The sequence below is a fragment of the Talpa occidentalis genome, unplaced genomic scaffold, assembly GCF_014898055.3.
Source record: "Talpa occidentalis isolate TD23 unplaced genomic scaffold, MPIMG_talOcc4v2.1 talOcc4.18, whole genome shotgun sequence".
NCBI lineage: Eukaryota > Metazoa > Chordata > Mammalia > Eulipotyphla > Talpidae > Talpa > Talpa occidentalis.
Genome location: NW_023601851.1, coordinates 8,386,574 through 8,444,154, shown reverse-complemented (window position 1 = coordinate 8,444,154; position 57,581 = coordinate 8,386,574). Strand labels below are relative to the sequence as shown.

The following is a 57,581-nucleotide window of genomic DNA, read 5'->3' as shown; positions in this document are numbered from 1 at the left end:
AAATACAAATGGCCATGCAAGTCTTCAGGGGAAAATGGCACCACAGAAAGAAAACTAATATCCAGAGCCAAGACACAGGAGATGGAAGAGTTTTTCTTCCTATCAGACACAGAATTTAAAAGTACATAAGAAAACTAAATAATTGGAACAATAAAATGGAAACTCAGAAAAACAGTTTAGAAATTTAAGATAATCTAGAAATGCAAATTAATGTCATGAGAAACACAATGAACAGAAGATCAAAATTAAAACTCTAAAAAGAAAATACAGAAATGCAAAAAGTAAAGAGAGCAATGGGGGAGATAAAAAATTCTGGAGAAACCAAGGAAAAATGACAAACCTAATGGAAGAATGAATCAGTGAGTTCAAAGACGCAAATGAGGAAAGAACAAAATAGATAAAGTGAACTAAAAGAGAAAAATGAGAATTCAAAGAATATAAACATCAAAATGATAGGCATAACAGGAGAGAGAGAACCGAAAATGAAAAACTATTTAAAGAAATAATATAACACTTCCACAACTTGAAGAGTGAATTGAACATGCAAATACAGGAATATGAAGAAAATCAAGCTACTAGAGGAAAGGAAACCTATAGTCAGACAGAGTAGTATAAACTTACCAGAGTTCAAGATAAAGAAAAAATAGTTAAGCTGACAAGGGAAAAGAAACAGATATAAAGGAACCCTGAGTAGGCTAACACCAGACTCTCCAAAAAACACTGTAGGCAACAAGAGAATGGAGTGACATATTCAAACACACCCAGATAAAATTTGCCGAAAGAAAACTCCTTCCTGCAAAGATAGAGAGAGAAATAAAGACCTTCTCAGACAAACACAATCTCAAGGAGTTTGCAGTCTTTACCTCCCCTTCTCCAAGAAGTATTAAAAGGAATTTTTGTATTTAAATGAAAGAGATGGGGCCTCCCCTGTGGCACAGATTGTTGAGTACAGTGCTGTGAAGAAGTCCACAGCCTCTGCAGTGTGGCTTCAATCCCGTCCAGCCAGGGAGACCCACATGGTGCGGCAGACCTCTCCTGTCTTGCCTGTTCTCCCCTCAGCAGTGTATTTCAGTAGATCTGCCTGTTCTGTTCCCCACTCTGTCTCTGGTGAATCCTCTCACCCTCCCGCACATCTGGCCTGTACACCAGTTCTTGTATGCATGAATAAATAAATCTTAAAAAATAAAAATAAATAAATGAAAGAGAGGAACAAAAACTGAAACAGCAATTAAATAGAATTAAAACAAAACAAACAAAAAAATAAGTATGACGGCTATATCAAATATCAATGTGCTGAACTGGCAAAATAAAAGCTATACAGTATGAAGTTGGAACTGGAAACAGAATCCAACCTTCTGCTGCTAACACACCCAAATCCCAATGATAAACATAGACTGAAAGACAAGGAAAGTAAAATATTCTACAAGCAAATGACACCCTAAGTAAAGCTAGGACAGAGATATGAAATCAAATAGGCTTCCAACTTTAAAAGGTATCAAGAGGCAGAAATGGACAATAATGACTAAAGAAACAATACAACAGGAAGATATAACATTCATCAATATATACTCAACAGAAGAGCACCAAAATACATTAGACAACTAATTTCTAATCAGAAAACAGACACTGGAGAAAATACATATGACCTTGCAGACTCTAATATCCCACACTCACCAATGGACAAAACAATCAGACACAAAATATATAAGGACACAATTATCCTAAACAAAGGAATAGACCACATGGGATTAATAGACATACATAGGGTACTGCACCCCCCAAACACACATAGACAAAAGCCAAATACACATTTGTCTCAAGTGTACGAGGATCATTCTTTTTATTTATTTTTTTTATACAAGCACTGGGTACAGTCAGAATTACCGGAGGGTGAGAGAATTCACCAGAGCAAAAGCGGGGAACAGAACAGGCGGACTGACGAAATGCACTACTGAGGGGAGCAGCAGGCATGACAGTAGAGTTCTGCTGCACCATGTGGGATTCTCACTGGCCATGCTGCAGAGTCTGCAGGCAGCTTCACCATGTGGCACTCAACCACCTGTGCCCCCAGGGAGGTCCTGTATAAGGATCATTGTTCATGATTGACCACATACTGAGTGACACAACAAATGTCAATGAATTTTGGGAGATTCAATCATACCAAGTATCTTCTCTGACCATAAAGATATTGAATTAGAAATCAACTACAAAAAGAAAACAAAGTCTCTAATACAAGGAGCTGAAAATGCACTACTGAGAAGTCACTGGATTAATAAGAAAATCAAGAAAGAAAACAAAACTTAATTTAAGATAAATAATAGTGGGGACACAACCTTCCAGAATACGTGGGACACCTCAAAAGCAGTACCAAGAGGGAATTTTATAGCAATACAGGCCCACATCAAGAAACAAGAAAGAGGCCAAACTAAAGAACTTGTGCCTAATCTCAAGGAACTTGAAAAAGAAGAGCAACAAATTTTAAAAGTCAGTAGAAGGAAAGTAATAATAAAATTCAGAGCAGAAATAAATGAAATAGAAAGGAAAAAGACAGTTTAAAAGACCAATATGAACATTAACTCGTTCTTTGAAAAAAAATGTATAAATTCAACAATCTAAATGAGATGGATAGAATTTTAGATATTAGAGAATTATCCATGACTATATAGGGAAGAAATAGAAAAACCCAAACTAATCAATCACAAGCAAGGAAATTGAAAAAGTCACCAAATTGTCCCAGAAAACAAAAGTCCAGGACCAAATGACTTCTCCGGTGAGTTCTACAAAATGTTCAAAGATGAATTCCTGTACTGCTAAAATTCTTCCAAAAATTGAGAAAGAAGGCATATGTCCAGATAGATTTTATGAGGTCCACATGACACTAATACCAAAAGCAAACATGAACACAAAGAAAGAAGAGACAGTGCACCTAATAAACACAGATGCAGAAATCCTCAATAAAAGCTTAATGAACCAAATCCAACAATGCAATGAAAAGCTGACACAACATGACCAAGTGGGATTTAAACCAGTACCTGAGAATGGCTCAGGATCTGGAAATCCATCAATGAAACTCACCCAATTGATAAAAAGGAAAGTGAAAGCCATGCCGTCCTATCAACTGAGGCTGAGTAAACATCTGACACATTCAGCATCCATGTATGATGAAACCCTTGGCAAACTGAGTGTACATGGCACACACCTCACTATCATAAGAGCCGCAGAGGACAAGTCCACAAGGAGGGTTGCACTGGCAGCCTGGGGTTCAGGGACCTGTCACCAGCGAATGCTAGTAAAGCAGAGCCGGGAGCGGAGTCTTTAAACTGTGCTTCAATGAGGCAGCTGCAACCTGGAACTTGGGGAATGAACACCCTGAAGAAACCGCCTTAACATTCCATTTCCAGCTGCCTTTTTATAGCGGTGGTCCGGGGGCGCAGCGGGGGTTGGGGTTGTGTGTGCGTGGCAGCCTCCACGTGACCCCTCCCGTGGTCCTAATCCGTGGTTCCACTTCTGTTTCTCAGCACAGTCCACCCCCGAATCGTGTATCAAGGGTCCAGCTGCTGAGGGCACCAAAACACCGCATTCTGCTGAGCAGGCGTGTTGCTGCTGCTGTGGCCCCACGCCCAGCGCCCCGCGCGGTCCCAGCAGCTCCAGTGCGGTTCCCCTAAACCAGGCCCCAGAGGCGCCCCGCCCCCCACCGGCCATCACCCAGGCGCCGACGCCTCCCCGACAGGGAGACCCGCCCTGTCCTCTGCACCGCGGGACTGTGGGCTGCGGGGCGCACTGGGCCGCCCGACCGCGCGTGACACCGGAGGCCTGCGGGACACCATGGCGTCGCCCGGGGCACATGCCCAGCTGTGGGTTCCGCCCGCGCTGCTAACACCCTAGGTCACCGGGGAGGACCGGCCAGGCCGCCAGGAGGGAGGGGCGAGGACGGGGAGTCCCTGCTGTTCGCCCCCAGAATCCAAGGGCTTCCAGGTGTCTGGCTGAACAAAGCAGGGATCCCCAGCTCGGCCCCCAGGTGGGGCCTCATCGGTGCACCCCAGCTCAGACTGAGGGGGCCAGAGAGCGAACCTGAAGGTGACACATCGGGAAATTATGGCCCGGAGGAGGAGGCAGGCCCTTGCAGCCCGCGCCCTGCCAGCCCCGGCCGCACCCCATACCCCGCATGCACCCCCACGTCCAGCCTGCCCTGGCCGTGCCCCACGCCCCTCCTGCACCCCCAGGCCCCACAAGCCCCAGCTGCGCCCACAGGCCCCGCCTGCCCTATCCACACTCTTCCAAAATGCCCAGCGAAAAGCCATGGCTCTTCCCAGCCCCCCGCGGGCCGCCGTGGCTCCTCCCAGCCCCCCCCCTGCGGGCCGCCGTGGCTCCTCCCAGCCCCCCCACGGGCCGCCGTGGATGAAGTGGCCGCCGTGGGGGGGCCGTGAGAGGGTCGCGTGTCACGCGCTGGGGACAGGACGGCGCCCACTCACCCCGGGGTGGGTCTGCTCGTCTCTCCAGCGCCGGCGCCGCCTGAGCGGCTGGAGGCCAGGGCTCCGCGGGGCCGAGGCTCCTGCCCAGGGCGCGGGGACTGTCTGCTCGGCCCGGGCCAGCGCGAGCCGCGGGCCGGTCGGCTCCTGCCGCTCCCCGAGGCGCGCCGACTCCGCGGGTGCGCGTCTCCCTCCGCCGAGCCGGTCCGAGACCCAGGACGCCTTCCTCGGGCGCCGCCGAGCCTGAGCCGCCCCGTCCAGCTGCCAGGTGGCCTCGGCTTGCGGCCGGAGCCAGACAGGACTGGCCCCCGCCGCCTGGGGGGCCGGAGGGCTCTGTTCAGGCGGGGCCTCCGAGTGCGCGGGGGCTCCATGGGGCGGAGCTGTCCGGTCCACCCCGTGTCCCCGCGTCCTTCCCCGTGTCCGCCCGTGTCCTGCCCGGCTCCCCGCTGCTGGGGTCTTCGCCCCCCCATCCCCACGGGCCTCGGGAAGACCCAAAGCACAGAAGCCTCAGGCCTTGCTGCTTGGTGACCCCGAATGCAGGACGGGGAGGCTGCTGAGGCGCGAGGCCTGGCCCTTCGCGGGCAGGACAGTCCCCGCCATGGTGCGAGGGAGGAGGCAGGGAAGAGGGCGGGAGACCGGGTGCTCGTCCGCAGGTCGGGTCAGCACCGGCCCCAGCCCCGTCGGCTCCACTTGAGGCCTCGCTGCTGTGACCCCCGAGGCCGCACCCGGAGTGCCTGGCTCCCATCTTATCCCAGGCGTCCACTGTGCATCTCCAGGCCCTGCCTCGCCCCTGATGTCTGCCCTGTCCGGCCACCCAGCCAGGGTTCCCAGCTGACTTGTAAGGCCCCTCGGTGTTGGCGCAATAGATTGACCGGCAGCCTGACCTCGTGGACTCAGATGGGTCAGCAGACGCACGGTGCATCGCCTGCCTGGAGGGGAGGGACCGTCACCGCTGCCCACGGGCAGCAAGCTGGAGAGGTGCCCATTACATGGTGCTGGGGACGCAGGCCCCAGAGAGGGAGCCCGACCCCAGCTGCACCCGAGCTCTGGGCCAGAGTAAGATGGCATGGCCTGGCAGCACAGGGGGCCTGCTGGCAGGAGCCTGGGCAGAGAGACGCACTGGGGAGGCGCCCAGACCTGCCAATAGCATGGCCTAAGGACCCCGTCTGGAAAGGGGACGACAGGGGGGCGGTGAACACGGGGGACCACGGGCAGGGAGGGGGGACTGCCTTCAGAGTGATGAAGGAGTTGAAGGCCAGAGGCCCCCGAAGACAACAAGAGAAAACAGGTGCCTGCCGCTCAGGAGTTTGTAGCAGGACCCACATGCCAGAACCCAGTGGCAGAAAATAGGTCCGCAGGCCCCAAGGCCTAGGTCACAGGCTGGGGGGGGTGAGGGGGGGTGAGGGGTCAGCTGCTGTGGGGTTTCCAGGCGCAGACCTGATGGGGAGGAAGGGGATTAAACATACCACTTGTGCTAGTTTTATCACATTTCTCCATTCAGAATGTCGACAGCCTTTTAGAGGCCAAGACAGGCACGAGTAAAGGCCCTACAAACACAACATGCATACACAGGCCGTTTTCTTAGTTATGCCAGGAGGAATAATTTGCACAACTGCAATTTTTTCTCCATAGGCTTAGGGAAAAAAAATTCAAACTCCACAAATGTGGAGTGTTGTTGGCAGAAATAACAGGTTCCAGTCGTCACCCTACAATCCTGAGACTTTGAAAACAGGGTAAGTTTAGTGAGAACAATTACAAAGGAGTCACATGGCCTCGTGTATCACTTTAGGGTTGATCGTGGTCAAGCCTTCATGTTAGAAGTCAGTCCTGGGGTGCCCTGGACATCAGCTCAAAGAGCAAATTCTACATCAAAGTACAGATGACCCCTCCCCACACTCAGGAGAAATGGCAACCACACAGGGGAGAAAAACCCAGTAGAGTTACGTGATGCACGGAACCGGTGCTCTGACCACAGCCGCCCCTGAATGCTGATGTCTTTTGGCAGCTATGCGGTCAGCATCAGTCCGTCAATGCATGAAATTCAGAGTGATTTAAGAATAGGTCTCTTCCTCTGACAAGGCTCAGCAAAGTACACTGAGGGTAAAAGAGCATCACGATTTTTAGATTACCTGAACAGAAGCCAGAGAGAATTCACCAGAGCCAGAGCAGAGAGCAGAACAGGCAGACCAACAAAGTACACTGCTGAGGGGAGCAGTGGGCATAGCAAGAGATGTCTGTGCAACATGTGAGACCCTCCCTTGTGGCCGGGGATTGAACCGGCGCTGCAGAGGCTGTGGGCAGCTTTGCAGCCCAGTGCTCAAGTGCCGCACCACCAGGGGAGGTCCTCAGCAAACTTCCAAGAAGCTTCACAGACTCAGGCTTCTCACTACCAGTTTGTCCCATCTGCTCCTCAGGAGCCCCCAGTCCTCCCAACACAGCCGGGCCTCAGGCCTGTGCCTATCAACATTTGAGGCTTTTTTGCCCTTGTATCCCCCACTGTGGGGGCAGGAGCCTGTCCTCCCCTCAGGCCCCTGTTTGTGCGCCATTGCCCAAGACTTGCTTGGGGAGCAGGGATAGGGAGAGGACTCTGAGAGAACCGAGAAATAAAGAAATGACAGAATAGGGTGGAAGAGCAGCAGGACTCAGGGTACACCAGCCTTGGGATCTGGCTCAATTGTCCTGCGTGCCCAGGGCCACTTGTGTTGATTGGGCCTCCATTCCTGTGGGGGGGGCTAAAGCTGCAGGGGGGACACCTTCACTGGCTCCTGGGCAGCCACCCCAGCAGGCTGAGGTCACCATCCTCGAACCGTGCAGAAGAGGGAAGCAGTGTCGGGCTCAGGTCCTCGCTTGGCTCCCCCCTCCCCTTATTGGGGGGTGTAGGGTAAATGGTTTTCAGGCTTTTCTGCCATCCCAGCATTAGGATTGCCCAGCCTAAAGGGTGCCTGCAGTTGTTACATTGTTGTGTTGTTTACTTCTGTGGGCCAAGGGAGGAGTAAAGAGATAGTCACCAAGGAAAGCAGAGGCAGGAGGAAGAAGCAGGAGAGAGGCAGGAGAGAAAAAGGGGAGAAAGAACACCAGAGAACCCAGCCAGAGTGAAGACTTGCCGGGGGCTTGGAGGCCTTGGCCTCCTGGCCCCTCAGCACCCCTGCCTGTCGTGTATCTGGTAGATGCACTACATGTAAATGCTCAATAAAAGCCTGAGAAACCCACCGAGGGCTCCAGGGCTCCCCTTTACCTGGTCTGCTCAGATCATAGAAAACCTGTTCTGTGCCCTTCCTGCCCCTACAGGGGGAAAGGATGTCCTGAGCAAACTCCATATGGGCTTTGTGGATGCCAACCCCACTCCATCAAGTCACTGGGAACTACAAGTCCCATTATCCCCAAAGGGTGGTGTTAAGCGGCCATCTTCTCTGTTTGTAAATAAATCCAGCCCTGTTAGGGGGTCTCGGGGACTTGGCTCGTGCTCTCGTCCAGGCAGGTTTGGTCTCAGAGGGTCATTGGGATTCCAGGTCGGAGGAACGGGTAGAAAAAATTTAAGACTTTTATCTCCCTTTTCTCCCTGAGTCATTCATTTCCTCATTCCCCTTCCCTTGTAAATAAATGTTTGTTAACCTTCTGTGGGTGACTGCAGTGTGAGTCCCCTTGAAGCGGTTGGGTGAGGACCACAGTCCAGCTACCCGCTTTAGAGCAGGGCTGCCCTGAGACCCTCAGCCTTCCCCTTCGACCCCTTGTCTCCTACCAGAGCACTGCCCGCAGCAACCAGGGGGCAGTGCTGCCCGCCCAACCCTTTCCTGGCCCAGACATTCCCACCAGGCCCACCAGGCCCTGAGCGGTGATGGGGGTGCAGGGAAGACACCCCCCACATCTTCAGGGAACTTCCTGTGGCCCGACAGGCCAAGGAACATGGGGAACAGTGTGGATGGAGCCGACAGGGTGGGGGTGCACTGAGCTGCCCCTGCCCAAGGGCTCAGGGCCACAGTGGACAAAAACAGGGCTCCAGGGAGCTGAAATCCACCCTCACCACCCACCAGGACCCAGCCCCCCACAGCTGTCGGAGAAGGAGAGGACCTGGACCCAAAACGCACAGTGCCCAAGGCCTACCATGAGCAGGGAGCGCCCAGAGGCACAGCAGGGAGAGGTGGGAACGAGGGTGAAGGGCGAGACTGGTGGTGGGGGACAGATGGGGGACAGATGGCGCCAAAGCCTTAAGGGTGAGGATGAAGCGGTGCTGGGAAGCACGGATGCAGGGCTCCCCTCACTCCTGAGAGCAGTCCCTGCCATCTTCCCTTGGCACTGGGGCCTGAGAATCAGCCATTGAGAAAGAGCTGTTCAGTGTTTGGGAAAGGACTTTGGAAAATGAAAAAATCTGTACTTGTGGAGATGTCCCTGGCACTTCATTTATCTACAGGAACAAATGCTGGGAAATAACCTCAGTGAAAACCCCAGGAGCAGTCCAAGAGTTCCATATACATAAACTGCCACCGTGATCCCTGAAGAAATGGGCGTGCATGGTTCATGAGTTGGTGCTATACCAGCTTGGATAGAAAATATAAATGGAATGATCCAGCGTGCCTGTGCCATAGAAAGGGACATGTACTTGACATTGAGTGGAATACTCTACGCAGTGAAAACACCAGCCTCTGGCCACAGCCAAGCCTGTGGATCGCCTCGCCCACGTAGTTGAGTGAAAGAGCCTAGAGAGGAAAATGAACATAATATGATTTATTTATATTTTAAACACCAGGCAAAATAAAAAGCTTGCTTTTATTATACATTTAATACTACATGATTGTGTAGGAACGTGTCATGATGAGCAAAGGAAACAGTGATTGACGGGAAGATCCTAGCTGTGACTAGTTCATTGCCTTTACCAAAACACAAACCAGAAAAATAGGACAGAATAGAATGAAATTCCTTGTGTTTCCAATGAACTCGCCCCACGTTGAAAGCCATCCCGGTGTCCTGCCAGACGGCACCCTGTCATTTTCTGTCTCCCCCTAGAGCTCAGATCCTGAGGGCAGAAGAGGGTCCACAGTCAACAACAAAGATGGTGGCAGCAGAACAGAGAGCTCCACTTTGCTGAATTGCAGCCATGGGCTGACTTCCGAGAAGGCTTGCCACCCTACAAGGTCAGAAGTACCATCAGTTATTTGGGTGCTAAGATGCCAGCGAGGAACTGAGGAAGGAAAAAAAAATACTGTGCAAATGAGCAGATCCATGTCAAAGGACCATAAGCACACCAACATCTAAAGTCCTTAAATGGTGCTGGGGAAACTGGATTGCAACATCAAAAAGAATGGAACTAGACCACTACCTCACACTATACACAAACCAACACAAGTGGATGAAAGACTTGCATGTGGAACCTGGAACCATAGAATACACAGAAGGGAACATAGTAAAACACTCCATGACACAAACCTCAGTAAAGTCTTTGAGGATTCTTCTCCAGAAGCAAAGAAAACAAAGGAAATTGTAAACAGCTGGGGCTCCATAAACATAAACATCTTCAGAACAGCAAGAGACAATGATCAAAACAAAGAGACACCTTGCTGAATGAGAGAAAAAAATTGCAAGCCATATAACAGATGAGGGACTTGATATCAAAGATCTACAAAGAGCTTACGCAACTCAAAAAAAACTAATAATTCAGTCCAAAAAATGGGCAGAAATTAAAGGACTCTTCTCCAAAGAAGAAATGCAAATGGCCAACAGGCACAGATAAAAGGTTCAGCATCACTCGTATCAAGGAAATGCAAATCAAAACCGCAGAGATGACACCTCACTCCAGTAAGAATGCTCCACATTAAAAAAAACGGAAACAACAAATGCTGGAGGAGCAGCGGAGAAAAGGGAGCATCCTACTCTTCTGGTGGAAAGGTAAACTGGTCCAGCCACTATGGACATCTGCGTGGAGTTTCCTCAGAACACTGAAAATGGTTCTACACATGATCCAGTGAGTCCACACCTAGGAATCTACCCAAGGGACAATAACATCCCAGGAAAACCGAACTCCTTTGTTTACTGCAAAATTATTTTCAATAACCATGGCATGGAAACAACTCAAAAATCACAAAACAGATGAATGGATCAAAATGGTGTGGTGTAGATACACAAGGCAGTATTACTCAGCCATGAAAACAGACAAATTCATGCCACTGTTGGTGATATGGATGGAGCTGGAAGGGATTATGCTGACCACAATACATCAGGAGAAGAAATATCAGATGTGAAATACAGAGAAACTGAACAAAATGTAAAGAAAAAGACAACCGTAGCAGGCTGACCAAGAGCTAAGGCATCCAGCAGGGAGAGGGAGGGAGGGGGGTAAACAGAGGGGAGGGAAGAGCACAAGGGATTGTGGTGATGAGTCACAGCTGCTGTGGTGGTGAGACCATTATGGGTACCACCCCTGGGAGAAGAAACCAGTAACTAGACAAAAATGAACAAGGATGTAAGAAAAGAAGAAAAAAAAGAGATGGTCTTTAAGGACAGGGAAGACCCTAAAACAACATAAATAAATGCTCTTAAAGGGGAGTCTCATCCTGAAAAAATACTGCTGGCACTGCAGATGCATCCACTCCTCAACAGATCTAGAATAGATCTCCAGGAACTTTCTCCGGTAGGTGCAGCAATTAAGCCTGCTGTGTTAGAGAAACAGTTGGCGAAAATGCATTTTTTAAAGATTGATTTATTTTTATATAAGAGCCCGGGGTGCAGGTCAGAGGTGCTGCAGGGTGAGAAGATTCACCAGAGACAGAGTGGGGAGCAGAACAGGCAGATGGACCGAAATACACTGCTGGGGGGAGCAGCAGGGAGATAGGAGAGGTCTGCCGTGCCATGTGGGTATCACCCAGGTCGGCTGGGAATTTAACCCACACTTCAGAGCCTGTGGACATCTTCACAGCATTGTCAACCCACTGTGCCACCGGGGAGGCATGAAGGGAGTGGTCTGCACACCCTGTGGGACCCTTGCAAGTGGCCGGGGATGGAACCAGCGCTGCAAAGGCTGCGGACAGCTTTGCAGCCCAGCACTCAACCGCTGCACCACCGGAGGCCCACCAAAAGAGCTGTTTTTAACTGAAGTCTCTTATGACTAGCAATCATGTTTGGGATGAGGGGCGTTCTAAAACTATTAAGTAATTCATGTTCAATATTAATGACAGCATTCTCACATGCTACAATGATACCTGAAAGCTTTCTTATGTCTCGTTTTAGCCCAAGCTCCTTCCTTATGGAGGAGGACGCCCAACACCCACAGACCTGTTCTGAGGATGGACAGAAACTCCTTCCCTCCCCCAGCCTCCAAGAGGCTTATAATTTAGCATCATTATAAATCCTCTGGTTCAGTACAAAATACAAATATTTGGGAGTCCAAAACTATCTGGCCCTTGTCCTTATTTTTTGATCTCAGAGACATTACTGATCCCTTTTTGACCACAGGGTCCACAACTACAGTGTAGGAATAGTATCTCTATAGCGTCATTAATGGAGATCACTGAACTAAAGCAATAAACTTGTTGCACAGAGTAAGGTAATCTCCATCAGATGCTCAATAAAGGCCAATTCCTTTCTTCTTTTTAGAGAAATTCAACTTATCTCCAAAGCAAACATAACAGAGGAAGTGGCAACACGTTTAATAGTAAAGTGCAGCTTTCTCCCCCACCCCCCACCTATGGGCTAGGGGTTAAATCCAGTGTTGTCACCATGACAGCCCGAGTTCAATCCTCAGCCAGGAGTTGACCCACTAGGTGCAGCAGACCTCTCCTGTCTCACCCGCTGCTCCCCTCAGCAGTGTATCTCAGAAGATCCTCCTGTTTTGCTCCCTACTCTGTCTCTGGTGAATCCTCTCACCCTCCCACACATCTGGCCTGCACTCCAGTTTTTGTATGCAAATTTTTTTTTTTTAAAAAAAGGGCCTCCCCTAGTGGGACAGCAGTTGAGCGCTGGGCCGCGATACTGCCCGCAGCCTCTGCAGCGCCAGTTTGATCCCTGGCCACCAGCGAGGGTCGCACATGGTGCAACAGACCTCTCCTGCCATGCCCTCTGCTCCCCTCAGCAGTGTATTTTGTCAGTCTGCATGTTCTGTTTCCGGCTCTGGCTCTGGTGAATTCTCTCACCCTCCCACGCTTCTGACTGTAACCCAGTGATTGAATAAATATCTTTAAAAAAATCTTTAAAAAAAGACACATAAAGGGGGTTTTCTCCAAAATATCCAGTTCCCATGAGTCTTTGTGGTTTACTCAATCCCTGAAATATGAGGGATCCTTTTAGCACCATCTATAGAGAAAAGATCTCAAGAGCTTAGGAAAGCACCCTTCAGTGTAAAAGATGCTCCACATTTAGAAAGTTTCCTTCCCTGTTAGTGACAGCGCCCAGCTGACCCTGCTGAAAGGTTTGTTGGCAGTGTCCTTTAGTGATGCAGAGAGGACCACTGCTTTCACTGCAAGGAGTCGGTTAATAATAATCCATTTTAGAAAATCAAACACTTGTAGCCAGCGTGTAGCAGGCTGTGTGGCTCCTGGTCACTCAAGTCTCTGGGAAGCCTGGATTCTCTTCAAGGGAGAGTGTAAAGTTGCCTCCTGAGGCAGTGTCCAGGGGTCCAAGGTCCCTCTTCCAGGCTCTGAAGTACCACGTCAGCTGCACAAAAGGGAAGCAGCTCTGCAGCCCTCACATGTGGGCGCAAAACCAGCAGGGGCAGCATATCAGACCCTTTGTGAGAAATGCAGAGCCCCAGGCACCAGCAATCCTCTGGGTCAGAACATGTGCCCCCAGGAGACTGGGACACGACTCTGCCCTCCTGCCTGCTGGACCTGGGGTGGGGAGGGGGTGTCAGCCCCAGAGAAGATTACAACATGTAAACTTATAATTCCCCAAATTATATTCTAAGTTCACAGAAATTAAACACACAAATCAGTGGAACACAGAGGGGAGCCTGGCAAACCCACCCCAGGGGTGATCAGTGCAGCAGGGAGGCGCTGGGAGCAAACACGGGGGACGCGCTTTCGGTCAGGGGCGCTGCCACCACGGGGTCACACTCAGGAACAACCTGACGCCCACGTTCCTCCAGGACCCAAAATGACCCGAGCAGAGCTCTGCACCCCCAGTCCGCCCCACCCCGGGTCCCGTGACTGGCCCGCTCTGCACCAGCCACCGGCAGCGACTTGTCCTCACCTCCCTCTTGCTCCGGGTGGCTCCTGAAGAAACGGGGCTCCCGCAGGCAAGAGCTTCACCCGAGTCTGGAGCAGCGAGTGCCAAGGAGACCCCAGCAGCGGGGGAGGCGGGAGCGGGCGCAGGGCCAGGGGTGCAGGGGCGGGTGTCGGGGCGGGCCCAGGGCCGGGCCAGCGGGAGAACCCGGGGGCTCACGGGGCGCCCCGCCCGTCCTGCTGCGCCGAAGCTCAGAAAACCCAACTACACGGAGGCGAACACCCCGCGTCTCCACGACGCCGTTAACGTAGAATTTCCACGCGACTCCACAGCAAGTCGCGCCCCGTGACTGAAAACACGCGAGGATCGTTCACCCGCGACCCCACAGGCCCGAACCCGCTGCCGCCACCGGGAGAGACGGGGCGTCCCGCCCCCCATTATTCCCTGCCTCGCCCCGCCCCGCCCCCAGCCCGCGCGCTCCCCGCCTGCGCGCTGCCCCGGGCTGCTCCCTCCTGGGCCCGCGGGCGGCTCCACCAGGCCCCGCGTCTCCGCCACTTCCGCTCCCGCGTAGGCGCTCAGGGTCGTGACGTCAACACGCAGGGGGCCGGGGGAGGCCCTCGGGGAACCAGGCACGGAGACTTGGCGCGCGCCACCTGGTCGCAGGGGTTGGGGCTGGTGCTGCCCTTGCAGGATAATGGAGGGTGGAGGCCCCAGGCCCTGCCAGGGGCGCAGGGGTTATGGAGCCAGGGCTGAGGGGCGGGTGAACCCCGCCAAGGGGAGACGCGGCCGCTGAGATCGTGGAGGGGGGAGGCCCACGGAGGGGGGGCAGGAAGCGGGAGTGTGTGACATCATAGCCTTCAAGATGGGGAGACAGAATGACGTGGAGGCAAGAACCCGCTGAAATAGGGGTCCTCGCTCATTCAGGAAAATTTTGCATCGCCCTTTTTTGGGGAACTTTGACTTCAGCTATTAGAATTTGGAATATTATATATATATGCATGTGCATTAAAAGAAATAGTAATGCAGTTTTTGAGACATGACCTAAGGAAATGCTGTGGACACAAATAAAATTGTATATCTGTAAAGATGCTAACCATAACTTTCTTGTACTAACAAATAAAGTAAACTATCTCCATCAGAACTCAAGGAAAGAGTCAAATACGTGACAATAAATGTAGCGATTATGTACCATCATTCTGAATATTTATCGATGACTTGCAGAACACTTATGTTATTTTTTTAATATTTATTTATTTATTTATACAAGCACTGGGTACAGTCAGAAGCGCGGGAGGGTGAGAGAATTCACCAGAGCCAGAGCGGGGAGCAGAGCAGGCAGAAGGACCGAAGTACACTGCTGAGGGGAGCAGCGGGCAGCAGGAGACGTCTGTGCGCCATGTGGGACCCTCCTCCGGTGTCCGGGGAGCAGCCGGGGATCGAAACGGCACTGCAGAGGCTACGGGCAGCTTTGCAACCCAGCGCTCAACCACTACGCCACCGGGGAGGCCCAAAACACTTATGTTATAACATTTAATGAAAAAATAATAGAAAATTGCAAATATAGTTTTATTCCAGCATGGATATAAATTTTTTATGAAAAAATATACTGTGCATGTAGAACAGAAGGGAGAAGTTACTTTGCATTTGGTGGAATACTGTACAACAGCGAAAATACAGAGACTCTAGCTAAATCCAATATGTGGGTCACCTTGCCTACATGTTGTTGAGTGAAAGAGTCAAGATATAAAATGAACATAGCATGACTGATTTAAATTGTAGATACCAGACAAAATTGAAATCGTGTGTGTCACTTAGTGACACACTTAGGTGAAGAACTGTCATGAAAGGCAGGGGGAATACTTGTAATGACAGCCACATGTTTGTGCTTACTCGGAGAAGAAGTTTATGATGGTGTGGCCTTGTGTTTCTTCACCCAGTTAATGGAGTTTATTTAGTCACTCAGAAATTTCACGTTTATACTATCCAGGACCCTTGCACACAGGTGTTAGAATGGTGAGTCTTCGTTAACCCTGGAAGGGCAGCTCATCTCTTCTAATTACTGTCATTATCTCAACTATCCGAGTGACTCTCAGCCATCAGTTACATCCTGTTTAATGTGCTATTTACCCAGATGCACGCAACAGATACAGCACCCAGAGCAAACCTAGAATATGTGTCCCCTTCTTCACTGACATCAACCACCTGCCCCTGTTCCATGGAAATCTTGTGATCACCCCATAGGAATAGAGGATATTACCACATGTGACACAGACACCCACAAATAGGGATGCCACAGAAACACTGAAAGTGACGGATGGCCTGTTACTATCTTACTGGAATCAGGTTATGTTCAAGTGTGTGATGATTATAGATCCTTTCTGGCGATTTATTTTTCCCAAAACACACTCTAAAATATGATTTAACAAAAGAGAGAGCTAGCAGGATTTTGTAGTTTATTTTGTTATAAAATTTTATTTTATTTATCCTTTGTGCTAAGCTATAATTTATAATCTTTTTAAAAGATTTATTTTCTTTATTTATGCTACAAGAACTGGGATGTAGGCCAGCATTACAGGGAGTGAGAAAAATTCACCAGAGTCAGAGTGGGGAGCAGAACAGGCAGATCCACTGAAATGCACTGCTGAGGGCAGATGACCCACCCCCATGAGCCATGTGGTTCAGCTCCCTGGACAGGGTCGAACTTGTCCTTCAGTGGCCGTGGATAGCTTTATAGTACTGAGACTTAACCCCTGCATCACCAGGAGGGACCCTATAGTTTGAAATCTTCAGAAATTTGAAGATACATTAATGACTCTCTTTTTATTTTCTGAAATTACAGAAAGGAATAAGCAAGGATATATGTGGGGGAATAATTGTATATACACACAGGGTTGATTGATTCCAATATCCACTTGCAGAGCCACTGTCTCCTGTCAAAAGGCAAAGAGCTTACTTTTTTATTTTTTTTAATTCTTATTTATTTGTGCATGCAAGAACTGGGGTACAGGCCAGAGGTGTTGGGCTGAGAGGACTCAGCAGAGAGAGCAGGGAGCAGAATAGGCAACTGACAGAAATACACTGCTTAGGGGAGCTTTGGGGGAGAGGAGAGGTCTGCTTTGCCATGTGGGTCACCTCCTTTCCCAGAGATCAAATTCCTGATGCAGTAGCTACGGATTACATCATAGTGCTGATGCTTAACCCCTTGCACCACCAGGCAGGCCAGAGCCTACATTTTTTAAATTGAATGGGAAACCAAAATATATATTTTTTTCCCAGATCTAGCCTGATGGTTTTGTCACACCTCCCAGGGTGTCAGTCCTCAGCCCTGATCAGTGGTAAGTGGGGAATTCCTGATGTTGCTGGGAGCCTCCACTTGTGCACAGGAACTAGGGATGAGGATCACTTGGGCCGCATTGGGGCAAAGGGACAGCAGGGCCTGATCCAAACAGAGGACATGCACCCGAGCTGGGGTGTCTGCCAGTTGATGGTACTTTAAGGTGTAAATCTATTCTGGAGAAAACATAGTTTATTCGCATTGAAGGCACCTGTCTTCCCAAGTTCTGTGATTGAATCTCTGATTCTTCAGTTAGTGGTTAGTGAGCAGTGTTCCAGCTGCTCTTCCTCTTAGTTTTCACAATCCTGGGTCTCCAGGCGCTCCTGCTTGCTGTTCAGTGTGTACCCCCTCCCTGCTGCACAGAGCAGAGACTCCCCCACAGGAAATCTAAAGCTACTCTCACCTGAGAGCCGCCCCTCCCAACCCAAATCCAGTCCGATACCCCGAGGGGTGTCCCAGGGAGTGCTCCACAGTGAGGTCATTCACTCTGACCTTCTCAGGCCATGGCCTCTCTGGAATGGGGGGAGGGGCTGTATTTCATGAAGAGCAGATAGAGTTTACACACAGACGTGTATCTGCTACTTTTAAAAAGGTCAGTGAAAACACGGACGAGAATAAAAGGCCACACGTGACATTGTGGATGGACCCTGGAGACGCGGACACTGTCCACGCACAGGGCAGCCGCCCGCAGAGAGGTGGACAGGGGCAGGGACTGGTCTCTCCTGGTGCCCCCCAGAGGAGCACCCCGATCTCTTGCCTCTGACAAGTCTGCCTCCTGAAACCTAGGCGGAGAGAGAGTATTCCTGGGACTACACAGGCGTCCCCAGGGTGTCAGGACAGGGTCGCACCCGTGCCCGCTGCTCGTGGACTCTCAGCCCCACCACAGTGGCCCCCGGGGGACAGGCCAGAGACCCCCGCGCAGACCTGGCCTCGGGGTCAGGCCCGCCGTGTTCACGAGGGTCCGAGGCGTCCAGGGGCCCAGGGCGGCTGATGTGGGGTCCCCGGGGTCTCTGAGCAGCGACCTCAGTGGCTGAGGCACCTGCCCGCGCTCCCCCAGCCCGGCCCCGCCCCCCTCCCGTCACCCCCTCCGTCGTCGCCAGGGGGCGCTGCCCTGCCACATGTCAGGCGCCTGGCCAGAGAAACTCCATCAGTCACTCCCCAAACTTTTTGTCTACACCCAGGCCTTGTCCAGCATAACTTTGGCTAATGAACAACTCAGGCTCACATTTTTCACCTCAGGACAGTGTAAGAGCTGTTAGGCTCTTATTCCTTTCCACTGGGTAACTCATACATAAACATGTCTTTTTTTTTTTTTTTTTAGGTGAAATGATAAACAAAGTTTAGATTTCCTACAATAAGAAGCAAAATATAAACCAAAACCTCATTAAGTAGTCACGTTTTCATTTTATTGAACTTAGGAGATCCTTAGTTTTATAGGAGAAATATTCCTATAAAATATTTAATATTGATAGAACAGATTTAAGATAGAGAAAACAGAAGTAGCTTTAGTTTTTGTTAGGATACAAAGTTCAAAATGCAGCATTACAAATGAAACAAATTCATGTACCAGAGGTTTTTTTTTGTTGTTGTTGTTGTTCTTGTTAATTATATATATTTTTTTTTATTTTTGCTAGGGCAAGGGGAGGAATAATCAATGAAGGTGCTCACCAGTGCTTTAATTAAACCATTGCATTTTGAAATCATTTTTGTGGTGGACTCCCCGGTGGTACAAGGGGTTAAGCATCACACTGTGAAGCAATCTACAGCCTCTGCAGCATGAGTTCGATCCCCAGCTGGCCAGGGTGAAACCCACATGGCGAGGCAGACCTCTCCTGTCTCACCTACTGCTCCCTCAGCAGTGTATTTCAGTCAATCGAACTTTCTGCTCCCTGCTCTATCTCTGGTGAATCCTCTCACTCCCTGCATCTCTGGCCTGTATGCCAGCTCTTGTATGCATACATAAATCAATCTTAGAATATATAATGGCACCATTTTAAACTGGCAACCCTCTCAAGACAAAAGACACAAAGGTAAAAACAGACACAGAGATCTCTCATTTAGAATTTGGGCCATTTGCCCTAATTTTTAGAGAAAGATATTTTACCAGTATTTGTGACAACACTGACAACAATTATTAATTTACTTTTTATTTTTTTTTTGGTGGGACCCTCGCTGTTGGCTGGGAACGAACTGGAGCTGCAGTGGCTGTAGGCAGCCTCACAGCCCAGCGCTCAACTGCTGTACCACCAGGGGAGACACTTAAATAATCTTTTTTAACTAATTCTTTCAGATAAGAAAACATTCCTCAAGTTTTATTTGTAATAATGTCCTTAGGTTCTAAATAAAATGTGGCACAATATTCCCTATGAGTTTTTTTTTAAGGCCACTTTTTCCTTAAATTCCTAGAAGACATTTTGGATGGGTGGTCAGTTTCACCAGAAGGATATACTTTTTAAAGAGAAAGCTGGACTAATTCCTAAAACAACTTAAGTTTTTCAGGTTAAGTCGATATAGCCATTTAAGTTTCTTTTATTTTTCCTTTGGTAATCAAGGAGGTTTCTAATTTGAGATGGAAACTGAAGTTCTTACATGTTCTAATAAGTGTCCCATTTTAATCATTTTAAAACCTCTAGAGCCCACAATTGGAACCATTTTAAAGACAAGCAGTGAAAATTCAAATTGTTTTATAAAGTCCTGGTTTATATTTGACCTCACAGATGAGGCCTGCTCCTAAGAAAGATTAAAGACACCTTCTACCTGGGCCATGCAAAGGGAAGGAATAGAAATAGATTGGGCCTCCCTGATGGCGCAAGGAGTGAAGCACAGCACTGTGAAGCGCTCCGCTGCCTCCACAGCATAGGTTCGCTCCTCAGCCACCCAAGGTGTTACCCACACGGTGCAGTAGACTGCTCCTGACTTACCTGCTGCTCCCCTCAGCAGTGTATTTCAGTAGATCTGTCTCTTCTGTTCCCTCTCTGTCTCTGGTGAATCCTCTCACTGCCCCGCACCTCTGGTGTATACCCCAGTTCTTGTATGCATAAATAAATAAACCTTTTAAGAAAAATATTTGACAAGGTATATCATTTACAGAAACCTATTATGTAGCTTTTGATGAATAAATTGATTATTTTAAGTAAAACTTGGATATTTAAAGAAACCTGTGATTTTTTTTTTTAACAGAGGCATGTTTTATTTATTTATTTGTTTGTTTGTTTGTTTTTTGTTTATACACGCACTGGGTACAGTCAGAAGCGCGGGAGGGTGAGAGAATTCACCAGAGCCAGAGCAGGGAGCAGAGCAGGCAGAAGGACCGAAGTACACTGCTGAGGGGAGCAGCGGGCGGCAGGAGAGGTCTGCGCGCCATGTGGGACCCTCCTCTGGTGGCGGGGGAGCAGCCGGGGATCGAACCGGCGCCGCAGAGGCCGAGGGCAGCTTCGCAACCCAGCGCTCAACCGCTGCGCCACCAGGGAGGCCCCAAGAAACCTGTGATTTTTAATGGACAATAAGAAGTTTAGAAATTTTCAAACCAACTGTCAAGCTTCATTTATAGCTGACTAGAAATTCCAAAGTAATTTGGACAAAACCAACTGTGATCCCGAGTGTGATCCCAGAAGTGTGATCCCAGAAGTGTGATCCCGAGTGTGATCAGAAGAGGCCAGCCAACTCAGAGGAAGAAAAGGCCTCCTTACAGTGGAGAACACTCTCTTCAGCCTACTTTCCATCCCATTTTCACAGTGACAGGTGGATACTGAATTGGCTGTCTGACTAAACACATAAAAATAAGAAAAATGCCAAATTTCTATATAACCAAGATCTGCTTCCGCATGCTTGCTTGAATTCCTTACACAGACACAATGTTCAGATTCACAAAACTATTTGCACAAAGTGAGGACCAAGTAAGGTAAGTAGAAGCCCCAGTCCAGGCCCACTGCACTCACTGGGATATTCCAGCCCTCCCAGCCACCTGCCAGTGTTCAGAGAGTCCGGGTTGTCCAAGGTTACCCACGGCCAAAGTGCCTGAGCTTACCTTGGATGTCAGGGTGAGACTGCAAGAGAGGAGAGTCACAAGGAACTCACGCCTGAGCCAGCCCGTGTGGACAAAGAGCGCACACTGCCTGGACTTTGTGTTAGGAAAGCATCAGTCTGTCCCCAACTGTCAGCTGCTCCTGGGCTTCTGCAGGGAAACAGTGACAAGAGCTGCTTCTTAGACATGGGTTGGCAGCTACAGGTCCCTAACTCAGTTAACACTGTCCCCAAGGGGCTTTCAGATGAAACAAATATGGCACCTCTCACCATTTTAACCACATCCCTGGCTTCCAGAAAAAAAAAAAAGGAAACTCCAAATACCAGACACCAAATAAAAATACCGCATGTTTCCCAGTTCCCACTCAATAGGGCTTGACACAGGAAAGGTGCCCCAACTGGGGGAGACTCATAGACTCCCTCCCAAACTGAGGGGAACTGGACTCCCTCTCAGAGTGGGACTCTGATTCCTCCCAACTGTGTGCAGGGCAGGGGATTGTTGTGCACCCCTGGGGACCACCATCTTCCACCAGGTTCCATCTCCTCCATGGTGAATCCAGGGGGCAGAGAATGATGTGCCTCTCCTGGGGAGACTTTGGGAGGTTCCATGGAGGAAAACACCCACAACTGCTAGGACTCTCCCTCCCCCTGGAGAGAGGGCATTCCCTCTGAACACAGGGGTCAGGATGCCAACCGGGATGTCCAGGCCCCCACTCTGATGCAGATGGGGAAGCCTGGCACGCTGCCTTGGGCTACTGCTCCCTCCCTGGGAGTCAGAGGCGGGGCTGGCAAAGCCCAAGTAGCATCCAGCTCCCGGCTCTGGCCTGCCCAATTGTGAGTGAACGCCGGCCTCAAACACAAGGAAAGTGGTTGAATTTGTTGGGAAAGGAGGAGGGCAGCAGGCTCATGACTGAAAGACACGGTCCTGCTCTTGGGCAGAGGGCAGGGGTGTGTCTACCAGGGGACAGAGGGGAAGACGGCGAGGGGCTGCAAAGGGGAGGAGGAAGGGCCACTCCGAGTCAGGTGGGCACCAGCTTGCTTTTCTCAGCTGCTTGGAACGCAAGAAGCGAACCTGTCAAGCAAGGGCGGAATGGGAAGAAATATGGGAGAGGCCACCTTGTTATCGCTTATGGGAGAGACCCGCCATCCGCGACCGCCTCGTCGTTTCTCTGACCCGGGAAAGACGTTCTTGATCTGCGCAGGGGCTGGTTTTCTGACCCGTCCCGTCTCCAGCCACCGCCCGGGTGTGTCCTTGTCTCGGCACTTCATGCCTCAGGGGTGGCCAACATGTGCTGACCTCGTGTTTCAACTACATCACACACCTTGCGCGCGCGCACACACACGCACACAGGACGCAGGAGGCGCGCAGAGGCGGCCGCGGCCCACACACACTCCCCGTCCTCCTGAACGCGGTCCCGGGGTGTGTCTCTGAGGGGGGCGTTCCTGGCTGGTTGCTGAGGCGGTTCCCACCGCTGGTGACTGAATAACGCGCCGGGGACGGCCTCGCCCATCGAGGGGTTGGAGCATCTTCCACGCGCCCCCAAACCCCGCCGACGCCGGCCCCGAGGCCGGACTCCCCGCCCCGCCCGGCGGGAGGGCGCTCGCGACGCCCTGGGGATGGGGGCGCCGGGTCAGCGCCTCCTCGCGGCACGTCCCATCCAGCCGCGTCTCGGGGTTCCACATGACCTGTCCCCCTGCCCCCCGCTGGGCCTCCCGGGCCTCCTGCCCGAGCCCTCACCCCCATCCCCACGCACCTGCACCCCCGGATCCATCCCACAGGCCCGTCAGCTCCTGGGGCGGGCGGGGTGTCCAGGGGGCACGTCCGGCGCCCCCAGGCCTCAGACTCCGTGTTGGCCCCGTTGCGCGTCCGAGCCCCCTCCCTTCCCCTCCCCCCGCACCTCCCCCCTCGCCGCTCCCCCCGCGTCTTCTCTCCTGGGCCCGTGGATCCCCGCCCTGCCCGCCCCGACACTGACTTGGATCCCCCCACGGCCGCCCCATCTCCACGCCAGGCCCCGGGCACGGAGGGTGGGTATGCCAGTGCGGGCAAAGCCCGAGCGGGAGCAGCGGCCGAGAGCGGGGCAGCGCCCCCTGGCGGCGACGAAGTGGGCGGCGGGGGGGCGGGGCCGGGCAGGGGGAGGGGCAGCACCCCCTGGCGGCCACGGAGGGGGCGGCTGGAGTGGGGAGGGGAGGTTCTGAGGGGGGAGACCGAGACCCCAGGGACCCCACATCGGCCGCCCTGGGCCCCCTGGACCCTTCGGACCGTCGCGGACACGGCGGGCCAGACCCCGAGGCCGGGTCGCGCAGGGGTCTATGGCCCGTCCCCTGGGGGGTCGCTGCGGCGGCAGGGCCGAGAATCCGCGAGCAGCGGGCACGGGCACGACCCTGTCCTAACGCCCTGGGGATGCCCATGTCGTCCCAGGAATATTCTCTCTCCGCCTAGAGTGCAGGAGGCAGACTTGTCAGAGGCAAGAGATCGGGGTGCTCCTCTGGGGGGCACCAGGAGAGACCTGTCCCTGCCCCTGTCCGCCTCTCTGCAGGCGGCTGCCCTGTGCATGGACAGTGTCTGCGTCTCCAGGGTCCATCCACAATGTCACGTGTGGTCTTTTATTCCCGTCTGCGTTTTCACTGAGCGAAAGTGTAAATGAAGGTATAAGAATGGCCACGGAGGCTTGTGTTCTTGATTAGTAGCATAGACTAGATCAGTATTTTCCCCTAAGACTGGCAGCACTGCCCTGTCTTGCGTGTTGTGTTGCAGGTGATTGACGTCAAGCGGAGTTACGTGACGATGACCGCAACAAAGATTGAGATTACAATGAGAAAAGCTGAGCCTATGCAGTGGGCAGGACTTGAGCTTCCTGCAGCCAGAAAGCAGAAGCAGCACAAAGATGACAAAACAGAATGAGCTGACAGGACGATGTTCCTGCCTGTTTCAGAACCCTTAGTGTGTGGTGACGTGGTGGCTTCTGCTGTACGTTTTTTTGTTCTTGATGATGTTGAATCTGGCATTTCAGGGTCAATAATTGGTTCTTAAAAACCAAAGTCAGTTTCTCTTTTGTGTCTACCATCTTCATTTTGAGTTGCTGCCTTGCTTGTTCATTTCTTCCCATCAATAGAACTATATGATTCCTGTACTTGAAGCTGGGTAAGAGCCATCAACAGTTACAGTATTTCTTAGTGTAATATGATGTTAAGCAGAGAAATGTAAAGCAACATTTGTTGCACTTACATATTTTTCAATTAGCCTGTAATTAATAAAACAGGTGAACTGTCAAATTTTAATTAATGTTTCCATGAGTCTGCATTCCTGTTGACACATGAACCTCTAGGCCTGACTCACAGGGCTGTGCCCATGCACCAGGCAGGTCTCTGCAGTGACCCTCTGGAGCTCCTCTGCTGAAGAGTTACCCTGTGCTGCCTGTTGACAGGATGAGTTCAGGGCATAGGAAACACAGGTGAGAGCTTTGAGGTATCAGCTTGGCAACATTCAGCACTCCACAGACAGAGCAATAACTTCAACCCTCTTTGGCCTGCCTGCAGTGTCTGAATGGTGTCATGTCTAAATTGTACCTGATTTATAGCCCGTGGCCTCCTCAAACCTGTAGTTATATAAAGAGAAATTGTGTACATTTGTGTATAAACCTGGCCTGCCTCCTGGTGGATAACTATATCTGTAAACTTGAAGACTTAACAAAAATAAATTAGGGCATCAGAACTAAAAATTCAAACTTTGTGACAATTGTCACACATTAAATAAAATAGCTTATTTCTTTTGTAGTGTTTTTTTTTTTTTGAGATTTTCATGAAACAGCTTGGCAATCCTAGGTGACACTGTGTTGATTATTGCACTTTATCAAGTAGCCATTACACAGAATTAGTATTCATGCTGATTGAGCCGCCCACTGAATGATAGGTTCATTTTGAGGCACTGCAGAGTTAATGAAGAAAATTAAAATTAATTTTATGAATCCAAAACTGTGGCAGAGCATAATAATTATTATTCTAGAGAGTTAAATTCTTAGTTCTGAAGCCCTTTGTGTATTTTTCTTTTCTTGGAATATTTACAAAGAAAAATTTGTGCAAATACAGTGTCTGAGTGCAGTGTCAGCCCACCGCCTGTGACAGCGGCCACTGCTAGATGCAGTGATGTGAGGCTTTAATGGCCTGGCCTGCAAAGAAGTAAACATGTGGCAATTTGATTTTCATCACCTTCAAAGCTGTGACGGGAAATTTTTGGCAGTAAAGGTTGGACCCGAGGAGACGGTGTCAGTTTGCAACATGCCACCTTTTGCGGTTCTTTTGTTATTTGGGCACCTTGGTTCATTTGAAAACATGAAATCTTGCTGTTTGGGGGATGGATGGTACTTTATTTGATTTGAAGTAATTGTTAAACCTTTGTTTAATGTTTTCTTCTTGAGGCTTTTTTCCCCAGTCATATGAACATATGAACATTTGTGATTTTTAATATTTAAAGCTAGTGCGTTAGTTAAATAGCACTTTTCAGTACTCTCCGTATTTGGTTTGGCTTCATTAGTAGTACTTTCCTTTTTTACTCCAAAATACCTCTGGATTTGTTGGCCAGATACAAATCTAGGTGGCACTGACCTTAGATTAACCTATAATTGAGTAGAATGTTTCATCAGTGTGCCAAAATTTTTTAAATGGTAAACTTTCATTGTTTCTCTAGAAATAAGCACTGTCTCAGCACTCAAGGTAATGACTATTAGCAATGCAACCAGCCGGTTTATCACATTCTTGGTAGCTAATGTGAGCGCCAAACTCAACGTGGGAAATCTCATGTAACATAGAACCTTCACAGAACTAAGCAGTTAGCAACTTGGACAAGACTGTTAACTACAGTGTTCATTTTGATCACCTATTTCTAGGTGCAGCTGTATTTAAGGACAGTTCTTAAGGCCTAGCTTTATTTTTTTTGTAACAAGGAAGTAGTTTATAAACAATTTATAAGTTGAAACCAACTTCCATCGACAGATGTTCATAGGTCAATGATATAACATCTTGATGAACCATATACTGGCAAAGAAATGTAATGATCTTAAATATTTGAAAATTTTTTTAAGATGACTTTGGATTATTGTTCTGCCACCCCTTGCTTAAAAAAAAAATGTCATTCCCCAATCTGAAAATGCATGTCATGCAAACACCCACAATAAATAAAATTTTAAAAGCTTTTTTGAGGTCTGGCATCAGTTTTAGGACATTTGGATATGCATGTTGTTGCCTTTTGTTTTTTTTTTTTTTTTTTTTTTTTTGAAATTGGTACTTGTGATTTCCCTGTTGGAACATGAACATGTGTGTGTTTGTTTCATTGCAAATTATTTTGATCTGGTTTTCACAGTGGGTATTTGATTCTTGTGCCTATGTCGTTATTCCATGGCCTAGGGTCTGAAAAGCAAGCTAAGTTCAGCTTGTTTTAGGTTTTCTGATAGGTTTTACCTTCCTTTCTTTTCGTTATTGGCTACCCGGGGTTGGGTGGGTGTTTTGTTTTTTTTTTTTTTTTCACCTGCCTGCTTTTAAACACTAGCATTACTGAAGTCCTGAACTTGCAAAGATTTTCTTCTGCGTAGTAGTGATTTTAAATTTGTATGTAGTTCTGAGTTATGAAGCATTCCTCAGGAATGACTTCTAAAGAGCATGTTCTTATTACATGGTATCAGTCTTTATTAATTTTGGAATTTAGTAGGCCGTATTTAATTTCCATTGAAGTGAAACAAGATTCTTAGTGGCCTAGGGGTGGAGTCTCAGATGTCACTGCCAAGGCCTGAATTTGATCCCCAGCCAGGGAGCTCCCCACAGGGTGCAGCAAATGTCTCCTGTTTCCCTGCAGCTCCCCTCTGCAGTGAATTTCAGTGGATCCACCTGTTCTGCTCCCCACTCTGGCTGTGGGGGGTCCTCTCACCATCCCGCCACCTCTGGCCACACCCCAGTTCTACGCAAATAGAATCTTAAAAGAAAAAGTGAAATAAAACCTTCACGCATCATCATACTACTTTCAGATTATGTCAAAATAGCTTAATTTTCACTCTTTTTGACTGGGTAGCTCATACTGTCAGAATGCTTAAATAAAGTGTCACTGATTTACTAGGACGAGGGAAAACCTGGAACCTGCTGTTCTTTCCCGCTTCTGACAAGGAGACTGGGTCGGGGGGCGGAAGGCTGTGTTCTGTTGGGGTCCCCCGCCGTCGGGGCGCAGCGGCTTCAGGAGGCAGACTCGGGCCTGGGGCCATGTCGCGTCTCAGGTTGGCGCTCTTGCTGGAGAGGGTGTTTGTGGAGGAACGTGTGGCTCCTGCCCAGAAAGGTCAGCCTGACCCGATGTCTCCGGATTGGAGCCGTGTCTCATCGCAGGGTGGGGCTTAGGCTTTGCCCTGGAGAGCCTCGGTTTCCGCAGCCTCAGGGTGCAGTGTTCGGCACGTGCGGTTGCAGTTGGTGGTGGTCCCCAGGGGTCTCCCGCTGGAGTCTTGTCCCCATCGCCTCACTCATCAGAAATGGTGAGTGGGCCCCGAACGCGCCACTTCGTCCCACTGTTGTTTTGAAAGCAACAGCGGCAGGGACTTCAGATGCAACTCACGTTTTTCTCCCATTGGCCAAATCATTTCGATGCATTTTAGAACAACCAGGGACTTGCAGAGAAGTGGCAAGGCCGCTGCGCCGCCCCTCCTGCCGCCGGGGAGCTGGCCTGCCCCACGTCCTCACACCCGCTCCCCTGTCTGGAGGGCAGGTGGCCGCAAGCCCCGCGGCAAAGTGGAGACGCTTTCCCCCTGCCCTGGCAGCCACCGATGTTTCATCTAACGGCACAGAAAACACCCTCTTCTTCACGGAGCTGCTGTGTGTGCTCTCGGCGCATGGCAGTTATCCATAAGAGCTATGCAACATTCTACCATGGCCGACCCATCACTCGCCCGTGGCACACACCTGGGCTGTTTCCACGAGGCTGTTGCCATCAGGCAGGTGTCATACTTATTGCGCTTGTGTTTCGGTTAGTGCTAGAAGTAGAACCTGGGGGCTAGTAAGTATGTTTTGTTTTATAAGAAACTGCCTGTTTTCCAAAGTGGTCCCCAAGGCTCCAGTCTTATTAACGAGGCATCCACTGACCAGTCCCTGGGGCGCAACAGTCAGCTGGGTGTCCCGGTCATACCTCTGGATGTGCAACTGCTGCCCCAGTGCCGTCAAGTGTCCTGCTCTTGTCTAACTTGAAAGGAGCCTCTAAGCTACACCCACATTCATCACCAAAGCCTCTTTTGAGATGAACAAGATAAGAAGTCTAAAATCAAAATACAGTCTGAAAAGCAAGAATTTAGGATACTTTGAGTAAAGCCAGGACCCTCACCATGCAGACTTCTGGAGCTACATCTCTTTCTTGGGATGAATTTTTTATGTGAATCCAAACCACCGTGTGTGTGAGTGCAAACTTCTAATGAATAGCTCCCGGATGTGGTCCCATACTTTGCTTCTCTAACCAGTTCCCAGGTGCTGCTGCTGGTCTGCAGGGTCACACTTGAATGCTCCCAGGAGTGTACATGGGTCCTTCCTATCAAGACAGCGAACCTGCTTTCAAAAGTCACATTTCACATCAACGTGTGAAAGACTTCTGTGAAAGTATGAAGCAGCCTGTAAGTTTTTCACAGCAGAAAGTAAGGAAGATTTTACAAGTAAGAGAGAATCCAAGCACTCTGCTTTCTAGAGTCTGGCCTGCCTGCCCTCCCCACTCAAGGCAGGAAAGACTGAACCAATAATGAAACCGCTTTTTTGTGGAGCCTTATTACAGACACATGGCCATTATTAGAAAATATTATACAAAATAGAAAATGGTTAAATTGGTTCTGAACTGAAGAATCTAGGACAGACTATTCAAATCCATCAATTACCAGACAGTATTGCTTTGTCAGTATATAGCATTGGGACTATTAAGTCACACACTGGATACACCTGGAAATAAGCTGTGTTCCTGTAATTACTAAGCTGCTTAAATTAGTCATGTAAAATCCCATTTAAAGACAAAAACTGGTGGTGCAAAGTGTTGAGTCTCAGAACTGTGAAGCTGTAAGCAGCTGCAGCACGAGTTCCATCCCCGGCCAGGGTGGGTCCCACATGGCGGGCAGACCTCTCCTGTGTCCCCGCTGCTCCCCTCGGCAGTGTGTTTCAGTCAGTTTGCCTGTTCTGCTCCCCACTCTGGGGAGTCCACTCACCCCACCCCACCCCCACCTCTGGCCTGCACCCCAGCTCTTGTATGCATAAAGAAATAAATCTTAAAAAAAAAAGACAAACCATGACAAACTGATAAATCTAGACAAAGAAATAGGATCAGGCCTGCTGTGGCCAGACTATGTTGACAGCGTTTCCCAGGACAGGGTCGGTGCCCGGCGTGTTCTCCAGGCCACATCACTGTGGGCTTCCCGCGGGAGCCCCACAACGCGTGGGCGCCCGTCGCCGCAAGGCCCGCGCCGCTGCGGACTTGGCCTCGGCACCCGCAGCGCCCCGCGTCGTGAAGGACACGCGCGCCCCGTCCAGGGAAAGCGGCCCGCGGGGCCGGGTCATCGCTAAGGACGCGATCCCAAGCGCCCAGTCCCCCCAAGCCCGCAGGACTCGCGGGAGGGGCTCCCCAGGCCCCCCTCCGGGAGAGGAGGCGGCAGACCAGGGGGTGGCGACCGGGCCTCGGGCCGCAAACACGTGCGCTGCGGGAGGGGGCAGCGCGCGGGCCTCCCTTGCCGCGCCGCCCCGGCACCATGCCCGGTCCCTCCCGGGCGCCCTGTCGGCCCCTGGACCACCTCATCACCCCAGAGCTGACGCGCGTCCCGAGGGCCTTGATGGCCCTGACTGGCGCACGGGCTTCAGGGTAATGTAGTTCCCCTCTGGCCGGGGCTGCCTCGTCCTTCTGCGCAGATGCGGCCCCGCCCACGCCCAGTCTGTACCGGAAATCCGGGCTGCAGTTACCTCAGCAGCCGGGGCCTCCACTGGGCGGGCTCGTCTGGGAGGTGTGTGCTGGTGGGCGGCGGGGGCTGAGCTGCGCGGGCCGGGCCTTGCAGGTCGGAGGCGTCTCCTCAGCGTCTCCTCAGGCCGCGGTCCGGGGCGCGCGGGACTGTCCGCGGTCAGGACTAGGCCCGGCGGGAGGAGGCGCCGTCGGGAGCCGGAGGGCAGCGCTGCCGCGGGGGCCGCCGACCGACGTGGGTGCCCGTCGAGGCGGGGGGCGGGGGCGCCTGTCACCGCGGAGAGGCCTGTGCAGCCTCGTGGTGCTGGTCCTGGGGCGGCCTGTTCCCGCCGCGGGGACGCCTGGAGGGCGCCCGGCCCCCCGCACCCAATCTCCCCCCGCCCCCGCTGGGCCGCGCCGCGCCCCCTCAGCCCTCGCCAGGCCCCGCCGCGGCCCCACCGCCCCCCTCAGCCACTTCCGGACAACGCCGCGCCCCCTCAGCCCGCCCCCTAAGGCCCCTCAGGGCCCCGCCGCCACCCTCAGTCGCTGCCCCCTCAGCCCTCGCCAGGCCCCGCGGCGCCCCCTCAACCCCCCACCGGCGCCGCCGCCTGGCGGGGCTTGAGGCCCGTGGCGCCGCGTGTCCGCCGGGTCCGCCATGGCGTCCCAGAGCCGCCTGCTCGAGCCCCGCATGGCCTCGGGAGGCACCTGCTCAGAGTCTGGAGCGCGCCTTTCCCGCGCCGTGCGGCCGGGTCGGTGGAGGGGGGGGCGGGCTGCTGCCGCCGGGGGGCGTGGTCACGGCCCGGCCCGGGAACTGAGCCTCAAGCGCCCATCAGCCCGCGGGCCCAGCCTGCTCCCCCCGCTCGCGGTCGGAAGGAGCCTGCGGCAGCGGCGGGGCACGGCCAGAAGAAGCCGCGGGTTCGCAGCGGCGTGGCCTGGCGGGTAGCCCCGGCCCGGCGCCCCCACAGGCACGGCGCGCGCGTCCTCTGCGGGGCTTTCCTCCTCGGCCGCGGGGCCGCGCGGAGCTCCTGCGGGCGGGCGGGGCGGGGCGGGGCGGGGGCTCGGCCACAGGCTCATTTCTGCGCGGCCCCCGCGGGCCTTGATGGCCTCCCGAGCCAGGCGGAGCGCGCCTGTCCCCGCTGGAAGGCAGAGTCCCCGCCTGCCTCGCGGCCGGGGCTCCCCATGGCCTTCCACCCGCTCGGGGGCTGGCGGGCTGGCGGCCAGCTCGGAGCCGAGGCCACGTGTTTTAAGCCTGGCCTCCCCCGGCTTCCCCTCTTCACCCGCTGCGCGCTGGAGCCCCGCAGTCCCCCTCCAGCAGCTGCGTGTCCCGTCAGGGGAGCCCACGTGTCCGGGATTTTCATAATGAGGAGCCACCTGCCCCTGATGGAGCCCGCTGGGCCTCAGCGCTCCCTGGGCAGCGCCAACTCCAGAGCAACAGACTAAGCTGCGCTCTCAGATCCCAGCTCTGGCTGCTGGCACCTTGCGAGCCTGCGCCCGTGCTCATCTTACTGCACAGCTGAGGAGTATTCCACTGTGTAGATGGCACCTCCTTAACCCACTCTTCCGCTTTTGAGCACGTAGGTTGTTTCCATAACTTGGCTTTTGTAATAGTGCTACAATAAGCAGAAGAGCATCTATATTTCTTCAGATCAGTGCTTTTGCATTATTTGGATACATGCCAAGAAGTGGAATCATTAGATCGTATGACATATCTATTTTGATATTTTGAGAAACCTCTACACTATTTTCCATAGGGGCTGAACCAGTCTGCATTCCCGTCAACAGTGGTGAGGATTTCTGTACATCCTCACCAGCAATTGTTGTTTCTGTTTGTGTTTGTGTGTATGTTTTAATATGGCAATTTTCAGTGAGTTAGGAGGTATCTCATAGTAGTTTTGATTTGTAATTCCCTGAGAGTAAATTATATTGAATCGTGCTTGTAGACTGTTTGTGTGTTGTCTGTGGAGAAGTATCTGTTTAGCTCCACTGTCCATCTTTTGATTGGATTCTTTGTTCTCATTTTGTGTTGTGTGAGTTCTTTGTACATCCTGCATGTAGCCCTCATCAGATATATGATGTGCAAATATTTACTCCCATTCAGTGTGGTATATTTTTGCTTTACTGATAGTGCCTTTTGCTGTACAGAGTCTTTTAGTTTGATGCAGTGAAAATAAAACTGTTTATTTTTGCTTTTATTTTCCTTGCAATTGGAGTTGAATCCCCCAAAGACTTCCCTGAAGCCGCTATTGTGGAATGTTTTGCCTACGTTTTCTTTTTATGTATTTAGTGGATTTTGGTCTTATATCCAAGTCTGTAATCAAACTTTAGTTGGTTTTTGTGCATGGTGTGAGAGATTAGTTTAATTTTTCCGTATGTGACTGTCCAGTCTTCCCAGCACCATTTTTTGAAGAGACTTTCCTTTCTCCATTGCATACAATTGGCTCCTTTATTGTAGATCAACAGTCCATGTCAGTGTGGGTTTATTTTGTGGCTCTCAATTCTCTTCCATTGGTCTTTGTGTCTGTGTGATTATTATGGACTTGCAGTCTGGAAGTGTGACACCTCTATACTCCTTTTTGTCAAAATTACTTCAGCCATTCAGGGTCTTTTATGGTTCCATATAAATTTCAGTAATATTTCATGTATTTCTTTAAAGAATTCGGATAGAATTTTGATAGGGATTGCATTGAGCCTGTAAATTTCTTTGGGTAAGATGGACGTATTCACTGTGTTAATTCTTCCCATCCACGAGCATGGACTTTCTTTCCATTTCATCGTGTCTTCTATTTCTTTTAGCAATGGCTTGTAGTTTTCATTGAATAGATCTTTCACCTCCTTTGTTCACTTTTTTCATAGGTACTTAATACTTTTTGATGCTAATGTAAATGGTGTTGTTTTCTTGATTTGTTGGTCTTCTAGTTTATTCACACATAGGAGTGTAACAGCCTTTTGTATAATGATTTTGTGGTCTGCCACTTTACTCTGTTGATTTATTGTTTCTAATACTTTTTTAGTAGGGGCTAACAGGTTTTCTGTAGCTCTGTAGTAATACCATCTTGAAGTAGTCATGTTTTTACTACTTTTCCAATTTGGATTCCTTTTCTATGACTCTTGCCTAATTGCTCCAGCTCAGCTGTCTGATACTATATTGAACGGTAGTGGTGAGAGAAATCATCACTGGCATGTACCTGATCTTACATGAAAAGCTTTAGGAGCTTCTCACCATTGAGTATGATGCTAGCTATCGGTTTATCATATATGGTCTTTATTATATTCCTTCTAATCCTGTTTCACTAAGTACATATCATAAGTAGGTACCAAATCTTGTCAAATGCCTTCTCTGCATCTGTTCATATGATCATATGAATTTTATCTTTCCTTTAATGACATTGATGGATGTATGTTGAACCATCCTCATATTCCAGGAATAAATTCCATTCAACTTAGCCATGATGTATGATCCTCTTGATATTTTGTTGAATTTGGTTTGCTAAGATTTTGTTGAGGACCTCTGCATCTGTGTTCATTGGCCATCTCAGCCTGTGGTTTAGTCCTTTCGTCCCTATGCTCATGCTGCTTGGGTGAAATGTGACGTGTGGTCACTTGATGCAGTGGGATGGCTGCTGGGTTTAGGAGCTTCGTTTTGGTGGTATGTGCTGTCTGTTGGCATTTCTCTCAGCTGATCTCTATAAAAAGGTGCATAGGTGTGCTGTTTGATGTTACATTTTTTTGGGCAACTGTTACAAAATTAATAAATGTTTATGAAATTGATAACAGCTATTGAGGCTTAATATGGCAGATATAAAATGTGGGTATCCGCTTTGGCCCACTGAATGTAGTCCCAATTCACTATGTGTAAATCTCACCAATTTATAATTAAGTTGCCGTCAAATCCAGTGACTAGTCCCTGGTTCTCTAGTCTGCCTTAATTGAACCTTCTGCTGTTTATGTCAATACCACTCGTGCTCTGAAAATTCCTGCTTTTTGCTTCTGTCACTGCCTCTCTGGTGATTTCTTCTCTTTCCCCTGAATGCTTGTGTTTTTTCTCATAAATGTCATCCATCCATGTGTTCAGTTCTGTGCCCCGTTCTTCATACTTCAGTTCTCTCTGAGTCAGCCCCTGTGATTTGACTGTCCCTACTGTTTCCATCCTGCTTGGACCTCTTCCCAGGGGTTTACAGCATTGATTGAATCCTTCTTGAATTTTTTTTTTTGTAGCTGACCACAGCACTTCAAATCCCCTTTTTTTGTAGCTCACCACAGCACTTCAAATCCCCTTTTTTTCTCATACACACGGTTTTATTTCCTGCCAGCCAGTGACTTAAAAATGAAGTGAAAACAGGGCCTCCCTGGTGGCACAAGGGATTGAGACACAACCTATGAAGCTCTCTACAGCCACTGCAGTACGAGTTCAATCCCCGGCCAGGTAGCTACCCACAGTACAGTACAGCCGACCTCTCCTGCCTCGCCTGTTGCTCCCCTCAGCAGTGCATTTCAGTGGATCTGCCTGATCTGCTCCCCACTCTGTCTCTGGTGAATCTTCTCACTCCTGTAACACTGGCCTACTCCCCAGCTCTTGTGTGCATAAATAAATAAATGTTTAAAAAAATCATAATTTGTTATACCCAATACTTGGAAAACCATAGTGAATCACAATTACCAGGCTATAAAAGTAATATATACAAGTCCTCCATACATGAAAACACTCAGCCATGGGATACTGGCTGTGTTATAGCAATGGTAGGTCTAGTTTCTGAGTCTTGCATGCACAAGGAGTCGCCAGAGTTAGGGCCTAGAGTGCTGGCACTTGCAGGACATCAGTAGTGTGCCAGCCCCTGTCACCTAGGGACAATGTGTGACGTGCAGGCCTGCATCAGGCAGGACATTCACCCTACAGACAGCCAAGTATTACCCAGTTCCATTCCTCCTCCCCCACTGCCCATTGTGTTAGGGTTAGTGCTGTGTTCTATATGCCTACAAGTCTGCTACCACAGTATATGTAACGCTGTCCCTCTGCTTTGTTCTCTGACTTTCCCTTATGCATTTTCCCATTCTCCTGTTAGGGGATGACTGTTAAACTACAAATTCCACCATGTAACTTACATACTTTTTTTTTTTAGATTTTTATTTATTTATGCATAGAGAACTGGAGTTTAGGCCAGAGATGTGGGGGGGGGGTGAGAGGATTCACCAGAGATAAGAGTGGGGAGCAGAACAGGCAGATTCCCTGCAATACACTACTGAGGGGAGCAGTGGTCGAGATAGGAGAGGTCTGCTGTGCCATGTGGGTCAACTCCATGCCTGGGAATTGAACTCAAGCCACAGTAGCTGGTGATAGCTTTAAAGCACTGAGACTTTAACCCCTGCACCACCAGGGAGGGCCTGTAATTTACCTATTTGTATTCCCTTGTTATTTACACCCTGTGGTTTAGGAAAGTGTTTTGCTCACTTGGGAGTGAAAATAAGCCTTTAGGTAATTAGGATGTATGAAAACTTTAAATAGGTTATTAGAGACATGTTGATCACCTAAGACTTTTATTGCCAGAATCAGGTTGTATCTGGAAATGCAAACTAACTTCATATTCAGTCTTTCTCCTATCTCACCTCACAAGCTAGGAGCACTTTAATTTGCTAACTGCTCTTTATTTCCTCACATCTTGATTTCTGCTACTGCCTCATATTCATGAGAACATGTAGTTTATGAAATTGCTAAACATCTTTGGATGTTCAGTGAAGTACAACCTGAAAACAGATAGTGTTGTTTCCCGCCCCTCCCCACTCCTTTTTTAACACCAGGCTACACTAAACTTGTTTTTCTCATAGTTGCTTTAGGACATTATTCCAGATGTATGTCTAGGCTTAAGTCAGCAATCTAGATTATAAGCTTCTTTGAGGACTAGGTTTTTGTTCATTCTTTCATCCTTAGCATGAAGGACATTTCCAGATTCATAAGGAAAACTAAAAAAGTACTTCTAAGAACTAATGAGTTAAGACAAGTGGGGTAATTCTACTGTGGAATCACTTTTGTACTATATAGAGTACCAGTGATGGCTGCTTCCTACACAAGATAAAAACATAAAAAATTGAGCTCCCAGTCATGTCCTATGCTTCTTACATAGGCTGATGCCTTGAATTGAGAAATGTTCATTGCAGAAGATGTTGTTATTTGAGGATGTGGCTGTGGTTTTCACCTGGGAGGAGTGGCAGGACCTAGATGATGCTCAGCGGACTCTCTACAGGGATGTGATGCTGGAGACCTACAACAGCCTGTTGTCCATGCGTAAGTGAAACTGCCCTGTAATAAACAAGTGAAAGCACTGTTTTATCTTCATTGATAAATGTACAGCTGTTTATAAAATTAATGTTATTTAGTTCAAGATGGCAAACCTGGAAGGTAAGGGTATTCACCCCTGTCTGAGAGCCACACCAGCCTTTCATTGCTCAGCTCTTAAAGCTGTGCAGTTCTTGTCTTCAAAGACTGAGACAAAAGCAGTTCTCTCTAAAGTCAACATTTTCTCTTTTCAACAGGGTTTTGTGTTAGCAAACCTGAGTTCATCATCAGATTGGAGCAGGGAGCAGAGCCATGGACTGTCAAGGAACCCTCAAACCAGAGCCTCTTAGGCCAGTCACTGCATACTAGGAAGGGAGGCTGGGAGGAGGAGAGCCCAGGACTTCTAAGCCCTAATGAGCTATTTTTCCCCATATCCAGACCTTAGAATGGTTGGTCTCTGTGTATATAATTTGTTTATTATTTGCTCTCCAAATATGGCTCCCTAATTAATCTTCCCCTACTTTTATAATGGTTGTAAGTATCCTTCGAGTAACTGGTGTGCAATCGCTAACTACCTTCCTCTAGAAATGTTTTTTGGTTTATCAATCTCTGGAGTCTCATTTTTACTCCATTCTTAGGGACTGTCCTTCCAGGCATTTACTCATACATTGGTTTATTCTTTCAACATGTTTAATGGTAAGTTGTGTGGATAACAACAGTAATCAAAGGAATGTGTCCACCCCCCCTTTTTTAAGATTTATTTATTTATTTATTTATTTATTTATTTATTTATTTATATAAGCACTGGGTACAGTCAGAAGCGTGGGAGGGTGAAAGGATTCACCAGAGCCAGAGCAGGGAGCAGAACAGGCAGAAAGACCAAAGCACACTGCTGAGGGGAGCAGCGGGTGGCAGGAGAGGTCTGCGTGCCATGTGGGACCCTCACCCAGTGGCCGGGGATCGATCCGGCGCTGCGGAGGCTGTGGGCAGCGTCACAGCCCAGCGCTCAACCGCTGTGCCACCAGGGAGGCCTCGCCCACCTTTTTTAATGGAGTTTATTTTCTGTGAGAAAGGGAGAGGAAGCAAATACACATTAATTAGATAAATGCCACAGTATGGCCAGCATGAGTGAAAACGGACAGTATTATTTTAGAATGTGGGTTCAGAAGGGACTTTCGCAAAGACTGTTTACATTGTAGGGTATAAGGTTGAGATGACTTGCATGTGCAATCTGGAGTAGAGGTTGGATATCACTATTGGTGGTGCAGATTAGGAATTTGTTAACTCAAATCTTGTCGGTTCCAAAGCCACTGAACCAAGAATTTCAGGTTGTGGGAACAGGGGCCTTGGAATCAGGGACTGAAGTTGTGCCCTGATATTGAACGGGTTGCCTGACTGTGGGTCCTCACCCAGCACGCTTACAAGGGACTTATTAATACTCCACTACAGGCATACATAAAAGGTTAATAAAAGGTTTATTTACAAGGGAAAAGGAAATAAGGAAAATGTATAACTCAGGAAGAAAATAGGGAAATATAGTCTTTAATGCGTCTTACCCGATCCACCAACCTGGAAAACCAAACAGCACTCTCCGAGCTGGTCGGACGCTGTGAGCTGGCGGAGAGTCAAAATGGAGGACCCCTCCAAAGCCCACGTGTCTGGCTTTATACCAACCTAACTTCTTAACCCATTCCTCAGGTCCCAACCACCTTCCCTTTGGTGGTGATGGGATTTGGAGTTCCCTGTGTCTTTGGCTTTAGCCTGGGGTGGGGGTGGAGTCCACAAAGCCTGTATGGAATTAGCTTTAGAACATCCTTTTCCCCCTAACAATGTCACCTTCTTTTTGGAAATAGTTGGGAGAAAAACGAAAACCAAGAAAAGAAACAATGGACTCCGATTTAAGTTTAACTAGGATGCAGTGAAATTCTAAAATATAAGCTAAAATCTTCAGATGCAGTGAATTTCAACTAGGAACATGTGCTGAGAAGTGGAGTTCTAATACTAGGAATCTTAGTATCAGAGGAATGTGGGAAAAGTTTTTTTTCAAAGATGTTGAGTATACCCTTAAGTTGCAAAACCTAAATGCTTTAGATCATCAGGGAAGGGTTGCACAATGTGATGAGCCGATTTTCTGTACCTACTATGGTTCTGAGAAGCCACTGGTATACGGTTTAGTTAGAGTTTCACAGACAATTGAATGTGTCTTAGAGAAGGAAGAGGATATGCCTTTGAGAAATCCCCCAGATGCCTGTACATGTTCCCTAAAGAGAAATAAACACTAAGCAAATGTAGATGCAAAGTCTTTGTCCTGGACCAAAGTCCTGCTTAAGTGACAGAAATGGCTCTCCTTAAGCCTAGTAAGTAGGTGATCAGGATGATCATGCCATTTACAAAGAATGTTCTGATTGTACTGAAAAGACCTGCTCAAGATGCACAGTTACAAGAGAAAATATATAGAAGGAATAGGATAAATAAATGCTAGGTGGAAAGCTCTCAGTCAAAATCTCTACCTACAGTGTAAGTCAGTATGTTGACCAAGTATACCCTTATGAATTTAAAAAGTAAGATACTAAATCAATGTTTTTCATACCTTTTCCATCAATGTGTTTGACATTAGAAAATTTATTAATGTAATTTCATACCTTCATTTATTATGTAAAAGAATCATTTGCATCATAATATTAATGCCTTTTTTGGAATTAAAAAATCTTGTCCTCGTGTGGGAAGAAACTCCTTTACCTTTATATCAGAAATGCTTAGATGCCTAGATGTTGTTTATGGAATGGTTATTTTTATCTCATTTTAGATGTCCATACTATGGATGACCTGATTAAGACCAACCAGGAAAACCAGGGCAGGCATGTGTGGCAAGTTATAATCGCCAATGGCAAAACATCAAGTAAGGAAATAATTGACTTAGGAAAAACACTTAATTTGCATCCAATGTATAATTGAATTTGAGTATAAATAATGGCATTCATTCAGGAATGATGCCTGTAGAGTTTCATACTTGGAAGAACATGTTCTTCCCTGGTGAGCCTGATGAGATGCATGCAATAGAGAAAATTGAGAGGCCTAGTGTAACTAGAAAATGCCCTGGATATCCCGAGTATCCTATTCTTCATGGTATGATTCAAACTTTGCAGCAACCTTTGGAATTTAGTGGAGAAGGGAGAGACATCAACAAAGAAACAATATATTTTTTTACCCATAGAAGGGATTTGATGGGAGAGAATGCCTTTCAATATAAGTGTAGGAAAGGCTGTTATATGTCAGCTCTCATTGCCCAAGGTAGAGCTCAGGTCGGGCAGATATACTATGCATGTAATGAATGGGAATCATCCTTTTTTGAGAAACCAACACATTTGAATCTTCATAAAGATTTTGAATACTACAAATGTAATCAAAGTGGGGATTATTTTGGAACAAAATTAAACCTTACTCAGCTTCAGGAAGTACCACTAGGTGAGAAAGTTTTTGACTATAATATATGTGGGAAAACATTTTATAAATTATCTTTCCTTACTCAACATGAGAAAATACAAGCAGCTGATAAACTTATGAATTAGGGAAAATGTCCGATAATTCAACCCTCAAAAGATGTCAGAGAACTTGGACTGGAGAGACACCCTTAGTGTTTAAGCAGTGTCAGAAAACTTATTTCTGGAAGTCAGGTCTTACTGAACATCAGCTGTCTCAAACCATGGAGATGATTATGAATGTAAAGATTGTAGGAAAACTTTCTGTCAGAAGTCAGCCCTTATTGTACAACAAAAACTCACACAGGAGAGAAATCTTATGAATGCAGGCAGTGTATGAAATCTTTTCACTGGAAATCAGCCCTCAGTAAACATCAGAAAACTCATACAGGAGAGAAACCTTACAAATGTCGTGAGTGTAGGAAAACTTTTTATTGGAAGTCAGCCCTCACTATTCATCAGAGCAATTCTCCTGCACTGTTGGTGGGAGTGCAAACTGGTCCAACCACTATGGAGAGCTGTGTGGAGATTTCAGGACCTACTAAACATAGAGCTTCCATATGATCCAGCAATTCCACTCCTAGGTATTTACCCAAAGGACACAGAAACATCAATTCCAAAGAACACCTGCACCCCTATGTTTATAGCAGCACTATTTACAATAGCTAAGCTTTGAAAACAACCCAAATGCCCCAAAATAGATGACTGGATCAAGAAGATGCGGTACATATATGCCATGGACTATTACTCAGCATTCAAAAAAGATAAACACATGCCATTTGCAGCAACATGCATGGCGCTGGAAGGGATCATGCTCAGCAAAATAAGCCAGAAAGAAAAAGAAAAATACCGGATGGTCTCACTCATAGCAGGAATCTAGAAAACTTAAATAAGGGACCAGGAAAATGAATAACTATAAGAAAGTTTTTTTAAGAAAGTAAAAATCAAAATCAACAAAATAATATGAACCAGAGACACTTTTTTGGGGGTGGGGGACGGGAGGGGAGGGATGGGGTCAGAATGGGGGGGTTGCAATTGTATGGGGGAATATAAAAATAAAATTTATTATTTAAAAAAAAAAAAAACAGAAAATAAATAAATAAAATGGCAATGAGGGACACACTCCCTGTGCGCCCTGTCTGCACCGGCGGTGGGTTCCCGCTCCCCCTCTGGGCTCGGACTTCAGGCCACAAGGGGCCTGGTGTGGGCAAACTTCCCAGCTCACCTCTAGCTCCTCCGGGAGCCTTCTGCTGGTTTCAGACAGTCTTTACTGAAGAAATGTCCCTGTTCTACAATGGTGATGCAGGATGCACTCCCTGCTTGCCCGGTCTGCCCCTGCTGTAGTTTCCTGCTCCCCCTCTGAGCTGGGACTGCAGTCCAAAAGCAGTCTGGCATGGTCAAACTTCCCAGCTCACCTCTGGCCCTCAGGGAACCTTCTGCTGGTTTCAGACAGTCTTTCCTGAAGAAATGTCTCTGTTCTAAACTGGCGATGAGGGACAAACTCCCTGCACACCCAGTCTGCCCCAGCTGTGGGTGCCTGCTACCACACTGAGCTGGGACTGCAGGCCACAAGGGGCCTGGCGTGGGCGAAATTCCCAGCTCATCTCTGACTACTCCGGTGGCCTTCTGCCAGTTTCAAGCAGCCTTTATTGAAGAAAGGTCCCTGTCCTAAAAAGGCAATGCAGGTATGTAATCCTCTGAGCATTCGGTCTGTCCCAGCCGTGTGTGCCCGCTCCCCTCTGGGCTCAGACTGCTGGCCAGAAGGGGCTTGGTGTGGGCGAACTTCCCAGCTCACCTCTGGCCCCTTCGGGAGCCTTCTGCTGGTTTCAAGCAGTCTTTACTGAAGAAAGGTCCCTATTCTAAAATGCAATTTGGAGACAGGCACACTCTTCCGCGCACCTGGTCTGCCCTGGCCAGGGGTGCCCGCTCCCCCTCTGGGTTAGGACTGCTGGTCAGAAGGGGCCTGGCGTGGGCGAACTTCCCAGCTCACCACTGGCTCCTCCAGGAGCCTTCTGCTTGTTTCAGGCAGTCTTTACTGAAGAAAGGTCCCTATTCTATGGGGTGTTGGTGATTTTTTCTCTGGTCACTAGGTGGCGCCAGAGATCTCTCCTAGTGTCCTTGGGAAGCTGTTTTTTTTTCACCCCGTGGGATGGGGAACAGAGTGGGAGTGGTGGGGAAAGCCTCAACGGCTTTAGTGTGCTGTGTCTGCCTTGTGCCCCACCGTCGTGGGGAACCCATGCCCCGAATTCTGTGCCCCGGGTCTTAGTTCCAAAGCCCTCAGGTCCAGGACGCAGGCTGTTGCCCAGTTCAGTGTCCGCAGAAATGGCGCCTTTTGCACACTGCTCCCGTGTCCAGGCGCCTGGTTTCTGATTACTCAGTGAGGGATATTCACCTCAGTGAGGGCCCCTGCGCATCTCCCCACAAGCCTAGTTCACAGGCGCGGGGTCCTGGGCAGCCGCGATCTGCATTTGCTTTTCATGTGCGCCACTTTCCCGCACAAGCTTACCGGCTGGCTTGGGGCTGTGTGTAGGTCTCTGGGAGTCTTTGTTTTTCTCTAATGGGCCTGGAGCCATTTGCTCACCTCCATGGTGAATCCTGCAGGGTTCTCCACAGCTCCAGTTTACGGTTGTGGTGGCTGAAATAGTTCCTTTCCACTCACAGTCCTGCTTGATGCGTAGTTTGTTCTTGTTGTTTGTTTTAGTTTTTTGTTTTTTTTTGTTTGTTGGTTTTTCCTCCTTTCTGTTGGTCAGAGAGTGTTGACTTTGTGGTTGGGGGAGGGTAGCAAGGTTCTGAGCTTTCCTCCCTTCTAGTCCTCTTTTATGGCAACTTTCTTCTTCGGGTAGTTTGCTGGAGTCATCCGTTTATCTTCCGTGTCACAGTTCTCACTGGGACCTGCCACTTTTCCTCCCTATTAACTTTTATTTTTAATGGGAGATCTTACTCGCAGTGTTTCCTCACCGCCATGTTGATCCTCCCCCCGAGCTGCATTCTTTTGCATGTTGCAATCCAGTTTCCCCAGCACCATTTATGGAAGAGGCTATTCTTGTTCCAATGTATAGTCTTAGCTCCTGTGTCATATGTTAGTTCACCATTGGTCTCTGTGTCTGTTTTTGTTCCAATAATGTTTTTATTATAATAGCTTTGTAGTATTCTTTGATGTCTGGGAGTGTAATACCTTGTGGGTCTGCTACTCCTAAACAGATTGTTTTTATCACCTATAGATATAAGCAAGGTCAAGATGGCCCGGTCAGTTATGTGCAGAGCCCAACCCTTCAAGGTGCCCTTTCAAATCAAACAAGAGCACAAAGCTGGATCACGCTGGGAAGGCTATGCATCTGTGTGACGGGGAACACCCAGGGGGCTGAGGACCAAGGTATAACATGTACTTTTGACTTATGCATCATCAAGGTATGACCAGGAACGCCCGGGGGTGTGGAGGACCAATGTAAAACAAAGGACCCCAGAAGCTGATCAGTGAAAGCCTTGTTGATAAGATTAGAACCATGGCTGGAGATTAGGGTGTGATCTCAAAGACAATACCGAGAGTCTTCCAGCAGATGAGAAGTGCCTGGAAGACAGATTCACAATCCCTGATCTTCTACATTCTTCCCATTTCTTTCATCTCCTATCCCTTAATCTCCTTCCCCTTTCTTTTTGCTCCTCGCCCTTATAACTAATGCTGTGAATCAATAAAATGGCCAGGATCGTGCTCTTCAGCAACATTCTGCATTATGTAGCCTGCTCCATGACTCTGGTTTCTTTATCAGTGTGGTGTTGCCAACACAACCATACCTCCTTCCCCCACCCCTGCTTTTAGTCAGAAGAACTTTCGCTACTAGAGGTTTTTGTGATCCTGTTAGGGGAAAGGATTCCTGAGCTAATCCCATACAGGCTTTGTGGACTCCACTCCCACTCCAGACTAAAACCATCAAGACATTGGTAAAGACAAATCCCGTCACCACCAAAGGGAAGGTGGCTGGGACCTGAGGGTGGAGTTAAGCAGTCAGGTTGGATATAAAAAACAAACACGTAGGCCTTGGGCTGGCACGCTGTTGCTTGCCTCCTGGCTTCATGGCTCCTGGCTTGCAGCCAGCTCTCAGAGTGCCATTTGGGATTCCAGATCGGTGGATCGGGTAGGACTCATTTAAAACTTTTTCTCCCACTTTTCTCCCTGAGCTGTACATTTCCTCACTTGCCCTTCCCTTGTAAATAAACCTTTCATTAACCTTTCACATGTGCCTGCAGTAGAGCATTGATTAGTCCTTTTAAGCGCATGGGTGAGGACCCACAGTCAGCCACCCCCGTTTTGTATCGGGGCTGCCCTATAAAAATCCCATACGAATTTGAGCCATATTGGTTCCATTTCATTGAAGAACACCATTGTGATTTGTATTGGAATTGCATTGAAACTGTAAATTGCATATAAATAGGAAGTCCCATCTAGGTATGTTACTTTTTTCCAATTATGGAACATTCATAAAACAGAGTGTTAATAAAAAATGTAGGTGTTATTTTCTGTAATTTCTAAAAAGGTGTTATTTTTATAACTTCTAAAACAAAGTAGGTCTGTTCTTTAGAGATGAAGAAAGAATGTTTCAGATTGAAAGGCAAAGGCAGTTTATCATATAATAGATGACCAGTTATTGATTGTATAATATTAGGATATACTTCCACTTTTACACTGATGGAACACTAAGTAAGATCGTCCTTTTGTTATCTGCTTCATGGTGCCACCACAGAAAATGTTGCACTTAAGTGACTTAATTGTATGCTTTATAAAGGAATCAAGGAGAGGAATTAAGTCAGGAAATTCAAAACGTGAAACTGAAAAGATGAAATTGATAATAAAGGTAGAACTGTTACAGGGCAACCCTGAAATAAAATGGGTCGCTGACTGTGGGCCCTCATCCATGCATACTTAAAAGGGACTTATTAATACTCTACTACAGGCACATACAAAGGTTAATGAAAGGTTTATTTACAAGGGAAGGGGAAATGAGGAAATGTACAACTCAGGGAGAAAAGTGGGAGATAAAGTCTTAAATGTGTCCTACCTGTTCCTCCAACTCAGAAACCCAATGGCACACTGCAAGCTGACAGAGAGCCAGGAGCTGTGAAGCCAAGAGGAGCCCCCCAAGGCCCACATGTCTGGTTTTCTACCAAACCTGGCTGAATAACTCCACCCTCAGGTCCCAGCAACCCTTTTGGTGATGATGGGATTTGTCTTTCCCACTATCTTAATGGCTTTGGTCTGGAGTGGGGGTGGAGTCCACAAAGCCTGTATGGATTAGCTCAGTACATCCTTTCCCCCTAACAATTGGGTAGTTCACCATTGGTGTCTGTGTCTGTTTTTGTTCTAATACTGTTTTCATTATAACAGCTTTGTAGTATTCTTTGATGTCTGGGAATGTAATACCTTGTGGGTCTGCTACTCCTAAGTGGATTGTTTGGCGACCATTTTGTCACCTATAGTTCTAAGCAAGGTCAAGATGGCGGGTCAGTTAGGTGCATAGCCCAACCCTTCAAGGTGCCCTTTCAAATCAAAGAAGAGCACAAAGCTAGATCATACTGGGAAGACTATGCATCGCGAGGTATACCTGGAACACCTGAGGACCTGAGGACCAGTGCATAACAAAGGACCCCAGAAGCTGATCAGTGAAGCCTTGTTAATAAAATTAGAAACATGGCTGGGGATTAGGGTGTGACCTCAATGACAATACCGAGTCATCCAGCAGATGAGAAGTGCCAGGAGGGCAGACTCACAATCCCTGATCTTATACATTCTTCCCCTTTCTTTGATCTCCTATCCCTTAATCTCCTTCCCCTTTTCTTTTGCTCCTCGCCCTTATAACCCATGCTGTGGATCAATAAGAAGACCAGGATCTTGTGCTTCAGCAGCATCCTGCATTATGTAGCCAGCTCCACGACTCCCAACTCCCGTTTCTTTATCAGCGTGGTGTTGCCCAACACAACAATAGCTCCTTTCTCCTCCACCCTTTTAGTCAGAAGAACTTTCGCTACTAGAGGTTTCTGTGATCCCATATGAATTTGAGCCCTATTGGTTCCATTTCATTGAAGAACATCATTGTGATTTGTATTGGAATTGCATTGAATCTGTAAATTGCATACAAATAGGAAGTCACATCTAGGTTTGTTACGTTTTTCAATTATGGAACATTCATAAAACGAGTGTTAATAAAAAATGTAGGTGTTATTTTCTTTAATTTCTAAAAAGGTATTGTTTTCTATGATTTCTAAAACAGACAAAATAGGTCTGTTCTCTAGAGATGAAGAAAGAATGTTTCAGATGGAAAGGCAATGGCATTTTATCATAGAATTATGACCACTTATTGATCATATAATATTAGGATATTAATCCACCTTTCTGCTTATGGAACACTCAGTAAGATCATCCCTTTGTCATCTGCTTCATGGTGCCACCAGAGAAAATGTTGCACTTAAGTGACTTACTTGCATGCTTTATAAAGGAATCGAGGAGAGGAATTAAGTCAGGAAATTCAAAACGTGAAACTGGAAAACATGAAGTTGATAATGAAGTTAGAGCCACGTCTCTGATCACGTGTGTCTGTAAAATCCACAATCCTCGACTGTGGGCTGGTCACCCGCCACTGGACAAGGCAGGGCCAGACCCACTGATCCGTGGATGGTCCTTTCTGAAGCTGGGCCTGGGGTCTGAATGTGTAGCTTGCTGCTGTTTTGGGTGGTTTGATTCACGTCCTCCTATCTTTGCCTCCCTGGGGAGAGGAAAGGGAGGAAACAGATGTTTCCTGAGGGCTGTCTGTAGTCCTTCCCTCGGTCCTCGCTGCCCTCACAAGTCAACCTGTTTGTCACGTCATTTATTTACAGCCTCAAAAATATCTTCAGTGGCTCCCACTGTCCGCGCTCAGGCTAAAGTCCAAGCCTCCAGACAAGCTTACGAGAGTCTTGCCATCTGCTCCTGCTGTCTCAGGCCCACAGCCCCTCTCTGACAACCTCCTTCTCTCCAGCTTCCCCATTTACCTGACCGAGTCCATGTCAAGGCTCATTCCGCAGCAGCCCTGCTGGTCGCCCCCTCGGCCAGGAGCATGTCAGGTGTCCCTTCCAGGGAAGGCTGTGGCGTCTCAAGCACCTGTCACAATTCTTGTGGGTCTGTGAGGTTCCCTGTGCTCCCGATTGCTCCTGAGGGTGCTCTGAGCTGTGGGCTCAGCTCAGCCTGTGTCGTCATCCAGCAGACAGTGGTCGCTCAGCAACAACAGGTGAAGGGGTCGTGTCTGCCACTCAAGTCAAAGGGATACTTTCCTTTGTACAGATATGGAAATGGAGGCTCAGGTATTAGAGGAAAAAACTATCTTCCACGCCCCCGGGCCTGTCTGATGAGCGTAGAACCTTCCATTTTTCAGAGGAGGTGGTTTCTGGGCTCTGGCCTGTTGGCTCCTCTCTCCCCTACTGGGTGCTGGCAGAGGCGCGGCCCTGGTGCCTGCTGCGGGGAGGTGCTGGGGCAGCACTGTCCGCCTCTCTCTCAGCAGTCAGGGGCCTCCTGGAATGACACTGCCAGGCTGGCGCTCATCCCTCGTAGGCAGTGAGGAGAGGGTGCGGTTGTCGTGCCCCCAGGGTGGGGCTTCCGGCCACAGGGAGGGTGCAGGGGCTCAGAGAGTCTGTGCAGCTTCTGTCCCAGGCGGTGACCATTTCCAGTGGGACCGGGGTATGGTGGACACTGCTGCAGGGCGAGCTGCAGGGTGGAGCGCAGTGCATTTTTACCTTGTTCCGTTGGGTCCTCCGCTCAGAGCGCTCAGAGCTCAGCTTCATGTGCTGGTGGGTCTCCTGGCACCACCCCCTCCACAGTGCGGGTTCTGACCGAGTGGGCTGCTCAGAAGTGATCCCGGACCTCTGTGCTCCATGCCCACAACGCAACCTGCCAGTGCCTGGCGGATTTCCACATCCAGTCCTCCCTCCCTGGGGTCCTCCCGGCTGGTGCCCCCCACTCTGCCATCAGCCGCCCACAGGAGATGCTCCTCACTCTCCCTCTCTGTGGGCTTCCCTTCTGCTCAGATGGAAGCACAGAGCATGCCTCCCCGCTGGGTCCTGCAGGAACAGTTCCCTGCCCTCACCCTGCCGGCCCCACTCCCTCCTTAACCGTCCTTCCCCCACCTGTAGGCCCAGGCCGGGACTTCACTCCAAGTCTTACGGCAGCCTGGATGGAGAGGACGGGACTCATGTGGCGACACCCACCTGATGGTCCCGCTGCATCATGACAGTGTGGAAATTCAAAGTGAGATAGAGGTAAATAGCCCACATTTCCTCGAAGATGGTGACAATGTAAAAATTGTAAGATGAATGAGGAAGGCTCGAGTGTCCTTCACGTCTGGGATGGAAATGTTGGTGAGGATGTCCATTTTGTGGTGCCTGTGTGCAATTCCATTTCAACATTGCTCAAATGGGTTGAGACCAGAACATCTGTTGCCATTGTTGCTGCCTTGAAAGTCACCATGTCAGAAACAATAAAGGTCACAGATAGACATGGCAATACCCTTCTGCTCTGTGTCAGTGGCTTTCTTCCAATGACAGTGGATAAAATTCATTTAAAGGGTACCTTTTTAGCCAAAAATAAAATCCCTTTTTAAAAAATGGGAGTTAAATATTGTTCGCATTCTTTCATTCCTTGATGCCTCTTACTATTCCCAGTTGTTGTTTTTTTTTTTTTTCCTTTTCCTTGAGCCTTAGCACCCTTTCATTTATGGAACTTCTGATCATGTATGGTTTACAAGATTACCCAGAAATAAAACCACTTTTGAATTACCAAAAAAGAATCTATATAAATTTTGACACCACCATATTTGTCAATGATGGAACCTCTGCTGAAATAATCAGGTTTTCATTTCTAGGATGAGACAGAAAATGAATGTGTTCTGTTTGGCAGGACACTAGATTTATATCGATCTATGACAGTTGACTTGGAATACAGGATTTTCATTCTATTGTCTTCTCTATTTCTTTTTGCAAAGACAATGAACTAGGAATATAGGATTAGAAATGATACCCCTGGATGTAGATTCTGAGGACAAGATAGGCCTTTGAGGATAAATACTGTAGAAAGGAGTATTGAGGAGAATTATCTGAGGAGATATGACATGTTGGGAAGCAGATTCTGAGGAGATGACAGGCCTCTAAGGAGAAAAAATCTGAAACTGAGAAGAAATACTGTAGTAAAGAGTGTTGAGGAAAATATCAAGTGAGAAATGACACGTTGGGAAGCACAGACTGAGGAGAAGACAGGCCTCTGAGGAGAAAATAGTGAGGAGAAATACAGCAGTAAGGAGTGTTGAGGAGTAATATCTAAGAGAAATGACACATTGGGAAGCACATTCTGAGGAGAAGAATGATCTCTAAAGAGAAAATCTGAGGAGAAATACTGTAGTAAGGACTGTTGAGGAGAAATATCTGAGGAGAAATGACCCCTGGCAAGCAGATTCTGAGGAGAGGGCAGGACTCTGAGGAGAAAAAAAGTGAAGATAAATACTGTAGTTAGTAGGAGTGTAGAGGAGAAATATCTGATGATAAATGACACGTTGGGAAGCAGGTTCTCAGGAGAAGACAGGCCTATGAAGAGAAAATCTGAGGAGAAATACTGTAGTAAGGACTGTTGAGGAGAAATATCTGAGGAGAAATGACACATTGGGAGCACATTCTGAGGAGAAGACAGGCCTCTGAGGAGAAAGAACTGAAGAGAAATACTGCAGTAAGGAGTGTTGAGGAGGAATGTCTGAGGAGAAATGGCACATTGGGAAGCACATTCTGAGGAGAAGACAGGCCTCTGAGGAGAAAAAAATGAAGAGAAATACTGTAGTTAGGAGTGTAGAGGAGAAATATCTGATGATAAATGACACGTTGGGAAGCAGATTCTGAGGAGAAGACAGGCCTCTGAAGAGAAAATCTGAGGAGAAATACTGTAGTAAGGACTGTTGAAGAGAAATATCTGAGGAGAAATGACCCCCTGGGAAGCAGATTCTGAGGAGAAGACAGGCCTCTGAGGAGAAAAAACTGAAGAGAAATACTGTAGTTAAGAGTGTTGAGGAGAGGGCCTCCCCGGTGTTGCAGCGGTTGAGCGCTGGGTTGCGAAGCTGCCCATAGCCTCTGCAGCACCGTTTTCATCCCCGGCCGCTGGGTGAGGGTCCCACATGGTGCGCAGAACTCTCCTGCCACCCACTGCTCCCCTCAGCTGTGTACTTCGGTCCTTCTGCCTGTTCTGCTCCCTGCTCTGCCTCTGGTGAATTCTCTCGCCCTCCTGAGCTTCTGACTGTACCCAGTGCTTGTATGTATAAATAAATAAATTAATATTAAAAAAAATAAAGAACAAAACGTTACATTAAAAAAAAAGAGTTCTGAGGAGAAATATCTGATGATAAATGACACATTGGGGAGCAGATTCTGAAGAGAAGACAGGTCTCTAGGAGAAAATCTGAGGAGGAATACTGCAGTAAGGAGTGTTGAGGAGGAATATCTGAGGAGAATTGACACCCTAGGAAGCAGATTCTGAGGAGAAGACAGGCCTCTGGAGAGAAAATCTGAGGAGAAATACTGTAGTAAGGACTGTTGAGGAGAAATACCTGAGGAGAAATGCCACATTGTGAAGCACAAACTGAGGAGAAGACAGGCCTCTGAGGAGAAAAAACTGAAGAGAAATACTGTAGTTTGGAGTGTAGAGGAGAAATATCTGAGGAGAAATGACACGTTGGGAAGCAGATTCTGAAGAGAAGACAGGCTTCTGAGGAGAAAATCTGAGGAGGAATATCTGAGGAGAAATGACACCGTAGGAAGCAGATTCTGAGGAGAAGGCAGGCCTCTGAGGAGAAAAATCTGAGGAGAAATACTGCAGTAAGGATTATTGAGGAGAAGCGTCTGATGAGTAATGACACGTTGTGAAGCACAAACTGAGAAGGCAGGCCTCTGAGGAGATACAACTGAGGAGAAATACTGTAGTTAGGAGTGTTGAGGAGAAATAACAGGTGAGAAATGACATGTTTGGAAGCACAAACTGAGGAGAAGACAGGCCTCTGAGGAGAAAAAACTGAGGAGAAATACTGCAGTAAGGAGTGTTGAGGAGGAATATCTGAGGAGAAATGACCCCCTGAAAAGCAGATTCTGAGAAGACAGGCCTCTGAGGAGAAAAAACTGAAGAGAAATACTGTAGTTAGGAGTGTAGAGGAGAAATATCTGAGGAGAAATGACACGTTGGGAAGCAGATTCTGAAGAGAAGACAGGCCTCTGAGGAGAAAATCTGAGGAGGAATACTGCAGTAACAAATATTGAGGAGAAATATCTGAGGAGAAATGACACCGTAGGAAGTAGATTCTGAGGAGAAGGCAGGCCTCTGAGGAGAAAAATCTGAGGAGAAATACTGTAGTAAGGAGTGTTGAGGAGAAATATCAGGTGAGAAATGACACGTTGGGAAGCACAAACTGAGGAGAAGACAGGCCTCTGAAGAGAAAATCTGAGGAGAAATACTGTAGTAAGGACTGTTGAGGAGAAATATCTGAGGCGAATTGACACCCTGGGAAACAGATTCTGAGGAGAATACAGGCCTCTGAGGAGATAAATCTGAGAGGAAATCCTGTAGTAAGGAGTGTTGAGCAGAAGTATCTGAGGAGAAATGACATGTTGGGAATTATTCCCATACAGCAGGCTTAATTGCTGCACCTGCCAGAAAAAATGTTCTAGAAAAAATATCTAGAACAATTGGTGAGGAGGGGATGTCCCAGCAGTGGCTGCAGTATTGTTCAGGACGAGACCCACCTTTAGGTGCATTTATTTATTTATATTGTTTTAGGGTCTTCCCTGTCCTTAAAGCCCATCTCTTTTTTATCCTTCTTTTCTTACATCCTTGTTCATTTCTGTTTAGTTATTGGTTTCTCCCCTCAGGCGTGGACCCCGTAGTGCTCCCACACCATAGCAGCCGTGACCCATCACCATAATCCCTTGTTCTCTTCCCTCCCCTTGGTGATCCCCCTCCCCACCCCCGCTGGATGCCTCAGCTCTTGGTCAGGCTGCTAGGGTTGTCTTTTTATTTACATATTGTTTAGTTTCTCTATATTTTGCATATAAGTGAAACCATCTGATATTTCTTTCTCCTGCCTTATTGTGGCTAGCATAATTCCTTCCACCTTCATCCATATTGCCACAAGTGGCATGGGTTTGTGTTTTTTTAATTGCTGAATAATATTCCATTGTGTATTTGTACCACAACATTTTGATCCATTCATCTGTTTTATTGCATTGTTGCATTGTTCCATATAGTGGCTATTGAATATAGTGCTGCAATAAACATAGGAGTTCAGGTTTCCTGTTTTTTTTTTTTTTTGTCCCTTGGGTAGATTCCTAGGAGTGGACTCACTGGATCATGTGTAGACCCATTTTCAGTGTTCTGAGGAAGCTCCACACAGCTGCCCATAGTGGCTGGACCACTTTCCCTTCCTACCAGCAGTGTAGGAGTCTCCTTTGTCTCTGCCGCTTCTTCAGCATTTGTTGTTTCCAGTTTTTTTTTTTTTTAATGTAGAGCATTCTTGCTGGAGTGAGGTGGCATCTATGGGGTTTTGATTTGTGTTTCCTTGATATTAGTGATGTTGAACTTTTTTCTGTGCCTGTTGGTCATTTGCATTTCTTCTTTGTAGAAGTGTCTTTTGACTTCTGCCCCTTTTTTGGACTGGATTGTTTGCTTGTTTGTTTTCAGTTGTGTAAACTCTTTGTAAATCTTTGTTTTTTTTTTGTTTTTTATAGAGGCATGTTTTATTTATTTAATTATTTGTTTGTCTGTTTTGTTTCTACATGCACTGGGTACAGTCAGAAGCGCGGGAGGGTGAGAGAATTCACCAGAGCCAGAGCGGGGAGCAGAGCAGGCAGAAGGACCGAAGTACACTGCTGAGGGGAGCAGCGGGCGGCAGGAAGGTCTGCGCGCCATGTGGGACCCTCCTCCGGTGGCCGGGAGCAGTCGGGGATCGAACCGGCGCCGCAGAGGCCGCGGGCAGCTTCGCAACCCAGCGCTCAACCGCTGCGCCACCGGGGAGGCCCCTCTTTGTAAATCTTTGATATCAGTCCCTTATGTGTCATATGGTTTGCAAATATTTTCTCCCATTCAAGGGGGCGTCTCTTTGTTTTGATCACTGTCTCTTGCTGTTCTAAAGATTTTTAGGTTTATGTGTCCACAACTGTTTACATTCTCCTTTGTTTTCCTTGCTTCTGGAGAGGAATCCTCAAAGATGTTTCTGAGGATTTTGTCATTGAGTGTTTGCCTATGTTCCCTTCTATATAGTCTATGATGCCAGGTTTCACATTCAAGTCTTCATCCACTTGTGTTGGTTTGTGTATGGTGTGAGATAGTGGTCTAGTTTCATTATTTTGCATGTTGCAATCCAGTTTTCCAGCACCATTTATTGAAGAGGCTATTCTTGTTCCAATGTCTATTCCTTGCTCCTGTGTCATGGAAGTGTGGTATTATTTCTGGGCATTAAATTAGATTCCATTGGTCTCTGTGTCTGTTTTTTCTGCCAATACTGTTTTATATATATATATATATATATATATATATATATATATATAATAGCTTTGTAGTATTGTTATAGGGCAACCCCGACATGAAATGGGTTGCCTGTGGTTCCTCACCTGCTGCTTAAAAGGGACTTAATGCAGGCACACACACAAGGTTAATAAAAGTTTTATTTACAAAAAGATGGAGAAAATTTGTGAATGTGTCCTACCAGTTCCATTGACCTGGAATCCCAATGGCACGCTAAGAGCTGGTGAAAAGCCAAGAGCTATGAGGCTAAGAGAGAGAGAGAGAGCCAAGGCCCACATGTCTGGTTTTATACCAAACCTGGCTGCTTAACTCCACCCTCAGGTCCCAGCAATCCTCACTTTGGTGATGATGGGATTTGTCATTCCCAGTATCTTGATGGCTTTGGTCTGGAGTGGGGGCGGAGTCCACAAAATCTGTATGGAGTTTTCTCAGGACATCCTTTCCCCCTAACAGTATTGTTTGATGTCTGTGAGTGTAATACCTCCATTATCCCCCCCTTTTTGTCAGAAGAATGTTCACTGCTAAAGGTTTTGTGATCCCATATGAATTTGAACAGTATTGGCTCCATTTCATTGAAGAACACCATTGTAATTTTTATTGGAATTGCGTTGAATCTGCCAATTGCATACACATAGGAAGTCCCACCTAGGTATGCTACTCTTTTCCAATTATGGAATATTCATAAAACAGAGTATTAATAAAAAACATTGGTGTTATTTTTCTATAATTTCTAAAAAGACAAAGTAGGTCTATTCTCTAGAGATAAAGAAGGAATATTTCAGATTGAAAGACAGAGGTGTTTCATCATATAATAGATGACCAATTATTGATCGTATAATAGGATATTCTTCCACCTGTCTGCTGATGGAATGCTAAGTAAGATCAACCTTTTGTCATCTGCCTCATGGTGCCACCAGAGAAAACCATTGCAGTCAAGTGACTTAATGGCAGGATAGTGCCAGTATGTTTTATAAAGGAATCAAAGAGAGGAATTAAGTCAGGAAATTCAAAACGTGAAACTGGAAAACATGAAGTTGATAATAAAGATAGAACCACGTCTCTGGTCACCTGTGTCCGTAAAATCCACAATCCTTGATTGTGGGCTGATCACCTGCTGCTAGACAAGGCAGGGCCAGACCCACTGATCCGTGGATGGTCCTTTCTGAAGCTGGGCCTGGGGTCTGAATTTACCTGGAGAGCAAGGGCACATCGCTGCTGTCCTGGGCGGGCTGGTTCCAATCCCCCTATCTTTGCCTGGCTGGGGAGAGGAAAGGGAGAAACAGAATGTTTCCCAAGGGCTGTCTGCAGTCCTTCCCTCGGTCCTCTCTGCCCTCACAAAAGACAAACTGTTGGGTCACATCATTTATTTACAGCCTCAAAGAGCTCTTCAGTGACTCCCATGTCCTCACTCAGGCTAAAGTCCAAGCTTCCAGACAAGCTTACAAGAGTCTTGCCATCTGCTCCTGCTGTCTCAGGCCTGTGGCCCCACGATGACAACCTCCTTCTCTCTCCCCCACCCCATCCACCTGACCAATTCCACTTCAAGGGTCGTTCTGTAGGAACCCTGCATGATGCCCCCTTGGCCAGGAGTGTGTCAGGTGCCCCTTCCAGGGAAGATTGTGGCATCACAAGCTTCCTGTCACAATTCATGTGTGTCTTTTGAAGTTCCCTGTGTCCCCAATTTCTTGTGAGGGTGTCCTGAGCTGTGGGCTCAGCTCAGCTCGTGTCCCAGGCATCTAGCAGACAGTGGGCACAAGGCAACAACAGGTGAAGGGGTCGTGTCCACCTGTAAAGTCGAGGAGATACTTTCCTTTGTACAGATAAATAAACTGTGGCTCAGGTATTGGAGGAAAAACCTATACCCCGTGGGCCTGCCTGAGCCTAGAACTTTCCATTTCGGCAGAGGGTGTGGTCTTGGTGCCCTTGCCAGTCAGCTCCTCTCTCTTCTTATTCAGTGTAGGTGGAAGCACAGACCTGGCAACTTCTGGGGCGGGGGAAAGTGCTGGAGCAGCCCTATCCACCTCTCTCAACTGTCAGGGGCATCGATGCCTGGAATGACACTGCCAGGCAGGCGCTAATCCCTCGTGGGCAGTGAGAAGATGGTGCGGTTGTTGCACTCCCAGGGTAGAGCTTCTGGCTACGGGGAGGATGAAGGTGCTCAGAGAGTCTGTGAAGCTTCCCTCCAGGCAGTGTCCAGCTCCAGCGGGACCCATGGTGTGATAGACACAGCTGCAGGGCAAACTCCTGTGTGGACCACAGTGCATTTTTACCTTGTCCTATTGAGACATCTGCTCAGAGCCCTAAGAGCTAAACAGTGATCAGACCTTCACGTGCCTGTGGCCCAGGTAAGGACTTCACTCCAAATCTTAAGAGAGCCCTGGCAAAGGAGGATAGGACTCAACGTTGGCGACACCCACCCGATGATCTTGCTGCATCACAACGGTGTGGAAATTCAAAGTGAGATAGAGGTAAATAGTCCATTTTTCCTCCAAAGATGGTGCCAATCTAAAAATTCTAAGATAAATGGGCAAGACTCGAGTGTCTTTACATCTTGGGGGAAATGTTGGTGAGGATGTCCATTTTGTAGGTCAGTACTCAATTTCATTTCAACATTGCTCAAATGGGTTGAGACTACAACATATTGTCGCTATCGTTGCTACTTTGAAAGTCACACCGTCAAAAACAATAAAGGTCACGGATAGACATTGCAGTAGTTGTCTGCTATGTATTAGTGACTTACTTGCATTGACAGTTGACAAAATTCATTGATAGGGTAGCTTTTTAGCAAAAAATAAAATTCCCTTTTTAAAAAAATGGGATTTAAATATTTTGGCATTCTTTGGCTCCTCATATGACTCTTGCTATTCCCACTGTTTTTTCTTTCTTCCGTTTCTTGAGCCTTAGCACCCTTTTCTTTTATGATGCTTCTGACCTTGTATGGTTGCAAGCTTACCCAGAAATAGACTCACTGTTGAACTACCACAGATGAATCAATATAAATTTTGATATGCCCATCTTTCTTGTCAATTATGGAACCTCCACTGAAATAATCAGGTTTTCAGATCTTGGATGAGACAGAAAATGAAAGTGGTCTGTCTGGTAGTGTTATCTACCAGGGAGAGGGACATCCCAGGCCCTGCAAACCTTCTGGCTCTAAATAGGTTCTGCCATCTGCCACATCAACACAAAACATATGAGACTTTAACGAAAAGGAACTTTAATACAATTAGTAAACATACAGGACAGGCAAAGCATATAGTTTTTAAATCCAGCACCCAAAGTCACCCGTTGCCCGTGGGTCAAAGTCCACCCAAGCAGGCTTGGCCTAGAGCAAGGTCCTAAAGCTCCACAAGTCTAAAGCATCTTCCAGCAGGGACCCACAGACAAGGATCAGAAACCACCAGACAAGTCTGGGAGGAAAAGAGCAAAATCAAAATCAAGACAAAAACTGCCATTGTCACCACCCCATGAGTCTCACCCACATGTGTGTCAATCATCCATGACCAAAAGGCAAACACTGTTCTTCATGTGTCTCTCGGCTCCCTGTGCCTCCTCCGGGACTTCTGGCTCCATCCTGCTCCCTTCTTTCTCAGTCTCCTCTGCAGCTTCTTCTTGCACTCTCAGCTCCACCCTCCTTTGGGTGGGCAGGCAACCTGGAAACTCCCCCTTTCCTGGGACCACCCTGTTACAGTAGGACACTAGATTTATATTGATTTGTGACAAGTTGACTTGGAACACAGGAATTTCATTCTATTATGTTCTATATTTCTTTTTCTAAAGGCAATGAACTAGTCACAGGAAGGTTTTATCAGCTATTTCAAATTTTGTTTTATGAAATGTCATTGCTCCATTCAAATTTTGTCTTTTTCTTCCCATAATTCTGTTCAACTTTCAGCCCCCTTGTATTGTTTATTTTGTAAAATTTTTATTATTTATGCATACAAGATGGAGTTGTAGGCCAGAGATGCAGAGATACTCTGCTGAGGTTAGCAGTGGGCGAGACTGGAGAGGTCTACTGCACCATGTGGGCCAGCTCCCAGGCTGGGCATGGAACTCATGCCACAGTGTCTGCCAGTAGCTTGATAATGCTGAGACTTACCCCTTGCACCATGAGGGAGGCCCCAGACATCTATGGAAAGCTGGAAGGGTCTGGACTTTGAATTAGTGCCTTATTATTTTCATCATTTTTAATTTTTACCTATAACTATATGAAGCTTGTTGATTAAGTGCAATAAATATTTAAAAAATTATAAAGGTTAAAATGTGCTCATTTGGACCAAACAAATGAGCAGGAGACTTGGTTCAAACTAAAAAATTGAAAAGGCCCTTGATGGAATTAAAGATGATGAGGCTCAGTATGGGGGGGTTTCT

The 57,581-nt window shown here is 48.1% G+C and overlaps 1 long non-coding RNA gene across 1 annotated transcript; it reads left to right on the top strand.

Annotated features, from left to right (window-relative positions):
• The first annotated feature begins 29,937 nt into the window (after window positions 1–29,937).
• Window positions 29,938–36,901, top strand: LOC119250685 (uncharacterized). The gene is made up of 3 exons (XR_005126377.2): window positions 29,938–29,963; window positions 36,013–36,173; window positions 36,422–36,901. It is a non-coding gene; the product is annotated as an uncharacterized LOC119250685 (long non-coding RNA).
• Window positions 36,902–57,581: the final 20,680 nt, after the last annotated feature.